General features: G+C 40.3%; 5 protein-coding genes and 2 pseudogenes across 5 annotated transcripts; 1 reads left to right on the forward strand and 6 right to left on the reverse strand.

The window, feature by feature from the left end:
• Positions 1-2558: 2558 nt before the first annotated feature.
• LOC146368830 (uncharacterized) lies at positions 2559-4061 on the reverse strand (annotated as a pseudogene).
• A 1393-nt stretch (positions 4062-5454) lies between these two features.
• Positions 5455-8023, reverse strand: LOC146368831 (uncharacterized). The gene has a single exon (XM_084911336.1). It carries the CDS (start codon positions 7307-7309, stop codon positions 5474-5476), a length of 1836 nt encoding a protein of 611 aa, XP_084767462.1. The 5' UTR covers positions 7310-8023; the 3' UTR covers positions 5455-5473.
• A 14007-nt stretch (positions 8024-22030) lies between these two features.
• Positions 22031-25752, forward strand: LOC146368832 (uncharacterized). Its single transcript, XM_084911399.1, has 5 exons — positions 22031-22162; positions 22391-22557; positions 22662-22860; positions 22960-23050; positions 25247-25752. Exons 1-5 carry the CDS (start codon positions 22031-22033, stop codon positions 25447-25449), a joined length of 792 nt encoding a protein of 263 aa, XP_084767525.1. The 3' UTR covers positions 25450-25752.
• Positions 25753-27231: 1479 nt separating this feature from the next.
• On the reverse strand, positions 27232-30095 carry LOC146368833 (serine/threonine-protein kinase pim-2-like). The gene is made up of 9 exons (XM_084911391.1): positions 29817-30095; positions 29195-29431; positions 28944-29069; positions 28726-28820; positions 28540-28587; positions 28237-28455; positions 27967-28147; positions 27710-27880; positions 27232-27620 (listed from the first exon to the last, which is right to left on the reverse strand). Exons 1-9 carry the CDS (start codon positions 29875-29877, stop codon positions 27529-27531), a joined length of 1230 nt encoding a protein of 409 aa, XP_084767517.1. The 5' UTR covers positions 29878-30095; the 3' UTR covers positions 27232-27528.
• A 4239-nt stretch (positions 30096-34334) lies between these two features.
• Positions 34335-37250, reverse strand: LOC146368834 (tripartite motif-containing protein 16-like). The gene has a single exon (XM_084911338.1). The coding sequence runs from the start codon at positions 37112-37114 to the stop codon at positions 35420-35422; it is 1695 nt and encodes a 564-aa protein (XP_084767464.1). The 5' UTR covers positions 37115-37250; the 3' UTR covers positions 34335-35419.
• A 12796-nt stretch (positions 37251-50046) lies between these two features.
• Positions 50047-52799, reverse strand: LOC146368835 (tripartite motif-containing protein 16-like; annotated as a pseudogene).
• A 9249-nt stretch (positions 52800-62048) lies between these two features.
• LOC146368836 (tripartite motif-containing protein 16-like) lies at positions 62049-64609 on the reverse strand. Its single transcript, XM_084911353.1, has one exon. It carries the CDS (start codon positions 64407-64409, stop codon positions 62748-62750), a length of 1662 nt encoding a protein of 553 aa, XP_084767479.1. The 5' UTR covers positions 64410-64609; the 3' UTR covers positions 62049-62747.
• Between the last annotated feature and the right edge of the window lie 6846 nt (positions 64610-71455).

Raw genomic sequence — 71455 nt, forward strand, 5'->3', positions numbered from 1 at the left:
TACTAAATTTCTGAAATACTCAGACAAGCCTGTCCGACACAAACAACAATGCATGTTCAAAGTCATTTAAATCCCCTTTGACCTTTGACCTTCAGCAGGTCGTCTTATTAACGTATACATGCCTAAATGCACTGAGCTGCTGCCATGTGATAGGCTGATTAGGTATTTGACCTAATGAGCAGCTCAACAGGTGTATCTAACAAAAATGTGGCCAGTGAGTGTACATGGTACTTTTTAAATGGACAAAATGAACTGCACTGGCAGCTGCCCAGTGCCACTATGAATTAGTTAAATAATCACTACCATGGATAGTTTGGCGCATGATGTAATTAAATAAATATTACAAAAAAAGATTCTTATAGCCCTCACTTACCTTGATAATGTTTTCAATCTCTAAGTCCTGTTTGTCTTTCTCTTTTTCTGTCTTCTCCGTCTCATGGATAGTCAAGTCATCAGATTGGCTGCCCCTGCTGCTGCAGCTGCTGCGGGCGCTCCGGCTGCGTTCCCGCTGACTGTTTTCCCGCTGGATCCCTCTCTTCAGTTTGAGTTCATGGTGAAGGGAAGACTTTCCCTCACTCTGAAGACGGAGGGCAGTTTGAATGGCTGAATACCAGATGTAAAATCTTGGGTGTACTTTCCATTTAACTTTCCGAGTCAGACTGAATAGGATGGGTTATCTTAAAAAAATGAGGACTGGTGTAGCTTTACAGAGTAATTGAATGCATGTTTCAGAAAATATGTTAATCCCTTTTGGATAAAGTGGCTGACTGACCTCCACCTGCCGGAGCACCTCTCTGAGGGGTTCAGTAGCCGATGCCATCAGCTCAGTGTGGAACGCACCACTGACTGGGAGAGTTTTGGTCCGCATGAACTTTAGGCGCCGAGAGTTTTCCTGGAGGAAATCCAGAGCCTGAGAAGTCAAAGAAGACAGCAGAAATGACAAGAGCAGCTCTAACAACTTTTTTGATGGTTGAGAGAAGACAGAAAAGAGAACACAATAGATTCACGGTATATTAAAGCAGCAAGAATATATGAATGCATTACCTGCTGGTGCCCTGCAATAACCCTGCCATCTGGAAACAGGTAGTTGGCCACAGAGCACACAGGATTCTCCATCCCCAGACTCTTGCAGTGCTCTTTTGCCTGCAGACAGGCATAATTATACTGAGCCTGAGGTCTACCAATGACTGACAGCATCCCACTGGGAACCAGTTCTGAGGCCTTCTGCATTGTTGTCTGTTGTCGGTATATTTAGACATTTTCCAAATCACATTGTAGTGACGTATACAGAACACAATAAATTATATAATGTAAACAACTACCTGAAAAACAGGTAGAACGATACTTTTGTATCGTTTATTGCATTTATGGAGGGAGTGGTGTATGCTGGGTAATGGCACAGCTAGCTAGTGGGTGACTTTATTCACCCGCTTCGGCTGTTATCAGTCCATACAGTGGGCGTTATTAGCACAAATCAGTCCCATAGATATGGGCCATCTCCTGCTAGATTGTTCAGAATGTTGTTATCATCCATCCAGATGGAGGATCACTAACAGGAGCGTGGAAGACTCCAGAATCCACTCTGGCTGGAATCCGGTGGATATGCAGTGATCTCACTCAAATCTGATGCAGAAAATATGAAACTAATCTGAGAGAATAACTGAAGCAGTTTTCCTCCTGAAGCATCACAAAGTTCAGAGTTCATGTTTAGAGCAGAAGATTCAGCAGTCGCTCTGTGACCTTTCAACTTTCTTCACTAAAACAGCTTCATTACAGAGAAACAAGTCACATTTTCTTGATGTTCTTAAGTCCTTTCAGATGTTTTTAATGGTCCTTGAATGCAGCATCAGTGTCGCAGGTTTAAAAGGTCACTTTCTGTTGTGTTCAAAGATTTCCTTCAGATATGGTCTTTAATCAGTAAAGCCAGTGATACAGCAGTGTCATTAGCTGTGTTATTGGCACCAGGCTGTGTTTATGTATGTGTTTAATTCTGTCTGAGGATGTCTTCAGCATGAAATGATCATTTGCTCAGCTGCTGTGTCTCAAACGACTCCTACAGTCTTTGCTTATGTGACCAACTTTTAAACAACCAAAACAAATTCCCCTTTCCTTGTTAAAATTCAACTTATCTCGATGCATTTTAGCTTTAAACTTCTTACAATTCTCTAGTAAATGATTGCTGTGTGAACAAAACAAAAAATTATGCAGAACAGTGGAATTTGTTCTGCTTCCAGTTGATTGAGTTTCGACTCCTGGAACCGTACTGACATTAGTGGCAAAACTACTTCCTTTTTTTCTTTGCTTGGTGGAACTTGAAACTTTAAAGCTGCTTCCAGATTGTGAGTCTTGGATGTTGCCAAACACTGGATCTTATGCTACTTTCACCTGTTTTATTATGAAGGCAACCAGATCAGTGAACACTGCTCTGTGACCATTTTGTTCCTGCAGTTCATAGGCAACAACTCTCCATTTTTCCCTCAATTTGTATGGAAGTTTCATAACAATCATTCTCATATTTGAGGGCAAATCCAACTCCTTCATATAAACAACTTGCTGTGTTAGATTCGAACATCCTTGAAGAAAAAGAGAGAATGACTGTAGACCTTTCACATCCTCACTTTTAATAGGTGCCCAACTCACAATCCTCTCCATATATGCAGAGGCAATTTTATTTCCGTTCCCAAAATGTTCTTCAAGAAGATATTTGTCTGTGGAATAGCCCTGCTCAGGAGGTAAATGCTGACAACTATGCACCAAGTCTTTAGGCTGCCCCCTAGTGAACTGCTCTAAAAAATGCAAACAGTCGCTCCAGTTATCAGTTTTAGCTTCCACTCCATTTTCAAAGGCATTCATAAATGATCTGTACTGTAAAGGGTCTCCATCAAACATAGGGATGTTTCTAGCTGGAAGGACAGAAGATAAGTTTTGTTTTACAAGCAAAGTAGTGATGTCATTTTGTTTTTGCATAATATTGACAATCTCCTTCGTGCAATTCTCAGTCAAAGTAGGAGACTGAGGCTGTGTTTGCTGCGTCACTTGAGCTGAATCATCAACTTTTACCATCACCTCATCCACCTGATGTTGGTTTTGACTTTGTCTAGGTGTGATTACTTGTGATTCAGATGCAGAATTTGTACCAGAGTAATCTCTTTCTGCCGGAACAAATGTATCAGCACAAGGATTTAAATCAGGCGCTTCTTGTACGTGCCCTCTTTCAAAATAAGAGTTCATTCCATCAGAACGCTCAGAGCTACAAACTGAGTTTATTTTTAAGACACGAAGCTTTGCCTTAGTTGCTGCCAACTCTGTTTCCAAGGATAATTTCTCCTTTTCTTTTCTCAGTTTTTCCTCTTGCGCTTCAATAGAATGTTTTTCTTTAATGCAGCGAGTCGCTCCATGAGCGCTGCCTTGTCAGCCGCAGCTTTAATGCGTGCGGAAGATGTTGATGAAATTCGACTTTGCTGTGACAATGTTTTCGAAGGTGGCTTTACACTTGAGATATTAGAGACACTGTCTTCAGGATTTATTTCATCCAAACTTTCAACAGCTTGATCATTAAGAGCAGTATTGCTTTGTTCAGTATACGGCTCGCCTGCTTGCTGCAACCAAACCTTTACTTTGTCCATAAAAACAGAGAATGCTGTCACCTTAGACTGAAAATGTGCGCTTTGCCTTTTCACTTCATCTTCTGGCAGTGGCAAACTTAAAAAGGATTCTTGCAAAGCGTTTGCATCTTGATAGCATTTAATAAACTTCCCAAATTCAGAAGACACTTCCTTAACCTTCTCATGTGAGGTCATTAAAGCAGAAATTTTCCCCATGTACTTAGATGCTTGCTTACACATTGAACTCCGCTTTTCTTGGCATGTCTTTATATACAAATCCAAACCTTTTGGCGTAAATTTGATGCTTCTTTTCTCTGCTTGCATCTGAGTGTCATCCTCTTGTTTACTCTCTTGTTTACTCTTAATATCCGACATTTTTATTGTCCTCTTGGATTATTTCAAACATTATAAAGATGCACAGCACACTGAGAATCCATAGCATAAAGCGCAAACATGATTGCAGTGAAGAAACATTTCCACAGAGGGCGTTGGCATGTTTCAATTAGTGATCCTATTATGCACAAATTTAGTACATCAAAACTCAGTTCATCAGTCTTTGTAGTGAAATAATGTCTTTAAACTCCAATAGCTTCACCGTTTTCCTTTACGGCTTAAACAATATTATCACTCACCAGCTTTGATGAACGAGTGACATGTTGATCCAGGCTTCAACATCAAATCCGTCTGGAGTACTTACAGACGATCCAGTAACTTTTATTCGAGTTCGACGGTGATCCTTGAAATCCATATATCCAACATATCCATTAATGAAGGATTATTCCTTTGTCCACGGGCAGGTTTTTTACTTTTTGTAGTGGCAATTCCTTTTGTTTGACAAACCAAACATCCCACAGTTAAAGGTCCACAAGCCACTGCTGCACTGAGATAATATTTCGTACGCAGGCAAAAGAAGTCCACTGTCCAAACTTTAAAGTTGCGTTTTTATGGTTTATTTTATCCAGTTTGGCAAGCAATAACAAGATCCATTTTTAGTTACTTCCTGCTGCTTCTCCTGCTCTAGTAAAAAACCATAGGCTCACCCCAGTGCATGCTGGTCCTATACCAGTGTCTTTATTTATAGAAACAAAATGGCCCTACAGCTTTTACTGACTAATTTAACAAGGTAACATCAAACAAACAAAACATTGAAAGAAATATTAACCTACAAATAAACTTGTAAATAAACCCCAAAATATAAGTAAACTAACAACAAACTTTAACTAATTTCAAAATAATAAAAAATAAGAACAAATAGCTCCAACAGAAGTTATTGCTGCAGACTGAAGGTTCTGTAAACTACTCAGTCATAGAATGATTACGATATTGAACTAAAACAAATGCCTGAATCCTAAATTATGGATATCCTATTGTGGTGATCTGAAATGTAACACTAAATGTGATTAAAACACTAAAACTCTGGACTCCGGGGCTGAACCACCGCGGGGATCACCAGCCCGAGGAAAACACAAAATACACATGACTCCGTGAGAAAGACAATTCATTCTTGAATGAAGACGTTGATCAGACACATTTAAAATGTAGCCAATTGTGTTTATTATTAAATTATTAAGGAAATAGAAAAGCGGGGGAATAGAAAAGGGGGGAGGGGTGGGGGGTAAAGAAGAGGGTAAAGGAAAGGGATAGAAAGGAGGAAAGAGATAGAGGAGAGAGAACCCCAACTATGCCCTCTGAGCAAGCACTGGGTGCGACAGTGGATAGGAACAACTCCCTTTAAAGGAAGAAACCTATGACAGAACCAGGCTCTAGAGGGGGCAGTCAACTGTCGGGACTGGTTGGGGGGTGAGGGTGAAAGAGAAAGGGGGGGTGGGGGGGGGAGATGGGACAGGTGTTAGGAGTTAAGGTGAAAATTACGATGCAACGGTGGAGGAGGAAGACGGGGTGACATCAGCAGAAGGAAAAGTAGAAAAAGTAGAAAAAGCAGGAGTGCTCTTTCTCCAGAAGAAGCGGAAGCGTTTTTTCTTCTTTTCCATCATCTTTTCCACGAGCACTTTTTTCTCTAGGATGAGGGTTCGTAACTCATCAATTGTTTGTGTATTTTCCTTCTCGAGTTTCCTGCATGTTGTCTCCACTTCTTCTAATTTGGCTTGTTTTTCTTCGAGCCTTTCTTTCAGTTCTTTACATTTGGCCTCCTGCATAAGCTTTGCCTCGTGCATCTCTGTATAACTGTGTTGTAATTTGTTGTGTGCGTCTTGTAGCTGCTGACTTCTCTTGAGTTCTTGAAGTGTACACTGCAGGTCTTTGCTTGTTTTGTCTAGTTGCTGCTTTAACATCTGCACCTCAGTGTTTTTGCACTTCAAGTTGTTGGAAAGTTTCTCCAGTTCTGTGTTTTTTCTCAGCATGTCACTGAGCTTACTCTGCATCTCTGAGCATTGTTTTTGCACTTTTTTCTTTTCCCCCTCCAGCTCAGTTGTTTTGGAGTTCAGTTTGTTATAACGGTCTTGCAGTTGTTGGTTTTTCCTCTCAAAGTTCTGGAGAATTTGTTTATCTTTTTTCTGCTTTATTTCCCGTTGTTCTTTGTCTTGAAGCAGCTCTTGATATTTGTGCAGCGTTTCATCAAGCTTTACCTGCTGCGCTCCGTATTTTTCCTGCATGCCTCTCTGGTTTATGTCCAGTTTTTCTTTCTCTTCAAGGATTTCTTTATTTTTTTGCAGAGCTTCATCAAGCATTACTTGCAAACCTTGGTTGTGTTTCTTGATGTTCTGAAGCTCACAATCCAGATCTTTCTGTTTCGTGTCATGCTGTTCTTTGTCTTGTAGGAAATCCTTATTTCTTTGCACTGTTTTATCAAGCTTTATTTTCAGCGCGGTGTATTTTTCCTCCACGCCTTCAAGCTTGGAGTCCGTTTCTTTCTGTTTAATTTCTAGTTGCTTTTTTTCTTGAAGCAACTCTTTATTTTTGTTCAGTGTTTTTTCAAGCTTTGCCTGAAGTCCTTTGTGCTTTTCCTCCATGCCTTGCAGTTTGCGCTGCTTTATGTCCATTTGTTCTTTTTCTTGGAGGAGTTCTTGATTTTTTTGCAGAGCTTCATCAAGCTTTATTTGCAAGGCTTCCTTGTGTTTCTCGCTGTCCTGAAGCTTGCAATCCATATCTTCCTTTTTCATGGTCTGTTGCGCTTTCTTTTGAAGAAACTCAACCCTTCCTTTCAGCACTTTTTGATTTATCTCAGTGCCTTGGAGTTTTATGACCAGTTGTTTCTTCTCTTGGAGGAGTTCTTGATTTTTTTGCAGAGCTTCATCCAGCTTTACTTGCAGCTCCTGAATCTTTTTTTCCCTCTCTTTCTCGTTTTTCTTCTGTTGGAGGATTTCTTCTGTTGGTTTTTCTTGTACTTTATTAAGCTTTGCTTGGAGCTCAAAGTTCCTCCCCCGCATATCTAGGAGTTCCATTTCTTTCTCCTTTTGAATATCCTCCTTATCAAGAAGCTGTTTGAACAGTCTATCTACTTCGGCGGTCCTTCTCTCACAGTGCTCTCTCAGTTTGATAATCTCCGCTCGTTGTTTAAAAAAACTTTCCCAGATGTAACTGGTGTACTCTGGCTGGGGCGGGTGTCGCGTATTGTGATTGCTCATGAGATTTTGCTCATGCATTTCTTCCGAGCACATCTTCTGCAGTTGAGTATCGTCTTCTCGATTGCAAAGAGGAGCGCTGGGCTTTACGTTTTCTCTTTTTTTCTGTTTTCTTGGAGACATGTTGGAATCTGTTAACAGTGACTCTGAAAAGGATCCCAAAAAAAGGCTTCTCTGGCGAACGTTTAAATGCTGCACACATAAATGCTGCGAATAACGGACTGAAAGTTCTTGCGTCTCACCCCTATTTAAGGGTTTTAGGATCAAAGGATCAAAGGATCACAGTGGTGGTAAGATTCTAAATGTGTGTGACATCACGATTCTGTAAGCCAATGAGGTGGTCACATGACATTTGTGAGAGGGCATTCTTTACTTGGACAAATTATCAATAAGCTTTCAATACCAGTAACCATGGTGACAGTATAATTGTTTATTGTGTTGAACAATAAACAATTATATTGACAATTATATGTGTCCAGTATGTTGGCTGATTTTCTTTTACTTTTTGCATATGAAAATAAAAGCTGGGCTGATTTTAACACCATTACAAGAAGTGTTGTTAATTATTCTTTTTGAATCATAATCAGGTTACCACAAATTGTTTTTTAATTTAGTAGAACTTGAAATGTTTGTCAGTGGGTAAACAATTCATAATGCAAAGTCAGAAACATCAAGTTATTCTTAGTACTGCATACTTGCAATACATAAGTTGTCCTAACAGTCATGTAGGGCATCCGTAGTTCAGGGGGTCGGGAAGCTCATCTTGTAACTGGATGTAATATTAGCAGACAGAGGGTTTGATGTTGCAGAATCTTTGGAGTTGTACCATGCTGAATTGAAGAGCCCAACGTTCACCAAAGGAAAGAACTAACTGGCCCCTAGATTGCCCAATCAAATCTCTTAATGCCACCAGCCCTCCCCTACCTTCACTGTGTGCTCAGCTTGTAGAAAAGAGTTGAGTGTGGAAGAAATGGCAAAAATGTGGAGCTGAAAAGCTAAGAGAGAAAAAGAAATTATATATAAACCAACGTGTCAAATTAATGGACATGTTAGTTATTGGAGTTCTGGCTGCATTTTATATATCTATATTGTGTCCTTTTTATAATAAATAATAAAAAACATTATTTATCCTCACTGTATGAACATTGTTGGAGTCCTTGAAGTCTCGTCATGTTGAAGTTACTCATGTGATGTGATGTTGTTATAATGATCCAGCTGGTGTGCAGCCATCATATTAGAGTTCTCTTTCTTCTTCTGATTTTATACAATTTTTCTGTGATGGTGTCACATTTACAGTGGTCGCAACAATTGCACCTATAGGACCCTGAAAAACTGGTGCACAGACTTCAGAGTCTAATAAGTGTCACCACTGTAACCACTGCATAATGCAAACCATGACACGAGTTTAGTCTTGGTGTGAAACTCATTTTGGTTCATAGACACCAATCTGACCTTAAGTGGAACAGACCCATAAAACTAATGCGTAATAAATCTGTTAATAAATAAATCCAAATTCTCCCATCATCATTCTTTGGTAGGAAGTCATAAATAGGAGTTAAATTCAGACTCGCACAGGCTCACCTCTGCACGACTGGCTTCTCCTGTAACCCTGCATGTTTCTAAGGTTTGTTTTCTTTCTTTTTTTGTTGTTGTTCTTGTGCTTTTTGTCCTCGGGTGAGGTTTGAAGTGTCTGTGTGGTGCAGCTGGTCTGGTCTGTCCAGGCTGCACCACACAGACACTTCCAATCACCACACATCAAAGTACAAAGCGTATGACGTCATCACATTCTGTGTTAGGAAGTCATATTTAGGAGTTAAATTCATTGTTCATCATACTCAAGAAATCTTTCTGTTATCTTGATTAACTTATCCCAACATTGTCAATCAGACTAAGTGATCACATGACGCTAGTTATCAACTCTATAAGGTAACCCAGGGTTTCCCATTTTAGCTACTAGCCTGTTTACATGAAAGGGGTGGCGTTGGGGGCATCTGACCAATCACATACAGAGCAGCAGAACAGCTGACTTTACAAAGAAAGATAAAACTATAAACATGAAAAGGTTAAACACTTGTATTAATAAAGTTCAAATAGGAACTAAAAGTTCTTTTGCTGAGCTCTGTTGATGTTTACCAGTCTGGGAGAAAATACAAGCATAAATACAAAAATGGCCGTGGATATACTGGGAAAAGCATGTCGAATGATGAGCAGTGATACAGGAGACCAAGAGGAATTGCTCAGATAAGATTAAATGCTTTCATGGACGAAGACATGCTAGGGACAAGCGTTGCAGACAAAAGAAAAAAACGAGATTAATGTTTATAGAGGAATTCAAAATGTTGTGAAATTGTTCTGCAGACAAATGGGAAAAGTCAAAGAATGAAGTTGAATTTAAGAATCTAAACTGATTAGACTACTGATGCTCATCAATGGAAAGATCCTCCCACTATCCATGGCACAGCAGTCCAAAGGGATCTTTCAGGTACTTGTTGTAAAGCAGTTTTCCAGAGAACTGATTGGTAGCTAAGTGGTGATTTCATACTTGTTGATCCGTAATCTCAAACACAACCTGCTCTGAAGCAGGTTTGCTCTACAGTTTAAGTCACTATGGTGATATACTCCAGTAAGAAGTGAGCTACCTTCATAGTACCTCTGTACTCATACCTGTGTGTTTCTTTGGCATTGCTTGTAGATATGTTTTAAAATGCAGCTGCAGTGCATTTTAAAACCTTAAGGAAGCTGTTATTGATATGGTGTAGATTAGCCAACAGATTTCTTTTTTTTTTTACCTGATGGACACAATGCAGTGTAGTAGCCCTGCCCCTCGTTATGGTTTGTTCTTCATCATTCACTCACTGTGCGTCGACATGCTGGATGTCTCCACAAACAGTTCTCTGCATGCAGAGGCAGTTTTTCTTCATTTGGAGCTTTGTGGGAGCTGAGTTCTGTTTACAGAGATGTTAATGGTCCTGTATGTGACCTGTCAGATTTTATTTATTAAACAGACCACCTTGCAGTGTAGCTTCCACGTTAGCTGAGGTTTGTTTTATTATTTGTTTTTGCTTGTTTTTTATTATTCTTGCTGATGATTTGTATTATCTAAATGTAAGGTTCATTCATATCAGTTTGCTTATTTAATTTAAATACAGTTTTGTTTTTTTTGCCTTTATCTTTGTCTCCATAACTGATAGTCTCTTATATCAGATTCTGCTCATAAGGTTACTTTAACATTTGAGGCCACGTTATGATTGGTTTAGGTGGCAGCACAAGCAGCTTCACTTGCATAAAATATACATATTTTTTAAATAACATCTGAAGTAATTTAATGAGGAATGAGTCATCCAGTTCAGCTCTGGTATTATGATAATATAATATGTGCTTCAGTCTTAAACAAGCACAGAATTTAATGAGCTGCTTCTTCCCGACTCCCTGATTTCTGCACAGCTGGATTATTGTACCAAAGAAACTGTTTCTGTAATATTTCTGTGAAATATAGTAATCCACTAAAACCCAGTGAGTGTTGGTTAGCTAAGATTTGTTTTTGTTCTTGATGGAATCGAAACACTCAGAAACGTCATTAATATTCGCTTGTCCTGCTGCAGACTTTTCTATCCAATCTAACAGTGAGAGCGAGCATGTGGTGCCCCACCCACTGGCTACAGGCCACATATTTCTGCAGATAAAGGCACCACCGTATTTGCCTTTATTCCGATGAAATGTCCTCTAAAGGACGCCCACACAATTGATGAGAAGTCAGAGACCAGATGCCGATATTGTAATTCCATTAGAAAAAAGGCTGCACTTAAGTAGGGAAGATATGTGTAGGGTTTTTAAGGCCATTGCAGTCCCAAATGGAGGCAGATGGGGTATGTGAAGTTCAATATCTGTGGGCTGAGCACCCTGATACCACAACTCAAGATTTCTGTTTCTGCGTTATCAAAGGTAGCCGGTCAGAATATTCTGGATAATCCTTCATAATTGATCAGAATTTGCCAAATAGACTTAACCTGGTGTTAAGTCTGTCACATCATTTATGAAAGTCAAAGGTTAAAGTGTGATTTTCATCAAGAAGAACTTGAAAAGAGAAACTACATGACTATGACTTGACATTAGGCACAGACAGGAATGCTCAAGCGGTATTAGCTGTTTGAAGGTACATTAGGAAAATGTTGAACGTAATGCACAACAAGCACCTTATTTCCTCCACAGAAGGTTGATAATTAACCTTTAACCTCCGTCACTGTGATGTGTGAATACTTCTGCTACTTTACGAACTATTGTAATCACAAAACACTTTTAAAATCTGTATACTCCAATGATTTAAAAACAATAATACAGCAAACATTTAAAACAAATCTCATGACCAAGGGCGCTGCTGGCTTCAGGACCATGCAATAATCCATGTGTGGTTTGTATTTGTATTATAATACAGTCTGTGAGAAAGCCTTTTTTTTTATATTATTGAGAATATTGATCAACTAATTGTGATGGTGATGGTGCTCATCCGTCTTTTATCAGTCACTGCATTTTAACACAGTTTGCTCACCGTACATTCCAGTTTCTGGTCGCTGAAACCAGTCAGACCTGAGCTCCTGGGGGCCTCCCTCAGGTGAATGTTGTTTTTTAAACTTCGTACCGCTTACGAAACTTCCCCAGCAGAACAATTGGTTTCAGGTTTATTCTTGTTAAGAGTTTGTACATGATAGATAGTTGTTTTTTTTAAAATATAGAATAGAATAGAATAGAATGCCTTTATTGTCACTATACAGTTGTACAATGACATACAGAGCATCTCCTACTCAGTGTAAACATGCTGGGGGGGGGTACAGTTCTGCAGCGCTATGTACATATGGACAGTATTAACATAGGGAAAAACATATATATATATAAAATGTACAATATACAAGCCGTAAGTAATATGTAATAAATAGTGTTATGTATATACAGTTGAGTTATTGCACATAGAATTGGTATTAGATTAGATTAGATTAGATTAGATTAGATTAGATTAGATTAGATGAAACTTTATTAATCCCTTGGGTGGGTTCCTCCGGGAAATTCAGTTTCCAGTAGCAAAGCACTGAAAGAAGTTGCATGTTACAGATACATTAAGGGGAATGAGAGTAAGGATATAACCATAAATACACCATATATACACATATACACATACAGGGAGTGCAGAATTATTAGGCAAGTTGTATTTTTGAGGAATAATTTTATTATTGAACAACAACCATGTTCTCAATGAACCCAAAAAACTCATTAATATCAAAGCTGAATGTTTTTGGAAGTAGTTTTTAGTTTGTTTTTAGTTTTAGCTATTTTAGGGGGATATCTGTGTGTGCAGGTGACTATTACTGTGCATAATTATTAGGCAACTTAACAAAAAACAAATATATACCCATTTCAATTATTTATTTTCACCAGTGAAACCAATATAACATCTCCACATTCACAAATATACATTTCTGACATTCAAAAACAAAACAAAAACAAATCAGCGACCAATATAGCCACCTTTCTTTGCAAGGACACTCAAAAGCCTGCCATCCATGGATTCTGTCAGTGTTTTGATCTGTTCACCATCAACATTGCGTGCAGCAGCAACCACAGCCTCCCAGACACTGTTCAGAGAGGTGTACTGTTTTCCCTCCTTGTAAATCTCACATTTGATGATGGACCACAGGTTCTCAATGGGGTTCAGATCAGGTGAACAAGGTGGCCATGTCATTAGTTTTTCTTCTTTTATACCCTTTCTTGCCAGCCACGCTGTGGAGTACTTGGACACGTGTGATGGAGCATTGTCCTGCATGAAAATCATGTTTTTCTTGAAGGATGCAGACTTCTTCCTGTACCACTGCTTGAAGAAGGTGTCTTCCAGAAACTGGCAGTAGGACTGGGAGTTGAGCTTGACTCCATCCTCAACCTGAAAAGGCCCCACAAGCTCATCTTTGATGATACCAGCCCAAACCAGTACTCCACCTCCACCTTGCTGGCGTCTGAGTCGGACTGGAGCTCTCTGCCTTTACCAATCCAGCCACGGGCCCATCCATCTGGCCCATCAAGACTCACTCTCATTTCATCAGTCCATAAAACCTTAGAAAAATCAGTCTTGAGATATTTCTTGGCTCAGTCTTGACGTTTCAGCTTGTGTGTCTTGTTCAGTGGTGGTCGTCTTTCAGCCTTTCTTACCTTGGCCATGTCTCTGAGTATTGCACACCTTGTGCTTTTGGGCACTCCAGTGATGTTGCAGCTCTGAAATATGGCCAAACTGGTGGCAAGTGGCATCTTGGCAGCTGCACGCTTGACTTTTCTCAGTTCATGGGCAGTTATTTTGCGCCTTGGTTTTTCCACACGCTTCTTGTGACCCTGTTGACTATTTTGAATGAAACGCTTGATTGTTCAATGATCACGCTTCAGAAGCTTTGCAGTTTTGAGACTGCTGCATCCCTCTGCAAGATATCTCACTATTTTTGACTTTTCTGAGCCTGTCAAGTCCTTCTTTTGACCCATTTTGCCAAAGGAAAGGAAGTTGCCTAATAATTATGCACACCTGATATAGGGTGTTGATGTCATTAGACCACACCCCTTCTCATTACAGAGATGCACATCACCTAATATGCTTAATTGGTAGTAGGCTTTCGAGCCTATACAGCTTGGAGTAAGACAACATGCATGAAGAGGATGATGTGGACAAAATACTCATTTGCCTAATAATTCTGCACTCCCTGTATATAGATACAGAATATACAATATGGATAAATACAATTGCTCATTTGAGTGAGTATATTGCACAGTGATTATTGCACAGTCAAATATAAGAAAAAAGACAAAACAAAAACAAAAAACAAATATTGCAAATATTGCACAGTGTAGAGAAGCACCTACAGCTCAGTTGTTCCCGCCCTCCCTTGTCCCCCTGTTTCTCCTCCCTCTCCCCTCCAGTGAGGAGTTAAACAGTCTGATGGCGTGTGGGACAAAGGAGTTTTTAAGTCTGTTGGTTTTTGACTTTGGGAGAAGCAGCCTGTCGCTGAATAGGCTCCTCTGATTGTTTACGACCGTGTGCAGAGGATGCCCGGCATTGTTCATAATGTCCATCAGTTTCTTTAAGGTCCTCTTCTCTGCCACTGTCACCAGAGTGTCCAGCTTCATGCCGACCACAGAGCCCGCCTTCCTGATTAGTTTCTCCAGCCTGGATGAGTCCTTCTTTGCTGTGCTGCTCCCCCAGCACACCACAGCATAGAAAAGGACTCCTGCGACCACTGACTGGTAAAACATCCTCAGGAGCTTCCTGCAGATGTTGAAAGACCTCAGCCTCCTGAGGAAGTACAGTCGGCTTTGGCCTTTTTTATACAGGTGCTGCGTGTTGCATGACCAGTCCAGTTTGTTGTCCACCCACAGCCCGAGGTACTTGTATGTGTTGACCACCTCCACCTCCTCTCCCTCTATCTGAACAGGCAGTGGACCTGGTCTGGACCTCCCGAAATCCACAACCAGTTCCTTGGTCTTTGAAGTGTTGAGTTGCAGGTGGTTTGTGTGACTCCATGTGACAAAGTTCCTCACCAGGCTCCTGTACTCCTCTTCCTGGTCATCCCAGATACACCCCATGATGTCTGTGTCGTCTGCAAACTTCTGAATATGGCATAATTCAGAGTTATAGCAGAAGTCAGAGGTGTACAGGGTGAAGAGAAGAGGAGACAGCACAGTTCCCTGTGATGCTCCTGTGCTGCTGACCACAGTGTCCGATGTGATGTCCTTCAGCCTGACGCACTGTGGTCTGTCAGTGAGGTAGTCGGAGATCCAAGCGACCAGGCAGGGGTCCACCTGCATCCTGTTTAGTTTATCCTGAAGCATACAGGGCCAGATTGTATTAAAGGCACTGGAAAAGTCAAGAAACAGGATCCTGACCGTGCCTTTTCCCTTGTCCAGGTGTGAGTGGGCTCTGTGTAGGAGGTACAGGATGGCATCCTCCACACCGACATCTGCCTTGTAGGCGAACTGTAGTGGGTCCTGGGCATGTTGTACCTGTGGTCAGAGGAGGTTAAGGAAGAGCCGCTCTAAAGACTTCATAAGATGTGACGTCAGTGCCACTGGTCGGAAGTCATTCAGCTCATTGGGCCGGTTCTTTTTGGGGACCGGGACGATGCAGGATGTCTTCCATAGGGCGGGCACTCTCCCCAGTCGCAGGCTGAGGTTGAAGACTCGTTGTAGCGGCTCCCCAAGTTCAGCAGCACACGCCTTTAGCATCCTAGGACACACCTTGTCTGGGCCTGCTGCCTTTCTGGGGAGAAGCTTCCTCAGTTGTCTCCTGACCTGATCCACTGTGACACTGGGAGATGATTGGAAGGGGGGGAGAGAGGCTGTCGTGCTGTTTAGAGAGGGGTTGGAGAAGGAGGAGGGGGAGGATGTCATAGTGTCAGGGAGGGGGGGAAGCGAGGGAGGTAGGAGAGTAGGGAGAGGGCTCTGTAGTAAAGGTGAGGGTGAGGGTGGGGGGGTTGTGGGCTGGTCAAACCTGTTGAAGAAGTTGTTGAGTTCGTTTGCCTTCTCCACAGTCCCCCCCACTGTGCTGTTCTTGGTGTTTTGGCCTGTGATGGTTTTCACACCATTCCAGACCTCCCTCATATTGTTCCTCTCCAACTTCTGCTCCACCTTCCTCCTGTAGGTGTCCTTTGCTTCCTTCAAGCAGCGTTTCACCTCCCGCTGTGCTGCTTTCATCTCCTCCTTCACTTTGCTCCTGGTATTGCACAGTGGTGGTCCATAGAGGAAGTGGGAAGTGGGGGGCTGTGTTATCTGTGCATGTGTGAGTTCAGGGTGGTTATCGCTTTGGGGAAGAAACTGTTTTTGAGTCTGTGGGTTTTTGTGTTGATGCACCTGTAGCGCTTCCCTGAGGGAAGCAGGCTGAACATGTTGAAGCCAGGGTGGGAGCTGTCCTTGATAATGTTTGCTGCTCTGCTGAGGCAGCGGGAGGAATAAATGTCCATCAGGGAGGGGAGAGGGCAGCCGATGATCTTTTGTGCTGTCTTGACCACACTCTGAAGCCTCACTCTATCTGCTTTGGTGCAGCTGCTGTACCATACCGTGATGCAGTAGGTTAGCAGGCTCTCAATGGACGAGCGGTAGAAGGTAAGCAGCAGGTTGGAGTTCAGCTTGTACTTCCTGAGGACTCTCAGGAAGTGCAGCCGCTGTTGGGCCTTCTTGATGACCGCTGAGATGTGGACCCTCTCCACACACTCCCCGTTGATGTAGAGGGGGGCCAAGTTGGTGCTGTGTCTCCTGAAGTCAACAATGAGCTCTTTGGTTTTCTTAGTGTTCACTGCCAGGTTGTTTTCTGAACACCATGCTGCCAGCTTCAGGACTTCCTCTCTGTACTCTGCCTCGTCTCCCTTCGAGATGAGTCCGACTACCGTGGTGTCATCAGCAAACTTGATGATGAGAGTGTTGTTGTGGGTCGAACTGCAGTCGTGGGTGTAGAGAGAATACAGGAGGGGGCTCAGCACACAGCCCTGTGGGGAGCCGGTGCTCAGTGTGCGAGTGGAGGAGAGATGAGGGCCGAGTCTTACAGTCTGGGGCCGGTTTGTGAGGAAATCCTTTATCCAGGCACATGTGAGAGGAGGGAGGCCAAGAGTGACCAGTTTGGTGATGAGGATGTCCGGGATGATTGTATTAAAGGCTGAGCTGTAGTCCACAAAGAGCATTCGGACGTAGCTTTGCCGCTGCTCTAGGTGACTCAGCACAGCGTGGAGGGCTGTGGCGATGGCGTCTTCTGTGGATCTGTTTGCACGGTATGCAAACTGGTGGGTGTCGAATTCTGGGGGGAGGTAATCCTTGATGTGCTGAAGGACTAGTCTCTCAAAGCATTTCATGATTACCGGTGTGAGGGCCACAGGGCGGTAATCATTCAGGCTGGAGATGGGAGACTTCTTCGGCACTGGGATGATTGTGGCTGATTTTAGACAGGATGGGATGGCTGCCTGATCCAGTGAGAGGTTGAAGAGTCTGGTGAAGATGAGGGTGAGCTGGTGTGCGCATGCTCTTAGTACCTTGCCAGGTACTCCATCTGGACCGGCCGCCTTCCTGGGGTTCACTGCTAGGAGCACACGTCTGACATCGTGCTCTGTTACAGTGAGTGGAGCGGTGCAGGAACCAGGTGAGGATGAGGATGGGAGCAGGGCTGAAGCAGATGAGTGTTGCTGTTGTGGTGTTTCAAAGCGGGCGAAGAAGCTGTTTATTTCCTCTGCCAGCTGCCCACTCGGGTTTTCTGTTTTCGCAGTGCTGCCTCTGTGGTTGATGATGTCTTGCATATCGGACACATAATCGGGAAAACACAAAAGGGAAACATTTGTCTTCTTTCTTTTTCATTTTCCCACCACTAGTTTATTACATCACAGCTTAAAACACTGATTCCAGTATTCAACGAGTTATACATCATTTCCATCCCTTCTTCTTACTGTGTTGAGCCATCAGAGATGCTTCATATTTCCATGTTTTACAGGATTGTCTGCCTGGAGTCTGTCGTCATTGTGCTTAAATAGTAGTTTTGACTTTTCATGTAAATGTCAGGATAGGCAGCATCTTCTTTAACTAGTTCAAGCTGCCAAAATTAATCCAGAAATAAATTTTAATCCTTATAAAAGGCTGAAAATAATTGTTCTGAATCCAAAACAGTTAGATGTAGTTTGTTAATTTCCCTCGTTTTGTTATTACCCTAGAGTAGCTTTGGTGTATCTTTTCTCTCTCAGTTAATATTTATTATAAACATCCATCATAACAGCATATATGCAATTACTGGCCACTTTGTTAGGTACACCTTGTTTATAGCAGGTATGACCCCTGTTGCTGACAGAACTGCGTCATGAAGTCATGTTCATTAATTGTTGACTTGAATCTGCCGTTCCACCTCATCCCAAAGATGCTCTATTGGAGTACAGTGAACTCATCTTCATGTTCAAGAAACCAGTTTGAGATGATTTGAGCTGGAAGCAGCCATCAAAAAATGGGTACAGTGTGGTTATAAAGTGATAGACATGGTCAGCATTAGCTGGGCTGTGGTGGTTAAACAATGCTAAGCTGGTACTAATTGGCTCAAAGTATGCCTAGAAAATATTCTCCACACTCTCACACCGCTATCAGCAACTTGAAATGTTAATACAAGGCAAGATGTTCATTCTTTTATGTCGTTTACACCAAATTCTAACCCTACCATTTGAATGTCACAGCAGTCATCAGACCAGCAACATCTTTTCAGTCTTCCGCTGTGTCCAGCTTTGGCAAGCCTGTTCAAACTGCTGCCTCAGTATTTGTTGCTCTAACTGCGGGAATTGGCACCAGCCTTGGTGTCTTTCAGAGGAACTGCTCCTGTTAGTTGTTTGCACTTCCATTCTGGATTAATTTTTCAGACCTGGAGGTTACTACTTGTAAATACGTTGGAGTCTCATACACATATTTAAATGAAAACTTGTTAGTTAACAGATTTGAAGCAGTGGAAATTGTAACCACTCAAAGACATTTAGAACAGCGACAGGTCCCCAGCTCTAATCTGTTTCTTTGTTTTGTAAGCTGGTGCAGACCCAGGACGTGCTGGAGACATTACATCTCACGGCGGGGCTGAGCACCCTGATACCACACCTTCACTTTGGAAGAGGTGGAGTAGGTGGCTGGGGAGAGGGTGGTGCTGGGATCCCATATGTTTAAATAAAATGTCATTTAAAATTGCTTTGACTGCTGGCCCTTGCAACTCAGACGCTAATATATATGTGGATTTATCTTTTTTTGTTGTTGTTGTTGTTGTTCCTGAGTAATTAAGCTCCGGTCTGACGCATTAGACTTCCAAGGGAAGCTGCGGCCGTCAGGGAGTGCCATTGCCATATGGGAGGTGTAATTTGGCTGTAATAATGTTTAAGTAGGGCAGTCTGTGTGAAAACAACATCCACATAAAAACCAGGATCCATTGCAGCGTGGCAAATGTAATTGGTTTTAATGTTGGTGCTAGCTGATTTATGTGGAAAATACTGGGTAAAGTTCAGGTTTGAATGACAGTCAATGTCCCGTATACTTTCTGGGTTTTTTTTTTTTTTGACTGGCATTTTGTAAAGTTGAACAAGTAAATGAAAAGTATGTTAAGGATTAATAAAACAGTTGGAATAACTGCAAATGCTGAAATAATGTAATGATGCAACTGCTAGGAAGTTGAGGGTTAAATCGTTTTAGACACCATCTGCGGTGTAACTGTAATAGCTCTCTGGCATGTGAGAAGGAAGCGCCAAATGGTGAACGATATTAGTTTCAGGTGCACAGTACATACGATTGTGCTGAAGATACGTCCCATTACAAAGTGACTGAATGGTTCTTTAACAGATTTATTTTTCAGGTAATTAACAGTCATTTAAACCTGACTAAAGCCCTAAAATAGATGCATTTTGTGAACCAAAAAGACTAATTCATGTAAAACATGAAAGTCACAAGACTGTGAAACCACATCACCAGAGAAAACCTGCTGGGACCAGACTGTACAAATCACGTTTCCATCCTGCCTTTTTTTTCTGTGTATCAGAGCAGCTGACAGTTAAAGCAAAAGCACAACTGGTTTCAGTTCCTTAAAACAAAGACAGTGTAAACATGTTTAATGGTATGAGGTCCAAAAGTCATTGAAGCTAGATGATAACGGAAATCTTTTTCTGGGTCATGTGACAGTGATTTTTACAGGGTTTTTTTAGTAGAAAAGTCCAATTTAAGCTCAGTTATAAGTGAAAGAGCAATTTGAAGCTGCTCACTTCAGTACTGTAAAATAATGAGTTGCAGCTGTTGTAATCTCTTCATGCAGGAAATGGTAAGAAATGCAAACATTGATTAATTAACTCAAGAGTAAGTGAAAAGACTGATGGATTTGAGAGAAGTTTCGTTCGTTTACATGAAGAAAAAGATGTAATACAACGTTTTTTTCAGACATTGTGTTTCTGTTGGCTTCATCCGAACAATCACCATGTAGTAGAGAGTTTACTGCTGGATGTGAACAGGCTGGGATGACATCCGACACCTCAGGTGTTGGACTAGACTGTGGTGGTGACGGGAGAACTGAGCCAGAAGGTGAACGTTTTGATTTACTAGTCGATCTGCATTCCAGATCTCAGAAACGTTGAGTAGTGAAGAAATCACAGACGCAAGCAGCAGAAATGAGTTTCTCCTGAAGGGTTCAGTCTTTGAGATACGGTGAAGAGTTTGAGTGGCAACCATACAGAGAGCATCAACAACTTTGCATATATATGGTTGGTTTTGTGCATGACTAGTGGTTTGAATTTGATTTTGGGGGGGGGTTGTGTTGTGCTTGTTTTTTTGTTTGTTTTGTGTTTTGTTTTGTTTTGTTTTTAGCTCTGCTCTCAGAAACCAGAAACATAAACACTCTTAGCACTGCAAAGCCCAAAGATCTCTAAAAGCTTTGTATTATGAACAAATCGTTATAAAATCTAACTCAACAATGTAAATCCACAGCCTGATGGAGCTTATTCTTTACTATGTTGTTCAAAAAAAGAAGCAGACGATTGTCAGAATTTTTATTATGTCTACAAAGACTTAGATGCTTTAGAAAATCGCTGAGGTTTACTCCCTGAGAGGAGATTGCCATTTCTTTACCTTCTTCATCTTCTTTTCTACAGATGCAGTGATGCTTTTAACCTCCACACAGTGACTCCACATCACCAACACCAGCCTCGCTTCCAGCTCCAATGATCTTCCACCTCTGACTCTTTCCTAAAATTGACCAGTAGGTGGGGCCAGCCCTGCCCAGGTGGGGTGGCCAGCGATGGAAGGCCGACGTGGTGGAGGCAGCAGCAGCGGTAGCTACTCACAGATCCCTGTCAGAACAGGCATGGGGTCTGTCAACTCCCCGGCCGTTTCTGTGAGATTGGAGGCGTACGACATCGGAGAGAAGAAATGCATCTCGGATGTGAGGAGGACTTTCTGCCTCTTTGTCACCTTTGACCTCTTGTTCATCACCATGCTCTGGATCATAGAACTCAATGTAAGTCTGTGTTTGTAGTGGCTGTGACAGCAGTTTTGTTTTTTTATTAGATATCTGTAGTAATAAAGCTTTTACAGCAATGTAAAACCACACGAGATTAAGATATATCACCAGACAGTGAGCCTTTTTGACTGAGTCAGCCTACTCGGGAGAAATTTATTGGATGCATCTGCTGTCTTCTATGTATTTTGCTCAAGAAAAAACTAAAACTGAAGATGATTTTATTATTTCCCAGAGATTAAAGGGTTATTTAAAAGTAAAGTTAAACAAAGTCAGGAAAGATAAAACGCTAGTATTGAAGTTTTTAAAAAACTCCAAAGTAGGTGAAGCCGTTAAAAGGCCAGGCTCAGAGCCTTTGGTTTTGCTTTTTTGTGGAAAAACATTTATTGTTCTTTTAGAGCAGGGGTGTCAAACTCAAATACACAGTGGGCCAAAATTCAAAACTGGAACAAAGTCGCGGGCTAACGTTAATATTTATTGAAATATATTTATTCCTCCAGATATAAGAATGAATCTTTTCTTATGGACTCAAACACGTTTTGCTGAAAAACTGAATATGGAACAAGCAAAGCTTAATACTAAACAATATATATATTAGCTGTATAATACCAGTAGGCCAGCTCTGATAGTAATTTGGTATGTATTCGCGGGCCAAATGTAAGTAGGCTGCGGGCCAAATTTGGCCCACGGGCCAGAGTTTGACACCTATGTTCTACAGCGTCTCTGAAACCATGACTCTCCTCCACAGAGTCCAGACCACATTCACTCAGCCGCTCTATGCTGGACTGTTGGTGTACCTGCTGGATAGAGGTGAAAACACAAACCAAACAATGGCTCTTTCATCTGTTTCACAGCATGCACGGGAACTGGAAACTCGCCGAAGGGAGGCAGAGGAGAGAGAGCGGAGGAAGCAGAGGGAGGTGCAGATGGAACTGGAAAGACAGCTGAAAGAGGCTGAGATGGTAAAAAAAAAGTTTTCCACTTGACACCAATTATGTACAGAGTCTTTTCTCCTTGACTTTGATCTTTGAGAACTGCAGCAAAATGTTGACTGTCATTATAAAATTCACACCTAGTCTTTAATGATTTGGAAAAATGGTTATGACAGACCAGGAAAAGGTGATTCAGGAATAGGTCAGTTTATACCGCTCTGTTGGTGCATCTGTTTATGTAGCTGTGTGTGTGCATAGATAAAAGACAGCATGCAGGCTGAGATGCAGGTGAAGGAAAAGGAGGCTGAACAACAGAAGAAGAGGATCAGGGAGCTGGAGCTGACACAGCAGCAGCTGGAAGTTGCCCTTAATATGGAGATCCAGGCTCAGCTGGAGGAGGAGAGGGCCAGACTGGAGCTTGAGCGGTAACAATGGATTTCTAACTTATTTTATTTGTGATGGAGATCTGATATATCCATGAGAAGTATTAACATTTTCAGTTGCTTCTTCCCTTTTTCCCCTCCTTCAGGTTGCTGCAGGCTGAAGATGAAAAGAGGAAACATTTCCAGCTCCTCCAGGAGCAGCAACGTACAATGCAAAACCTCAGCCCCATACAGGAGCTGTCAGATGGCAGTCCCGATGAGGACACCCCCTCAGCCCTCAACTCTGCCTCTCAGGAGCTCCAGGATCTGCAGGCATCTCGCCAAAGAAGCCACCAGCGTCTGGAGGTGAACAAGTTTGTTTTGACTGGCTTTGTGAGCAGCATCTTATTTAGTGCTCTTCTAAAACAACACTGATGAGGATGCCTGCATGATTTTTGTTTCCAGGAGGTTCAGGAGAGGCTGAGGAATGCCAGTCAACATGTACGGCACTGGAACATCCAGCTGAACCGACTGATGACCCCCATTACTCCTGCAGGTGCCGTATTCACTTTGCCTCTTTGCAGCACAGACTTCTGGAACAGAGTGTTAGTATAGTTAATAACAGTGTAGACCATATAATCTGTCAGATAATTGCATTAAAATGCTACAAAAGGCACCTACCCCCAAACATGTCAAGAGATTCATTCAGTGACTTGAATGAAAGAATCTGACTCACCTCAAGTTAATTAAAATGAAAACTAAATCTTATTATGATTTAAACACGGAAATCTTAAAACGAAAAATAACCGCATGCACAGTTGTTACAGGCTGCAAACATGTTTTATACTGCTTTGAAGTCTGGGACAGCATCATAAGAGGCATAACTGATCTCACCGTAGTCCCATGAAGACTCAAGATGAGTGTTTTCACGACTGCCATCTTGGTGTTTTGAAATCAGTCATGATGAATGAAGGGAAGAACTGTCTGTTAAGGTTCTCAGTCGTTCAGGTCATCGTAGTCTAAGGAGCTTGGAAAGAAAAGCATCTGGACTTCTTTAAGTTTCTTGAAGAGCGTTTCACCTCTCATTCAAGAAGCTTCTTCAGTTCTCTGAAGAAATTCTGAACTGAAGAAGCTTCTCAGATGAGAGGTGAAACATCTTCAAGAAACTTAAAGAAGTCCAGATGCTTTTCTTTCCAAGCTCCTTAGACTGTAGTTAAACTTCACACACTGGACTTGTCAGTCACACGTCCTTCGCCAGTAGGCATTCCCAGAATGATCTTTCCCCTTCTGACGCTTAGAATGACCAAATATGTGCAAAATGGACAATTCAACATGCCACCATGTCAGTCTTTTATTAAATATGACATGAAACAAATGACTGAGCCATTAAATTTGTCACAAAGGTGTTCACCAAATTCCAGGCAAATGGAATAGACTTCTATGGGACCATAAGTCTTTTTGCACTTTGACATTTGTTTTACTTTTCAGATCTGTAACCTATAACTTTTATACTGTATGTGTTTTGATCATAGGAGTCTACGGGGACTTACTTACTTTTAGCACGTTTAGCAGTTGATGTTGGCTTCTTTTTCAGTACTGGAGCTTCCTGCTCATTGAAGACTTTTCTAAAAGGAAATGCTTAATCCAAAATGGCGTTTTAAGGGCTTGGATTAATGTCAATACAGCAAATATTCTTTCTTATGTTAAAAGAACATGGATCTCTGTCAGTGATAACTTCTGACTTTATAACTCAAATTTTAAGAGAGAGCTTCACTGCTAAGCTCTCATCTGTGTGGGTGTCACGGTTCGCTTGAGGACTCACACGCAGGACTCAGAGGCACAGTCAGTATTTATTACAGTTCCACCAGGTGTATATACAAACAGTGCAGGGGATAGTGCTATATACAAAGCGGTGACAGGGAAAAGGCTCCGGGGAAATCCAGGTAGGGAAAAGACACTTGCTCCTCTTCTGACTCTCTCTCCAAACACTCACACAAAAAGGGAATCCGCTCGGGGAATGCAGAGTCGGGTCCAGGGGATCTATGTACAGAAGGAAACACACGTTAGAGGTTTTGCACAGGGAAGCAAAAGAGAACTTGCTCAGAGCCGGGCTGCACTGACGCGAGTCACACACAACGATCCAGCGATGAGTAGAAGCCACTCCCTGGCTTAAATGCTGGCTGCACTGATGAGGCCCAGGTGTTTCCTCTTCAGAGGGGCGTGGGCCGAGGGCGTGAACCCACCATGAGTTCCGCCCTGGCGAGAGAGCGAGAGAGAGAGCAAGAGAGAGAGAGAGAGCAAGAGAGAGAACACTACTAGTCAGCGGCCTGCTGATCCCCTGGCCGTGACAGTGGGGTTCAAATCCCTTATTCAGATTAAGATTTTATGTGACATTACATTGGCAAAAATTAAATTTACTTGAATAATGTGAGTATTGGAGTAAGTACTTGAGTAATTTTTGAATAACTTTAATTTTGTAATGTGCATATTTTATGAATAATGATGTTTCAATACTTTAATCTACTGAATAAGTAAGAATTAGACTTAATAATCTTTTTACTTTAAAAAGGGAAATTGTGTACAATCTTTTATTCTCCAAAATGCACATAATAAAAATGTTTTGGGGAATGTATATGCTTTTTAAAAACCAATTGCTTCTTACCTGATGCATGCTATAACTTTCAGCAAAACTGAACTAAAATTTGTTAACAAGCTTACCAAATAAGAAATGTGTTGTGAATTTTCTTTGCAGAGCGACTGGAAAGCCGGCTGTTATCAAAGCCCACATGCCCTAAAAAGGAGGGCGCGCTGGCCAGTAATGAGTTCATCACTAAGTTTAAGATAAGAGTTGATCAGAATAGAGGCGATGATGAAAGTCTGGAGCATCAGTTGGAGGCTGCCAACCTGTCTGATGAATCGTTCGAGGCCCAGACAGAAGTCAACGGACAAATATGATCACAGACATTTTAAAAACGCGAGTTGAGAGTTAAGGGGGAAAAATATTGTAATAAGTATATATTTGAATTGCACACTAAGATATAAAGTGATGGCAGCGAGCACAGTGTTGCAGGATTTAATTAAAAACACATCTGACTAAGACCAACTGAAATTTAGAGTTGTGTATAATAAAGTTTATTCATGATTAATAAAACAAATCTGTAATATTTTTCTTTCTCTTTTGTCCATTTGAATCTCGCTACAGCTTAAATAAAAGAAAAGAATGTGTTTTGAATAAATCAAACTCTATTCTCTCTTTTTCTTTCTTTCTTTTTTTCTTGGTGGGTTTTCTTTTGCAATCAAACGCAACATTATACAATTATATAGTATAGTAAGAAATATCCTTTAACTTAATTTAGTATTTGTTTTTTAATTTTTGTTTTTATTGTTTCCCCTTCAGTTTTGTGCTTATAACATGTTCTAATCTGACATATTATGCAGTAAATTATTTTTGCAATAACTTAACAGGCCATTGTGGGAGCCACCATTCACTTATCAAAGACATATTTGTATATTCTGTGGGCTGCTTTATGGTTGTGTCATTTAGAAACATAAGCCACAACAGACTTCCACCGGAGAGTACTTAAAAATGTATTTTTATGTAAAGATATTTTAATTAACTACTATATTAAGAGAGAACCTATTGTTACATGGATTAATTGTACAAACTGTAGAGAAATAAGTTTAAGCGTGCAACTTTTTATTCATTTTTAACTGTATTAATGTTTTTATGTTGATACAGCCGCCTCATATCTGTTTCCTCAGTGTTTTTTAAACCATGTACTCCATCTATGAGTAAGAACATGAATAAATTCCTTTCCAAATTTGTAGTTCTTTTTTCCAACTGTTTTTAGTATATATGTAACATTTCTTTACACACAAATGCAGGTATTCTTTTGCACCAAGACGTTAAAGAAATGCTAAGAAAAAATGAAAATACTACGTTGCAACCTGTGTGTGTGTGTGTGTATATATATCTGTATCTATATAGATATAGATATATATGTGTATTCGTACCCTTTTTTCATCATCTAGTTTCCTGTGCCAGATCTTCTACTGATCCACTGAGGCAGACATGTAAAAAAACATGAACTAAAGCATATTTCTGTATATAAACAGGACTTTAAATCTTTATCAACAGCTACTTTAGAGGAAATTCTTCAATAAACTGCAACCAAAGGCTCAACTCAGAGGACAAAATCCAACCTGTTATAAATAGTGTGACAGCAAACTTTCTCTTGTGTAAAGTTACAAATAGGAGTAATTATCCACAGGAGCTTTTATACATAATGAAGTTATAATTCGTCCTGTAGAAATTGTACATTTAAGCTATATAGTTCCCGCTGTGATAACTCTGCTACGAATGCCTCTTATTAACTTTTATGCTTTTACAACCCACTATGAGCAAACACTCAGCAACAGTGGGAAGGAAAAACTCCCTTCTTGAAGGAAAAAACCTCTGGTAGAACCAGGAAATCTGTCTAAACTAGTTGGGGGTTAGAGCAACAGATGCAAGTCTTCAGATCATTTGCAGTGTGACTGTCTTTGTGCACACTTTAACCTGATTCAGTTTTCTTATTTGTCAAAATGCACCATGGGTAAAAAAAAACAAAACAAAAAAACAAAACAAAATAGTAATGAAGGAGAATCCTCAGCAAAGATGAATTAAACAAGTTTTATTTTGATCAAATTTTACTTTAAGTCAAACACATCTTTATTTGATGACATTAAAGTCATCAAATAAAGACAGTTTTGATGGAGCTCCTGACCCAGCCCAAGCTCTCTATGAAGACGAGGAAAAACTCCCCAGGGGGCCAGATCGATGGGAAGAAACCTCGGGAAAGCCCATTCAAAGAGAGATCCCCTTTCCTGGGATGGCTGGGGGGGTTACAGGAACTCCAAAAAAGCTAAATTTTTATTTATTTATTTTTTAAGATTGACCCATTCTATCTATTCCTGTCCAACAGAAAAAAGAAAGGAAGTTACTACAATGTATCATACTTATATGATAAGGTGTGAATTGTGTGTTTGTGTGTGTTATCTTAGCCAGGGGTGAAGCTGGAGCTCCTCCAGTGTTGGGCGCTTCTCCGGGACTGTAGTTAAACATGCGTCCAAGAAATTCCGGCATTCTTGAAAGAAAGAAAAGATCAAAAAGATGAAGATGATAGTTCTAGTGATCCAAGGCATCAGTGAATCTGGAAGTGTGAAGTTTTCTTACCTGTGGACAGACGCTTTTTGATGCTCAGTTTCTTTGTGAGGAACCTCTCGGTACTAAAGTCCCGTGCATGAAGCGCTTCATACAACACCACTCCCATTTGCCACACCGTGGTGGGTCCACACCTGTAGCAGCTCCTCCTGTACCACTCGGGAGGGGTGTGAAGAGGCGTGCCTAACAAACAGACACAATTGCAATTTCTTCTAAAACAAAAGACACAAATTGTTACATCTGTGAAAAGCAGGAGCAGAATATGTTACCATAGAAGATGCGATACAGAGATCGCTGCTTAACAAAGCAGCTCAGTCCAAAGTCAATGATGCGAACTCGAGGCACATCTGAGCCGGTCTCAATCAGAATGTTTTCTCCCTTGATGTCCCGATGAAAGATGTGTTTATCCTCAAGTTCCTTTACAGCATCAACTAGTTGCTTCAGAATGACCTGGAAAAGATGAAAAACACAATAATGAGTTAATGCTTTTCTGCCTTGATTGAATGCTGTACAGTCTAAGGTTCTCCCAGTCAACCTACCTTGGCCTTGTCCTCTGGTAAAGTTCTTCCATTTTCTGCTTTGTATTTTTGCAGGTCCACAGCGGGGACAGGTCTCTCCAGCACCAGGATCAGCTCTTTGCCAAGGTCGAACCACTCCAGCAAGGACACAGGTGCAGATATTCCCACTGACCCTTCTGCTTCACCTGCAAGTTTAACCATAATGGCCACTTCCACTGAGAGCTTCTTCCCGCTTTCATCCTGAAATATTACAACAAAGTGGATGATGAGGAACGCCGCATTCAATCCAGTAATGTAAAACTAATTCAAGTGTTGGACGCTTACCGCCACTTTGCAGTAGACTTTATTTTTGGGAATGTGTTTGATGGCAACCTAGAAGACACAGAGCATTGGTGAGCATTTCCTCAGTATGACATAATGAAAGGTGGAAACACAGCAGACGTCTCAGTTTACGATATTATCCATTATCTGCGTTACTGCCTGTCTTACTACCATCATCTGAACACTTACTGGAAAACGATCTTCTATCCGGTAGCCAGCAAACACTGCTCCGCAGCCTCCTTCTCCGAGCTGGTGCTCCTCCACATATCTGGCTTGGAATTCACCTGAACAGACAAAACAACAAATCTTGTTTTATTACAGCTGTGACACAAATTACTCTCCTCTGTAGCCTAAATGTTCCTTTTGCCCTTCCCCTGAATATAAAACCCAAGCTGCTTGCTACTTACGTTTTTGGTCTGCCACTGATTTTTTGTCCTGGTCCACATTCCTTTTTTTTTTCTTGGGTGACTCTCTGTTGTCTCCCGCGGCCTTTCTTTTGCCATTTTTTGCGCACACCTGTTTGTTGTTCAAGTCTGGAGATGTGGAAAACACCAAAAGCACATCAGCTCACTGGATGATAGACACAAACACTAAACACTAATATCTTAAACCTAGCAACCACACTTAATCTACCCCCTTATTCAACTAATTAGCCTACCTTTACCAGAGTCCAACGAGGAGGATGCTTGCTCCTTGTCACCGCTCATATGGTCGAGAAGTTTAGCCTTCTTTGCTTTCTTTGTTGTGCCCTCTTCATCTTGCACAACCTTGCGCTTCACTCCTCTGACCACATCTGAGCTGGTGGAAGGACCAGCCTGCTCAGCGACCCTCCTCCTTTTTATTGGGGTCTTCTTTTCAGGACTGGCCTTTCTTTTAGCAGTCCTGCTCTTACAATCTATAAACGACAACAACACAGTGGTGAAAAAGAGTCCCCGACATCAGGACTGGAAGCAGTTTGGCAAAGAATTTGAAATTGCTTTTGCTTAAATTATCACAAGTTTATTCTTGGGATAAAAAAACTGACCAGTGCGAATTGATACTAGGTTTACTAAGTCTTAGATCTTGATGACACTTGTTGGTCTGTTTTTACTGTTGAGTCCAAGAATAAACTTATTACATTATTTTACCAAAAGACCGGTAACCTTTCTTTGATTAGACATCTTGTATTAAAGCTATTTTCAATCAAACATATGATTCAATTGCTCCAAAAATGATTCACACAGTGTCAACATTTCTAGGATTTGGATTTTACCAGGATTTGATTTTATTATTTTACTTACCTTGATCTCCTGAATCTTTCTTATCGGCTGGAGTGGTAATTTTTCTTGTTTCCTTTTTCATTGTAATTTCGGAGAACTTTTAAACTCGAAAATGTAAACCGTAATGAGTTAATATTGAGTTAATATTCCTTCAAATGTGCGCCCTTCAAATGCTTGACTTTTCTAACTGAATTCTGTTAGTGAGCTTTATAAGTAAACTCTGGAAACTACGGCAACACAACATAGAATCTTGCCTTTCAGTGACTTCACTGACTGCCAGTAGTTCAAAGTAGTTTACAGAAAAACACTGGCAGACAAAGCCATGATATTTCATATAATTCAATCATTTCACATCAATTAAACAGTTTCTTTCATTATCTTTCATCATTTGTATAAAGACCTCATGTATGGATGACAGTATGAAGATTTGTGGTTGACCACACACTAATAAACACAGTGTCAGCTACATTGTCATCTGATTTAAAGTATTTATTATGTACATTTAACTGTCATGGTACTGAGTCTGTGACCCAGTGTTTTGTGTTTGTTCATTTATATTCATTGATTATTCTTATGTATGTTTTTGGTTCTCTTTATTGTTTTCTTCTTGTGTTATATTCTTAGGCTTTAGGTTTCTGTTACTTTGCCTTGCCCCTGTGTCCCACGTGTCATGTCTAGTCACTCTTGTTTCCATGTTCCCCAATTTCTCCCCAGTCAGTCATGTCTCTGTGTCAACTCTGTGTCTTTGTAAAAGTCTCTTGTTTGCTGTTTTACTTTGATAGTCTTGTGTGCTATGTTAGTGTTTTCATGTCTGTGAAGGTTCTCAGTCATCTAGGTCATCGTAGTCTAAGGAGTTTGGAAAGAAAGCGTCTGGACTTGAAGTTGCTTGAAGATGTTTCACCTTCTCGGATGAAAAGAACTTAAACTTTGCTTGAACGTCTTCAAGCAACTTAAAGAAGTCCAGACGTTTTCTTTCTAAGCTCCTTAGACTATGTTAGTGTTTTCAGTTTTCCTTCCCCATGGTCTTGTTGTTTGTGATTTCTCGCAGCTGTGCTCTCATCCTGTGTCTTATTCCCTCATTTATCCCTCTGTGTATTTAAGCCCATTGTTTTCCTCTGTTTGCTGTTGGGTTGTCTGTGTATCATCCATGACAATTAAATTAAATAGCAAATGCAACTACAATTTCAATGAGATTCATTCCTGGCATTCTACTGCGGTGGCTGAAAGTAGACACCAAGCATTATCACTGTAACTGATGTAAATATTGGACTTGGAGGGGATTCATCTGATAGACTGATGCAAACATTACTGTGAGGAAAATTTTGAATCTCCCAATTTTCTTTTTTTCTGAAAGAAAGAAAGTTGGTTACTGTATCACATTTGTATGGCAAGATGTGAATTCAGTATGCGTGTGTGTTTGTGTCAGAGAGGAGTTTATCTGAGCCAGGGGTAAAGCAGGAGGTCCTCCAGCATTGGGCACTTCTCCAGGACTTTGTTAAAACTTGTTTTCAAGACGTCTGAAATGAAAGAAGGACAAGAGATATCAAGATGATAATTCCAGTGATCCAAGCGATCACATTGATTTTCTGCAAAGTTTTCTTTTTGAGAGTCATTCGGCTGGGCAGGGGGTATAACACATCTGCAATGCAGCAACATCTGCTCTCTGGGCCTGTGTGAGAGTGTTATCTCAATGGCGGGAATGAGGATGTTGGAATTTGGCATCTCAGGCACCAACTCATCTCTTTCCTTAACTGGGCTCACCAGAGATTGGTTTCAGCCTCTCTCCATGCTTTAAGGAGGTTGAGTTGATAAATCTGACTGGCCCCTCCCCTGTCTGACCATATCTCTTCATAGTCAACACCAATGTTCTCACCGTGTGACCATGAACGGTCCTTACCACTTGGCAAGTAATTTCGAGCTAGAAGAAGGGAGTAAGACAAGCACTTTATGTCCCTGTTAAAATACAATTACATTTTATCAAATATCACTAAGCAGTCCTTACCTTTAAATACAGCCTGGTTTCTTTCTCTTTCTTTCTATATCTCTGAGTGAAGTTAGCTCTCACTCTTTCTCTTCCTGTGAAATACAGCAAGTGGAGCTTTAGCTAGCAACACACTGTGACACAGTTAGTGTTTGTTGAGGTGATAGAAATGCTGCATTTGAAATTACCTGACACAACATTTTACTCCCTTTTATGTTCACTCCTTTTTTTCTGAAGTACTGCAAATTATGGGCACGTGGGGTTGTTCTGGTGTTGTGCTAAAAATAAATAAATCAAAACTACGGTACATGGTTTGCTCTTTCATCTCTACTGATTAAAACGCGACTGCCTTTCATGTGTCACTGTCACTTTTTTTCTTTAGGTCACGAGCAGTTGTCTAAGCATTTCACTGCATATCGTACTGTGTGTGACTGTGTACGTGACAAATAAAATTTGAATTTGAATTTGACCTGCAGAAAACGGTTCACTGTCAGCCGGCGGTGTTTGTCACCTCCCTGGCTGCTGTGGAGAGACTCAACCAAGAAAACCCCAAAGTAAGTGCCAGATAAATGTCTGGAAAAAGGACAATAACTGCAGGTCCTGCCTTCTTAAATGTGGCCATTTTATCTTTTTAATAAAAATAAAAAAATACTGCTACAGTAATATTAATTTATATTTAAAATGTGCGCACATTATGTATGAAGGTGTGGATGAATGATGCTTGTTGTAAGAAAGCATTTTGAGTGCCCAGTAGAAGAGCATCTTTCAAATGCAAAGTTTCTCATTTCAGCTTTAATTACTGCACCTGATTAAGGCGATAGAGTAAATAAGGCTTCCAACAGTGGTTATTTCTTATTATCACATCTTGTTTTTATTGTTTTTATCAGTAGATTGTTGTTTCACTCCCACCAAAAACACCACGTAAATAATCTTCTGATTCTGAATGACCATTTAAAAAAATAAACAAATTGTTCTGAGTTAATTTCAGTTACGGATGTATCAGTGACATAAATGATATATCGGTCATAATCGGGAGGCTGTTACATTTTTATTTTTATTTTTTTTGACTTGTTTCCTGCTGTACACAGGCCATTGAGATGTGTGTCGCTGCTGCAGGTTTCAGTGTCGGAGAATTTGCTGCTCTTGTCTTTTCTTTGCAGAAGGTAGAAAGACTTCTTTTTTGGGTTTTTTTGTGCATTTGTAAAAGGTGTTTTAATCACAACTTTGGTTAATATTCTGTATTTACTCCTTATGCTGCATAAGGAATAAATGCAGCTCAACTCCCAGTCCTACTGGGACTGGACTCAACTCCCAGTCCTACTGCCAGTTTCTGGAAGACACCTTCTTCAAGCAGTGGTACAGGAAGAAGTCTGCATCCTTCAAGAAAAACATGATTTTCATGCAGGACAATGCTCCATCACACGCGTCCAAGTACTCCACAGCGTGGCTGGCAAGAAAGGGTATAAAAGAAGAAAAACTAATGACATGGCCTCCTTGTTCACCTGATCTGAACCCCATTGAGAACCTGTGGTCCATCATCAAATGTGAGATTTACAAGGAGGGAAAACAGTACACCTCTCTGAACAGTGTCTGGGAGGCTGTGGTTGCTGCTGCACGCAATGTTGATGGTGAACAGATCAAAACACTGACAGAATCCATGGATGGCAGGCTTTTGAGTGTCCTTGCAAAGAAAGGTGGCTATATTGGTCGCTGATTTGTTTTTGTTTTTGAATGTCAGAAATGTATATTTGTGAATGTGGAGATGTTATATTGGTTTCACTGGTAAAAATAAATAATTGAAATGGGTATATATTTGTTTTTTGTTAAGTTGCCTAATAATTATGCACAGTAATAGTCACCTGCACACACAGATATCCCCCTAAAATAGCTAAAACTAAAAACAAACTAAAAACTACTTCCAAAAACATTCAGCTTTGATATTAATGAGTTTTTTGGGTTCATTGAGAACATGGTTGTTGTTCAATAATAAAATTATTCCTCAAAAATACAACTTTCCTAATAATTCTGCACTCCCTATATGCAGGAACAGTTGTCATAACTGTTACAACCACCAGATGGCGAAAGAGTCCCACTGCAACTTTAAGCCATGAAGGATGTGTCTTGATGTTTGCTTGTGATAAATCTGCTTTATGTGAGTCTTTTTCAGAAAGTAACAGTAATATGTCTGATTATATGTCTTTAATCAGTAAAGTCTCGCTTTGCTAGAAATCAATAAATAAATAATAAAATTGTAAACATGCAGCTGTATGTTAGAAGTCAAAGGGTCCTTAAGTCTTCTGTAAATTGACGGGGATCAAATGAAGGACACGAGTATCTGTTCTTACTCTAATAAATGCTGCTTTAATATCCAACAGACTATTTTCCTTCCTCATCAGCAGTAAACAGCTCGACTGCGTCTGTGCATTTGTGTCCTCCATACTTGTTACACAGACATCTCAGGCTTGATGCCACGATGCAGTGTAGAAACCTGACAACCCTATGACTCATGTTCAAATGTTCAAGGACATTTCTCAGGTTCATGTATGACCCCTTTTTGACATTTGGACTTTCATTAATAATATTTGTGTTTCTGAGTCATTTTTGTGGAGACTTCTGTCCAACGTAGTGTCCAAATGAAGCCTGAAGCTTTTCTTCACCCTCTTGTCAGATGGTCAGCAACAAAACTCTGTTCCAACCAATGTCTGATAAGAGATGAGACACAGCAGCTGAGCAAATGATCATTTCATGCTGAAGACATCCTCAGACAGAATTAAACACATACATAAACACAGCCTGGTGCCAATAACACAGCTAATGACACTGCTGTATCACTGGCTTTACTGATTAAAGACCATATCTGAAGGAAATCTTTGAACACAACAGAAAGTGACCTTTTAAACCTGCGACACTGATGCTGCATTCAAGGACCATTACAAACATTTTAAAGGACTTAAGAACATCAAGAAAATGTGACTTGTTTCTCTGTAATGAAGCTGTTTTAGTGAAGAAAGTTGAAAGGTCACAGAGCGACTGCTGAATCTTCTGCTCTAAACATGAACTCTGAACTTTGTGATGCTTCAGGAGGAAAACTGCTTCAGTTATTCTCTCAGATTAGTTTCATATTTTCTGCATCAGATTTGAGTGAGATCCTGGAATGAAGACAGAAGAAAAGACTTTGTTCAAAGTTTGATTTATAGTCAAACCTTCCAGTTTATTCACACAATAAAACATCAACACAATATATGAATTCATTCATTCAAATCACAGTTTTTCCTCATTTGTTTGATGATTTTGACAAAAACAAACACAAACACACACACATGGTCTGCCATACTCATAAAGAGAAATGTCGACATTTTTCAATACAAATATTCCAGAAACATTTAGAGGATAGAGAAGTTTACATTTTCATGTGGAGAAATATTTTAGTAAATCAAAATGATGATGAGCAGTGATAGCCTCCATAAACAGTCACAGGAAAGATCTCCTTTAAAAACTCAGAAACATCAAGAGAACAACTAGAAGATGTGGAGGTACCACCCATAATGTTTGACTGACAGCTGATCTCTGTGCAGAAATGATGGAGAGAAAATAAAATGAAACTAAAATACAGATTTAAACCCACAATATGAAAGACTTCAGTCTATTTCACTTTAATCAACTCAGCAGAGTTTTCAACCCACATCCCAGAAGAGATTATAAATACATTATTGTAAAGCCTCAGTCCAGCATAGAGCGGCTGAGTTAATGTGGTCTGGACTCTGTGGAGGAGAGTCATGGTTTCAGAGACGCTGTAGAAGGACAAAATACCTGCTCTGTGATCCAGGTACACTCCTACTCTGGAGGAACGAGGACCTGAGACAGGAGTTTGGATGTTGTTGTACCAAAATGTATAACTGTTGTTGTGATAATCTAATGCCCAAGATTTTTCATTACGTCCAAATCCACATTCATTACCCCGTCCTCCTCTGCTGATATTCTTGTATGAGACTGCTACATAAACTCCTCCCCCTCTCCACTCCACCTCCCAGTAACAACGTCCAGTCAGACTCTCTCTACTCAGGACCTGAGACCTTTCAGTGAATCTGTCTGGATGATCAGAATAAGACTGTTGTTGATTCATTACTGTTACTTTTCTGTTCCCCTCTGATAATAACAGATATGTGTTTGCTGTGTTTGGATCCAGTGTGATTTCACATGAATATTTTAAGAATCCAGCTCTGGTCTTTGGCTCTGGTGGATCTGACAGTAAAACATCCACTTCAGTGACTGTCAGTGAGATGTTTGTCCATTCCTCTCTCAGAATGTCCTGTAGTTTATCTCTGACCTCTGACACAGCTGCTGTCACATCCTCAAAGTAGCTCAGAGGACGGATATTGATGCTGGATGAGTCTGTAGACTCACTGAGTGCTGACAGTGAGGGGTAGTTGTGTAGAAACTGGATGTGATCCTCTGTGTGTGAGAGCTGCTTCAGCTCAGCATCTTTCCTCTTCAGCTCAGTGATCTCCTGCTCCAGCTTCTCCTGAAGCTCTTTGACTCGACTCACTTCAGTTTCCTGCTGGGATCTGATCTGCTGCTTCACATCAGAGCTTCTTTTCTGGATGAGATGGATCAGCTCAGTGAAGATCTTCTCACTGTGCTCCACTGTTTGATCAGCAGACTGATTGATGGCCTCCACCTCCTGTTGAAGCAGCTTCACATCTTTCTCTCTGTCCTGGATTCGCTGCTGGATGTTTTGTCGACTCACCTCCAGCTCTCTCTGCCTCTCAGTCCTTTCTGCTGCAGCTGAGACTGTGTCGTGGCCTTTATGTTCATCCACAGGGCAGAGATAACAGATACTCTGCTGATCAGTACGGCAGAACATCTTCATCACCTCATCATGACGAGAGCAGATGTTCTCCTGGAGCTTCTTGGAGGGCTCCACCAGCTTGTGTTTCTTTAATGGAGCCACATCATAATGACGCTGAAGGTGTTTCTCACAGTAAGATGCCAGACAGACTAAACAGGACTTGAAGGCTTTCATTTTTCTCCCAGTGCAGACATCACAGGCCACATCTTCAGGTCCAGCATAGCAGTGATCAGCAGGAGCAGCTTGGAGTCCAGTCTTCTTCAGCTCCTCCACTAAATCTGCTAACATGGTGCTTTTCAACAGGACAGGCCTCGCTGTGAAAGTCTGTCTGCACTGAGGGCAGCTGTAGATTTTCTTCTCTTCCTCTTCATCCCAGAAGCTTTTAATACAGTTCATGCAGTAGCTGTGTCCACAGGGAATAGTCACCGGATCCTTCAGTAGATCCAAACAGACTGAACAGCAGAATTTTGTTTGATCCATTTGATTCATGTGCTGTGCCGTTTCACCGTCTCTCAGTGACTGTCAGACAGTTTCACTTCCTCTGAACAGAAACAACCTCTGTGCTCTGAAGGGAAACAGATCTCTGCTCTTGTTCACCTCCTACAGGAAATGAGGCTCACCAGCAACTGCATTTACACCATGTTGTTTAGACCCATCCTGATAAAGACACATCTGTGAAGGGAGGCACTAAAGAAATATCCTGGCAGTGACAAAAGCCAGGGTGTGGTCTGTTTATTAAAAAGTATTAGAGCCTCCTTAAGATAAAACTACTTATTTTGAGGTTAAAGTTCACTTTTTTTTCCAGGAAATAGTTGAAATATATGGAGATTACAGTTGTTGTTTCAAGATAAACTACCACGGCTGCTGTACCCTCAACAAAATGCTTTGTATAGATGAGTTGATGAAAGCGTACTTCTCGATCTATTTTAGTTTTAAGAAAATCATTTTTCTTTTGCCAGATGAACATGTAAAGAGTTTAAAATAGCTTCTTTCAAAATACAATATTGAAAATAATCAGAGAAAAACAGTCACCTTCAAGAAATTTTTCATTATGTTTGTATTTGTTAACCTGTCATTTAAACATTCTTGTTGAATTATGGCAGTTTGAGGTAATGTTATTACACATGCGAACACTAGAGGGCGTACAGGGCACTGGTGGTATCGAGCAGTGTTTTGGGGCACAGAGGAAGAACAAACCTTCCTGTTGTGAAGCTAACTCTAGTTTAACATTCATGTCTTTTCTGTTCTTTACCACAGGTTAGTAAATATGCATTAAAATAAATGTTTACTGCACCCCTTACAAATAGAAAAATGTTGTTTATTTGGAAAATTGTGAGTTAAAGCTGCAGGTGATGCTAATGCTAGCTTAGTGGCTAATGTGGAATAGGGTTTGTGTGCGTGTGTTTGTGTGTGTGTGTGTCAGTTAACCTAAACTACACGAGAGACTGTGTTTGTTTTATACCAAAACCATTGAAACCATTAAAAAAGAAGTTACATTGTCAGTACATTAGAAACACGTCACATAAATAATTTAGTGCTGTAACAAGTATTAAAATGATTAAAACAGATTCATTTAATATGCTTTATAAATGTATTTAAAAAGGAAGTACAGGGAGCACAAGTGTGTTTTGTGTCTGTCTTTATAAAGAATGCTATATTTTTATATATGATAAAGTTTAATGTTCGATATTGTAGTTGTAATATTTTGAATGGACTCGAGCAGCATGTTTTGTCAGAGTTGTGCTGAGAGATTTATATAGACTCTAGCAAAGGAAACTGTGGCCATGTATTGTAAATGGGACTGAAGCAGAAGGTCTTTCCTTTGCATTGAATGTAATGATTCCTGAAGCTGTTCAAAGACACTATTGTGAAGAACAAACCTTCCTGTGAAGATAACAGCAGCTCAATCTGTGTGCCTTCTCTATTCTTTACCACAGCACCACACGTTGTTGGCACAGGAAACCAGTTGCATCTGGTCAAAAGGAAAAATAAAAACAAACAATCTTGGCTGACAATGCACAGATTCAAGGATAACAATGGTTACACGCTTGTAGATTACAGAGGATGTATTTTGTATCACAAGACAGGATAAGACGGCTGATCAGTTTGTTTCACTAACTTTTCTAAACATGGCATTTTGTAGAGGGTCACAGTGTCACAGTGCCTTCGCCCTGCAACTCCCTCGTTCCCCAAGTCTGTGTCATTGTTGATTACCTGTTTGCCACAGACCAAGTATTTCCTGTTTGCAAATAAAGTTTGTGAAATTCAAGAGAGTGCTTCACATTGTGTCTGCATCTGGGTTCACGTTATCACAAAATGATCAATACTTTTTTTTTTTGTCCTGTCTGGCACTGTAGCAATCAAAATTATTGTCTGAAGGCCAAGAAAAATGCCCAACAGATTTACTTTCCCAAGTGGGCCTTTTGCTATACTGGTCCACTTGATTGTCATAGTTTATTTGATCTTTATTAGTTATTTTTATTCTAAATTATTGTAATCAGGCCAGACTGGACTCGGGGACGGGAAAGAAAACAAGAAGAAAAGTTAGGAAGAAAGTTAACAGAAGGAGAGGGAAAGAAAAAGGAGAAAAGAGATATGAGTAGTTTTGTCACGTTTACTGTATAAGGACAGCGCAGCGAGCACGCTCTGCTTATGAGCAAACAAAAAACAGCCTGGTCGTGTTGGTGTAAAAATGCACCATGTCGACCAATCAAAAATGATATGGCAACATGACATTTGGTTGTTTAGGAAGAGGGGGAAGATTTAAGAGTGACGGCGAGAGAGAGAGAGAGAGAGAGAGAGCAGAAAAAGCGATAGAGCGAGTTTTGAGATGTGAGAGATTTGTGAGGTTTAGTGTGTTTGGAGTGTGTAGTTAATGTGTTGTCTTGTGTAGTTAGTGTGTAGTGTTGTGGATAGTTTTGTGTTGTGTGTCAGAACAATGAGGCGACTACTGTCTCCAGGTAGAAACAGGAGTGATACCCCTGCTGCTGTCAGACCTGCAGCTATCAGGCTGTGATGTTCTCCTTTATAGTGGACAGAAATGATTTTTTTGGAGTGGCACAAATAATTTGTGTGGCATCTTACTGAATGCAGAACAGCTGATTGTTCTGTAAATAGTCTGAAATGGTTATTTTAAAAAAAGGTAAATGGCTGCAAATAACTTTGTTGTTTGCAAAACTTGTGCATAGGATTTTAAAATTGACAACTTTTAATGTCATGAAAGTTATGAAATATGATTCAATAAACATGTTTGTGGTTGTTACAGTAAAAAATATAACCTTTTCTACTCAGATTTTATGTTTTCTGTCTGATTTTAGGTCAATTGTGCTAATACCGTTTGTCAAAATGAAAACATAACTGTAAATTCAGACATGTGAGGTTGTGCTGAAAAGAATGAAACCAAACAAGGCAAAGCAAATAGTTTTTAAAGGTAAAATGTGGAGGGAAAAACAAAAGTAGTAAAAAATGGCCAATTATACCCTGGACCCCAGAGGGTTAAATGTTTTTTTTTAAGTAACACAATTGTTACTTTTCAAGCAATTAATTATTTTTAGAATATTGTAACTCAGTTACTAACTCAGTTACTTTTTTGAAGAAGTAACTAGTAACTATAATTAATTACTTTTTCAAACTTGCCCAACACTGGGTAACAGTAAATAATAAATGCTGAATCTTTTTAAGCAGTACACAAAATCGATAATGCTTGATATGTTGAGGCAGCAGCCACCCAAGATAGTGTGAGTCTGTAAGTACCTGCGTGCACACGTGAGTGTGTGAGTGCTGGTATTCATAAGGTTTCTCCATGCAAGTGTCTGATAGTACGTATTCTGTCTCACGGGTATTTCTGAGGCATGTTTTTTATAAGTTTGTTATATGACAGGTCAGAGTCATTTGTTCTGTAAGTAATGGGATCAACGTTTCAATGAATGGGTCTATTCCTGATCTTCTAATGGCAAACCTGCCATCTAGTGGGTTAACGGGGAAGCGCCAAGTGAGGGGATGAGCAGGAGTTTTTCTCCCAGCGCTCGACAGGGAAGGTCCATTTCTCTGTGTCTCTGAGAGTTCCTGCATCTGTTGCTCTTGAAAAGGCATCTGTAAGTGTCATCATCTGTAAGTGTCATCATCTGTAAGCGCCATGGGCCTGGCTCTGCCAACCAGGGATCATGTGTTGTTTTTGGGTTTGATGAATATTTATTAGTTTCATTTGTCTTCTGGAATGCTTTTGGTTGTTGGTTGGTGTGATCTTCTCCTGGTCCCTCGTTTCCCTGTGTACGAGTTGGAGTGAGTGTGTGTTTGTGCTTGTGCTGTGATATGTTGGTTTTTCTGCCACACCAGGCCTGGAGAGTCTCCCGTCTTTGAGCCAGCCACACCTGGGATTAATCACTCACATGTTGCCGATGTGCCTAATCAAGGAGCCCTACTTAACAGAGCAGTGGAGCAGCAGTCGGCGTGGGATTGTTATGCTAGGATCATATTTAGTTCTTCTGCTCTATGGTCGTGGTTTCTGTTATCTCCTGTGGAAGTTTTTTGTTGGACGGTGGATAGGACTGTATTAAATGTGGCGTCTCTCGTTCCTAGGTCAAATGCAGAAACGTGTGGAGGGAGCAGCACACTGTGTACATAGGCACCAAGGAGGACAAAACTTCACCACATATCAAGGAGAGGAATCACGGCCTGGGAATTGGGAACACTGTGGATTGTTGGCACTGTTTCATAGCTTCTTGTAAATAAACACACTTTTTCCATTCAGAACGTTTCGCATTTGGGTCCTCCTTCAACCAACCCTGACACTGTGGCGAAATGATTGATCTGACGTGGTTTGACGTGGGGTCACCCAGCAGCCATGGTGCAGAAGCCTGAAAGCCAATGATGGCGCATAGAAGCAGAACTGAGTCGTACATGTAGACAGACAGCGAGGTGGAATTATTCCTCAATATCACACTGGAACATAAAACAGCAAAAACACAAGAAAACGTGGACTGGGAGACTTGTCAGGGGAAATACGCCGACATTCACCATCTTTTTTTAGAGCCATACCCGTTTGAAATGTCACAAGAATTTTCTCATCGCAAGGAGGACATAACCAGGGCCATCATCACCACCAAGCTGAAGGCTAAAAATGGGGAAATATAGGCAAGCGTAGACTCCGGTCGAAAACGCTAGTTGGCAGAGTGGTCCTACTGTACTTCCAGCTGTGTGAACAGATATGGGGTGGCTCGCCACCGATGACTGCCATTCAGTCAGCTATAGAAACAGCAGATGTTGACACAGCTTCTCATCATTTGGATTCTGCATCCACTTCATCTGCACCTGACATCTCGACTGTGGAAGTGTCAGATGTGTCTGATCAACCACAGTCTGAGGACAGCGATTTGTCCACTTCTGTGGTGAAGGAGCGAAGACATCATGTAAGTATGGCGTAAATATCGCTTTTTAAAAGTGATTATGATAATAAGGTTAGCCCACCATACATGTATAAATGAATGTCCTACTTTATTTCAGTAGCTCAATTATAGATGCCTTTATCACCTTTAAGTTTGACCTGGTAAAGACGCAGCTCAGCTTCATTTCTTTAACTACTGTGTAGCTTAACCTATGCAAAGTCATCATAATGACAGATTAATATTCATCTGAATCTGCAGTATAACTGTGTTGGTGTTGAGTCCCTCCCTCAAAAATGTTGTAGAGTTGAACGTATAGGGAAAGAGAACACTTAAAATATTTAAGTACAACACTTCAGTAAATAATAATCTTGGTATTCCACCACTGATCTATTTTAACATTTATTGTGGTTAATTTGTTTTTCATTATTTTATTCTACCACAGACAGGACAGCCTTAAAAGAAGACTTTCAACTGAGACACAGCTGCTGAATGTTGCAGAGGTGGACACACAGATGAAGAAAAGAATTCAGGATATAATGGAGACATCTGAGAGGCGAGTTTCTGAACATTGCAGTAAATTATCAGTCAGTCTTGATCGACTTACAAGTTCAATTGCAGATGGATTTTTAATGCTAAGACGAGTCATCCACCACCACAGCCTTTCAACCTGCCACCATACCATGGTGGGCACATGTGGTGTACACACTGTACCTGGCACATTTCCACCCAACATATTATAATAACTGAGCGGCCAAGCAGCACACCTAGCCCAACCTTACCTCTGCAGGGAACAGGGCAGTTTTCCTTCACATGAGCACGAGCAGGATGATATTTGAAATAATCTGCATCATTACTTATGCTGGGAAATAAATAACTTATGTTGGAGGCTGTTTGGGCCGCATCTGTACGTTTTATTTATCATTTGAATTTATTTTCATTATGCTCCATGTTAAAACAGTGAAAATGTTGGTTTTTTGTTTCTTTTTTTGCATTTTAAGATTTCCTACTTCTGAGAAGTTTGTTTCTTTTTTTGAAAGGCAGCTACTTTTGTGTAAGTTTTCAAGTGGCTTCTTCTTTAAAAATGTTAACTAAAGACAGTATTTTGGATTTTGTCTCACTGGCTCTCTCCAGAGTTTATTCAGTAAAGAAATGAACTGAATTTTTTTTACATGGGTGACAAAATGCATACAACATGTTAATAAAAGGTCTTATTCTCTGTAAACAACATTTAACTTAAGGTAAGGAGCCACTTGCTTTTTGAACATGTTCAGGATCACAGTGCACAGATTGTGAAGTGTCACACTCCCTGACTTCTAGTTTCTGTAGATATGACGGTGTCCTACAATAGAAGAGAAATCCTTTTTATGGATCGAGGAATTCAGTAAGGACTCTCCTGACCCTCTTCCCTTCTGATGTCATGCAGTCAGCTCTGTGGTAAGTCTGTGTGGCTGCTTGTCCTTGTCCTGCTGAATTACTTCAGTGACTATATTCTCATCCATCATGTCCTTGTTGGCCTCACAGTAGTTATGGAGCACAAAACAGGCATATACGGAGTATATGGGGACAAGGAGAAGTTCATTTAGATTAATGTCCATCGACCTTTGCAATGCTCCAAGCCGTGCTTTCAGTCTGCCAAAAGCACATTCAATGACCATTCGAGCTCGACATAAGCATAGTCCAACATACTGTTCCTGAGCAGTGCTTCCCCCGTTTGCGTGCTCTTTCAGTAGGTAAGGAAGAAATGGGTATGCTGGATCCCCAATAAGAAAAACTGGAATCACCTCATATTCCATAATTTTTTTATTTATTTATTTATTTTTTTTTATTTTTTTTGGAAGAAGGAATCATGCCACTTTTCAAATGTGTGTTCAGCATGGAATTTGCAAAAATAGGTGCGTCGTGTACACTGCCTGGTTATTTCACCACAACATTAATAAATTAACTACCTGTAGTCACTGTTGGCTTGCATGTTAATAGAAAACCTCCCCTTCCTGTTAATATAGTCCATAGAATTTGTGGATGGTTGCTTTTTTCCACATGGGTCCCATCCACAGCACCAATACACTGAAGAATTCCATAGGCTCGGTAAAACCCGCTACAAGTTCCTCGACTTTGGACTCTGTGAGTGGTAACTGTATAAACACAGGGCCCAAGTGAACAGTAACTGCCGTACATACTTGTCTTACTATTTTTGACACCACTTGCCTTGATAGACCGAAAGCGTTTGCAGTCTTTCGTAACCTCCCCTCATCAGCTAAATAATAAAGTGTGCATTCACCTTTTTTTACAACACTAACGGGCAAACTCATTTTGTTTGTTTGGCCTTCGATGTGTGGATGAAGTGGCTGACAGAGAGCCAAAAGTGAAGTGCTCGACATGCAAAAATGTTCTCTCGCCATTCTTCTGGAAGAACCGTCTCGCTTTCAAAGTTGTCCCACCAAGCGGTGGTCCGACCCGGTCTAGTCCAAAACCGACGACGTGGTTGGCGTCGGGATTTAGGTTGTGAGAGCGTCTGTGTAGAATTTAGAAGCCACGTCCAGAGTTCACTGTGACAACTGTCTTTTGAAATGGAGGGACAGTAACTGTGTGTATATGTAAGCCTGTTAAAACTTCAGAGAGTAAAATTATCAGTAACTTTTGTCTAAGTCCGCCATTGTACAAATTCATCTTCCCGAAACAATAACGTGGCGCACAGCGTGATGTCAAAAAAAGGCGCACACATTTAACGTTGCGTTTCCTCAGTTTTTCTCGTCCACACCTAAACGCTAAAACGGAGTTTTTGAAAATCTCCACTCTGGCAGGACTTTTTAAAAATCTCCTTTTTCAGTGACCCAAAACGCAGTTTAGTGTGGACGAAAGGCCCAAACGCACAGAAAAATCGGTGTTTTCAAAAATACCCATGTACGTGTGGACGTAGCCTGTGATATTTGGCAGGCAACACCCAGGAATTTCAAACACTTCAGTAAAATATATGGAGTTATAATGAAGAAACTTTGTACTTAATATCACAATATTTTGTAATCTTACTTCCTTCTGACACTTTTGGAATAAGACATGGGAACAACTGTCTCCAATAAATCAGACTAATTACCAAGTAACTTATTCATAATGGAAACTGCAATTTAAGAATTTAAAAGATGACATCATCAAAACCAAACAAACAGTCCATTTAAATTACTAACGTTTTTGTAAGTGTGTAAGAAATCTTCTAAAAAACCCTTTTTGACATATAAATGGAAATATAAGTGCAGACATTTTCTTTGCAAAATGATAAATAAAGTCTGTGTGATAAAGGAAGGTCTGTGAAGTGTAAGAGAAACAACACACAAATACATCAAAACAAATCTTTAACAAACATTTCGAGCTTACAGAAGTTTACAGTTTCATGTAAACTTCAGTCGTGGCCTTTATGTTCATCCACAGAGCAGAGATAACTGATACTCTGCTGATCAGTACAGCAGAACATCTTCATCACCTCATCATAACAGGACTTGAAAGCTTCAGTTTTTGTTAAGTGAAATTATTATACGTGTTGAAGCCCTTACTCTTCATGTCACAGGGGGAACTTTGGTTGAGACTTTACAGTACAACTTGTTGTGACATCATTACTATGTTTGTTATGGGCTCTCACCATGATGGTGGGGCGCTGTATGTAGATGAAGATGGACTCTGCTCTTTATGTTAAATAAATATGCCCAAAGGCTAAAGAGTAGTGATGGGCAAAGCCAGGCTTCAAAACAATCTGACACCATCTCCACAGCGACACCTGCTGGACAATTTGGTTATCGCCACATCTTGATGATGCTGTTCTGTGAAACAGTGACACAGACGAGCCGTGCACAATTAAAACAAAGCTACTTATTATATCAGACAGTCAATAACTGCGATCAACACGTTATTCTGGAGAAATTCTCACAGAACGAAGGAAAGAAAAATGATGAGACTGTTAAAGACAGCAATCTGTGAATGTAGTGATCAGTGTGCTTCAGCAAAGATCTCCATCTGTTAACATTCGTGTTGCTCACATTAAATCTATTTATAAAGTAACACATACAGAGAAAAGACTGCAGTGTTTACTATAATAACCACACAGGTTTACGGCTGTTTTTGGGCTCAAAGTTTGGATGTGTTTGGTTGACTTTTAAGTTTTCTGGGAGTTCGTGTCAATCATCAGGTTTTTTCTACACCTGTCAAGCAAAGCTAGAAGCTGGCATAGTGTTAGCTTTGATTTTTAATCAACTTAATATTTATATATTTTAATGAAAAGACTAAATGTGTTGTCTTTCTTTATAAAAAGTTAACATTCATCACATTTTCTGACCAATCGTAACACTCCATTTCACACACATCTTTAAATCATCCTCTGCTGAGCAGCCTGTGAAGCATGAAGAAACCTTCCTGAACTTTCCCTGCTGTGGATTTTCCATTTTCTAACATCATGTTTTGCTGTCAGTCTGGAGTTTTGGTTATAATGAACCTGCATTACTTCAGTTGTTTTTGAGTTATTCACAAAGAAGCATCAGTGAGAATAAAAAAAGGAAAAAACTCTGTCGTGAAAAGAAGAAACAGATCACGTGTAATTAATGAAAGTGTTTTTCTAGCTTTTCTTTTTTACAGTATAAATATATTCTTCACGGTGACACAGTGAGTAACAGATTATAGTGAGGATGACGTCACTTAATACTGAAAATAACATTTTCTGTTGAAAGTAGAAAAAAGATCGAGTCAGAGCTGAAATTCCCGCCTGTTTTATTTTCTCACTGTATTACCCTTCAAGGACCTGCAGCTCAGTAAAGCGTCTGACAGCCAAACCCATCTGTTCTCTGATTGGATAGTTAAATTTGTGATTGACATGACATTGACCAATCAGCTGAAAGGAAGAAAAATCGGGTCAAAATTCGTACTTGTAAGTTGAAACTTGAGTGCAGAGTTTCACACGTGTTTTTTTGCTTTGTATCTGTAACCAGATCTTAACAAATAGAAATTCTAACGTGTAAATATTTTTACACACACATATTTTTTACGCACACACAAATTCTTATCTACAGATACACAAATATATGCATTCTGATTTACAAGTACAAAATATTTAAGACCACAATTTGAGCCCATACAGGAGGAGGCTCCACCTCTACACACACACACACACAGAGGAAAGAAATAAAGAGCAAAAGGTGGAGAAACAGATAAAATGGTAGCTTGGTACATGAGGACAAGAAGACCACAACAGCTTCTGTTCCACTGCTATACATATACTGTACTTATTGATGAAAACTTCCCACAGGACCTTCAGTCATTTCTGACAGGAAGTTTATATCCATCCTTTAATACTTATGGATGAGGTAACATCCAGGCAGCAGTCACATGCAGGTTTGTGCTCCACTTGCATAAGGTGATCTCTGCACATCCAGAATATGCTCACCTCATGGACCTGAAACTTTCCTGTCCATAATGCTCTCCAAGGCATATGATCTCACATGTGAGGTAAACCTAAGCAGCTCCTTAGACTACCATGAGCTGGATGACTAAGAACCTGCACAGACATCTGTGAGGTAAACATATTTTTCTGTGAGCATCATTAAGTCAATTCTAGGTTTCATGTGCTGATTCGGATGCTTTACATTTATTCTGTTTTAGAGCAGGTGGAGAGGGGGAACCAGATGGGAGCAGGTTCCACTTTGGGTGATGAAGTGGAATAAGTGATCACCTTTTTGTCTCAGCTTGTCATCACAACTAAATTCATGTTCAAATGAAGCTTTTTACTGTGACACTGATATCTGTATTTGTAATTGTACCTGCCTTGCTTTGTCACTCCAGATTTCAGCACAGTTCTCTGTACTTGTTTATATGACAAAGTTTGACAGCAGCAGGGCTTTATGTTTGTGGGTTGTTTAATAATGTGAGGCCTTCCTCAAACCGCTGCCTCAGTTCATGCTGAAGCCATCTGCCATTATCTACTAGAAATGCTGTCAAACCTAAAGTGAGGATGTGGTCCCAGCTCGCATAATTAGAGAGACTAAACCAAAGTGGTCTTCTCTGCTGAATATGGTGCCATGGTAGAAGCAGCAGACAGATGGATGTCTTCACTGACAGTCATGTTTTCCTGTGGCAGTTACTCTTTGATGATATGCTTTACATTACCTTTGTTTTAGGTAAGTGTGTTATCATTAAGAATCATTAAAGATAATTTAAGGTATGGTTGGCATCGTCTCCAAAAATAAGTCTTTTGATGTGATGGCTGTATGAAGCCATAATCTTTATTAATCTTAATCTTATTGATATATAAACCCTCTAGTTTCAGCAGCATTCTTCAGGTTTTTAAAAGCTTCTCTGTGGCAGTGCTGCCATTTAAAAAGTAATTAGTAAGATTCCTGACTGACCTGCTCTGTTGTGTGTAACCTAAAGGGTCTGATTCAGGTCTGTGGTGTATATTGAGTCAGAAGCTAAACACACTGCTGAAACACCTGAGGGTGGTCTATGAGGAATACATCCCAGGAATCATGGAGATCATGCTGACAGAGCTTGATAATTGAAGATGATGCAGGACGAGCGGTTCAGGAATCAGTTCTCATGATGACGATGTGCAACTGCATCTCACCATTATCCTCTACAGAGTTGGTAACATTTCCCATATTTAACAGAATAGTAATTTTGATTTGCATTTTCTGTTAACAACAGTAGAGGCAACAGAAGATTCACACTGATGGATGAAGCCCATCAGTGTGAATCTTCTCTTCTGCTACAACGTCACCTGCTGTCTTCAATCCTCCATACCCGACAGTAACAGCTGACTGTTGTGTTGAGCTTCTTTGTGAGATCTGTTAAATGTAAAGTTCATAAATCCACTACACTTTTTGTCAATGTTTGTTTTTCTGTTCTCATTCCTGGAGCTACCAAAAAGCAGAGGTGGCAAAAGTTCAGACATTCTGTATTTAAGTAGAAGTCAATTCTAAACACAGATACTCGTGTTACTCAACTAAGAGTAAAAAAGTTCAGGCTCTGAAATAAAGCTTCTGTGTAAGTTCAATAACAAAGATCTATGGTCTCACATCTGTCCAGGTGCTGCCGGCTGAATCTAAGCTTTATCACTTCCACTGTCAAGCTGTTTGTGTCATCACTGGTCTGGTCCAATCACATTCTCCCGGCCTTCTCCAGGCCAATCACCATTCATGCTGCGTACTTTAAATCTCACTGTGCATCTGTCATTCTCCTTCATAGACGCCTTTGTGCAAAGCACCTCCTCCCCAGTTCCACCTCTCATCACTCAAGCTTCATTCAAGTCACCTTCATCTCCATCACCAGCATCTAGGCTCTGGGGGGTCCTGCTCTAATCTGTTTCACAGCTGGAGCTCCGTTCTGCAGAGAGACAGACCACCAAACACCTTTGTACATTCTGTTCATCAATAAATCATCTTCATTCTTTCTGACGATCTCTCCTTATTGAAATGTACTTAAAGTAAAAAAGTAAAAAGTTGCTCCTTGAAGGAAAATTCTACCATCAAATTTTAAGTAAAGGTAACTGAACCTGGTGCTATATTAATATTATAATAACAAATATTAGTACATAAAAATTCAAATGTTCAAATCTAAATTCCAATTCTAATGACTGTTAAATATCTCATCTGTAAAAAGCCTGTATTGAAAACAGTACAGCACTTAGGGTCCAGCATAGCAGTGATATCAGTTTTACAGCAGGAGCAGTTTGGAGTCCAGTCTTCTTCAGCTGACTGAAGAAATCTGCAAACATCATGTTTGTCATATTTGTACACAAAACTGAGGTTGTCGTGTAAATTATCAGCTAAACTAAATGTGAATGTTTTATGTGTTTCTAATGAATGAATGGCCTGTAACTAAACAGAGAAACAGTTTAATACAGAAAAAGTCATTTTAATACAATATTATGCAAAGTGTTTCTAAAATTATAAAACTCAATGAAGGACACAGTTCTATGTAAAAATGATCTATGACACAGTGCACTTTATGATAAAGGCTTTATTCAGCCTAAAAACATGGCAGAATGTAAAACATGTGGACAAACTGAGCTGAGGTGCTTTAACCTCCTCTACATCCCTGTTAGCAGGATGAAGGCGCCCTCTTGTGTTGTGCATCACTTTCAGATTTCACTTGTTAACCTGCAGGAAGACAAAACTTCACTGAGCCTTCAGCAGCTTCAACATCATCAGTAAAGACAGATTTAAATATGTGTAATATCACACTGTGTCAGTTTGTTCACAGGAGTCACAACCTGTAACACTGATGCTGCATTCAAGGACCATTACAAACATCTGAAAGGACTTATAACATCAAGAAAATGTGACTTGTTTCTCTGTAATGAAGCTGTTTTAGTGAAGAAAGTTGAAAGGTCACAGAGCGACTGCTGAATCTTCTGCTCTAAACATGAACTCTGAACTTTGTGATGCTTCAGGAGGAAAACTGCTTCAGTTATTCTCTCAGATTAGTTTCATATTTTCTGCATCAGATTTGAGTGAGATCCTGGAATGAAGACAGAAGAAAAGACTTTGTTCAAAGTTTGATTTATAGTCAAACCTTCCAGTTTATTCACACAATAAAACATCAACACAATATATGAATTCATTCATTAAAATCACAGTTTTTCCTCATTTGTTTGATGATTTTGACCAAAACAAACACAAACACACACACATGGTCTGCCATACTCATAAAGAGAAATGTCGACATTGTTCAATACAAATATTCCAGAAACATTTAGAGGATAGAGAAGTTTACATTTTCATGTGGAGAAATATTTTAGTAAATCAAAATGATGATGAGCAGTGATAGCCTCCATAAACAGTCACAGGAAAGATCTCCTTTAAAAACTCAGAAACATCAAGAGAACAACTAGAAGATGTGGAGGTACCACCCATAATGTTTGACTGACAGCTGATCTCTGTGCAGAAATGATGGAGAGAAAATAAAATGAAACTAAAATACAGATTTAAACCCACAATATGAAAGACTTCAGTCTAATTCACTTTAGTCAACTCAGCAGTGTCTCCATAATAATAAGGCAAAAGTCCAGCATAGAGCGGCTGAGTGAATGTGGTCTGGACTCTGTGGAGGAGAGTCATGGTTTCAGAGACGCTGTAGAAGGACAAAATACCTGCTCTGTGATCCAGGTACACTCCTACTCTGGAGGAACGAGGACCTGAGACACGAGTTTTAATGTTGTTGTACCAAAATGAATAAAAGTTGTGAAAATAGAAAGCAAAAGATTTGTCATTACGTCCAAATCCACACAGTCATTTCCTTTCCCTGCTCTGCTGATACTCTTGTATGAGACTGCTACTTCAACTCCTGTTCCTCTCCCCTCCACCTCCCAGTAACAATGTCCAGTCAGACTCTCTCTACTCAGGACCTGAAACCACCAAGTGAATCTGTCTGGATGATCAGAATAAGACTGTTGGTCTTCCATTGACTGACAAAATGTTACTTTTCTGTTCCCCTCTGATAATAACAGCTCTTTGTGTGCTGTGTTTTGATCCAGTGTGATTTCACATGAATATTTTAAGAATCCAGCTCTGGTCTTTGGCTCTGGTGGATCTGACAGTGAAACATCCACTTCAGTGACTGTCAGTGAGATGTTTGTCCATTCCTCTCTCAGAATGTCCTGTAGTTTATCTCTGACCTCTGACACAGCTGCTGTCACATCCTCAAAGTAGCTCAGAGGACGGATATTGATGCTGGATGAGTCTGTAGACTCACTGAGTGCTGACAGTGAGGGGTAGTTGTGTAGAAACTGGATGTGATCCTCTGTGTGTGAGAGCTGCTTCAGCTCAGCATCTTTCCTCTTCAGCTCAGTGATCTCCTGCTCCAGCTTCTCCTGAAGCTCTTTGACTCGACTCACTTCAGTTTCCTGCTGGGATCTGATCTGCTGCTTCACATCAGAGCTTCTTTTCTGGATGAGATGGATCAGCTCAGTGAAGATCTTCTCACTGTGCTCCACTGTTTGATCAGCAGACTGATTGATGGCCTCCACCTCCTGTTGAAGCAGCTTCACATCTTTCTCTCTGTCCTGGATTCTCTGCTGGATGTTTTGTCGACTCACCTCCAGCTCTCTCTGCCTCTCAGTCCTTTCTGCTGCAGCTGAGACTGTGTCGTGGCCTTTATGTTCATCCACAGAGCAGAGATAACAGATACTCTGCTGATCAGTACGGCAGAACATCTTCATCACCTCATCATGACGAGAGCAGATGTTCTCCTGGAGCTTCTTGGAGGGCTCCACCAGCTTGTGTTTCTTTAATTGAACCACATCATAATGAGGCTGAAGGTGTTTCTCACAGTAAGAGACCAAACACACCAGACAGGATTTCACAGCTTTTAGCTTCATGCCAGAGCACAGATCACAGGCCACATCTTCAGGTCCAGCATAGCAGTGATCAGCAGGAGCAGCTTGGAGTCCAGTCTTCTTCAGCTCCTCCACTAAATCTGCTAACATGGTGTTTTTCACCAGGACAGGCCTCGGTGTGAAAGTCTGTCTGCATTGAGGGCAGCTGTAGATTTTCTTCTCTTCCTCTTCATCCCAGAAGCTTTTAATACAGTTCATGCAGTAGCTGTGTCCACAGGGAATAGTCACCGGATCCTTCAGTAGATCCAAACAGACTGAACAGCAGAATTTTGTTTGATCCATTTGATTCATGTGCTGTGCCGTTTCACCGTCTCTCAGTGACTGTCAGACAGTTTCACTTTCTCTGAACAGAAACAACCTCTGTGCTCTGAAGGGAAACAGATCTCTGCTCTTGTTCACCTCCTACAGGAAATGAGGCTCACCAGCAACTGCATTTACACCATGTTGTTTAGACCCATCCTGATACAGACACATCTGTGAAGGGAGGCGCTAAAGAAATATTCTTACAGAGCGACCAAGAGCCAATCACATGATGCAGGGTGTGGTATGTTTGGTTACAGCATGCAGTAACAAGTCTGACCCAGTTAAAGTTTAATAGTTTATCTTTACGTGGATGTTTGAAATGTGACAGTCAACACTCAGCGAGTTTATTCTATATTTCAAAAAGTTCAGCAAAGTTTAGGATGCTGTGATGAATAAAAATAAATCACAGTTTATGTTTTGACATTTTCTAATCTTAGTTCATTCTCACACTTACAGAATGATGCATGGGAACAACTGACTCCACTAAATCAAACCTATGTTCAAATGAGATTATGATCATTAAATAGTAACAAATATTTAAATTTAGCAATAACAAATGCAGATCGGTCCACAGTGTTTACAAAAACAAACAAACAAACATTATTTTGTAGTTTTTCCTGTGTACACAGTCACAGTGGAGTTTAAATGAAAACATCAAGATGTGCTTGAAATGAAAACTTTCAAGTTTAATTCAAGGTTTTAGTAAAATTTTGCCTGAACTGTTTAGTAATTTTTCACAAAGTGTCCATGTCAGTAATTCATTCAAATGTATTTTGGTCTTAAACTGATTCAGTAAATGTAACTTTTTCTCACCTACTTAATCGAGTATTTTAGTTGTTTAACTGTCATTATAACTAAACTGAACATCCAAAGCTTTTCTCACTGCAGTTTTGTTGTGCAGTTATAGCAGCACTTTGAATCATCCACAGTTTTATAGAACTGTCTGTTGAATTGTTGTTTTGTTTGTTGCGATGGTTCATTTATTTAAATAATTGATGATAATTTGATATAATTGATTATTTATTACTGGTGCAAACAATTCATTTCTTCATGGTGCAAATATATAGTAGACTCTGGAGTTTAACTCAGTTTTCTTGGCCTTTGTTTATCGTTTCATTTAAAATCTTAATGGGTAAAGCTCATCATAATTACATATGAAATTATATGTACAAATTATATGTTCCATTACACTATTAACAGCACAGATTATACAGCAAACATCAGATTCATGGATGGAGCCAGAGGCTGAATGACTGTTCAGTCCTCTTTAGGAAACGATCTTCATATGACGACAAACACGACAACAATCAGCTGTCAAACTGTACAAGAAGTTCACAGTAATGTAAAAGAAGTTATATCACTTTATTTTTAAATGTACGCACTCAGGGTCAGGACTGAAGACACTGATCGAGAAAATACTCTAAATATAAATATTCACCTAAACATTCAAAATTATTCAATTGCATGAAAAGAAATATGAACTGGCTTCTGATTGGTTGAAAAAGCAGGTGCTGAACTTCAGAAGAGCTAAACCTGCAAAACTGTGTAAAACCAGAGTGGATGCTGCCCTCTGACCTTTCAGAAGTACGATCTTTTTATGAAGACACAGAGGCAGAGTTATTATTCATCACTTTAAAGATGATATTCGTTACATGTTCTTCACTCGTTGTCTAGTAAAGTCCAGAGAATGAGACACATGATTTCAAAACATACAGCTGCATGTTAGAGATCACAGAGTTCTTCAGTCTTATGAGAACTCATGGAGACTAAATGTCAGACACATCAACAGTAAATGTCGTTCCTCCCCCCGTGAGTTTGTGTCCTCCACACTTGTTTACACAAACATCTGAGGTTTGAACAGTGTGCAAAACCACATGTTACAAAGCTGCTGAGCTACTGAATACTGGAATATTTCATTCAATATCACCATCTGACCAAAGGACAAACACAGAGAGGATTAGAGCGCCAAACTTTGTTTCAAACTGTTTCAGATTTTAGAGGCAAAAAGCAGAATTTCTACCTGGACGAAGAAATCAAAGCAGGAGAAAAACAAGCTTTTTACATTTATTCAAAGGCATTATGTGAATGTACTCTGAGCCACAGCCTCCTAAAGTAAAGACATTTTATCATCTAAACCAGACAGAGTCATGTTTTCAGCAGTGTCTGTATCCTCCATATAGACCATGCCATGGTCCACCTAGGGTGAGCAGGTGTCTGACTTTATGTGGGACTACACAGCGCTCAGTCCTTGTTTCCCTGTGCCACACACACATTGAGCCAATGTCCAGTTTTTTTATTGACTCTAGTTTCTGTCGATCGGTAGGCCCACAAAAAAACCCTGTACAGGAAGTAGATTTCATCTCTCTGATAAAAGGAGTTCTAATCCCTGATCCTATGAGTCTGACCCAGTAGATAATATTTATATGATCATATTTATGCCTTTGTTGTTTCACAAAGGGTTAAAAACATTCACAGGTTGGACTGTGGTTCTCCTTTTAGCGTCTCTGCTGGAATTTTAACCGTGAACCTCTTAGATCTAAACTTCTGAACTGCTCATCTCACAGAGGACAAAAGGGAAGAACCCCGAATCTCTTCTTCACCTCACTTTTATACCTGCTCACCCTTTCTCCCCCCTTCCCTCAGTGGACGTCACATCTTCACACTTGGGCCAATCAAGTTGTTGACATTTAATCATCCGATGTCCACCCACACCTCATCTCTCTCTCTCTCTGATTTACAAGATTTAACACAAAGTTTAAACTTTTAAATCACTTCATTACATTTTCTTTGTCACTCTGATGGTGACGGCCCGTTTGAAGCTGAAGCTCCGGCACATGAGTCAAAAAATCAACACACTGCTTCAGAAACGCTGTGCTGAGGCTTGGTTTGTCTGAACAGAGTCACGTGATCAATGACGCCTGAAGCTTCATTCAGCACGTCACTGCTTCAGTACCTGATTCAATGGTTTATAAGGAATTGAATCATTGGTGGGATTTGTGCTGTGTTTTGGTGATTTTGTGAGAGCGAATCAGTGTGTGACATAATTATAGACATGGAGCCAGGAAGAGAGGACGCTCTGCCTGTTCCTGAATAAAAACCAGTTCATCAGCAATTCTGCTCCCAGGTCTAAAATATGATGCACATACTTACAAATATAGAAGTTATAGTTAGGGATGGGTATCGTTTAGGTTTTATCCGATACTGGTGCCAAACCGGTACTTTTGAAACGGTGCCGGTGCTTAAACGGTGCTCAAACCGGTGCTTAAAGAATGGAGAACACAAAATTGGTTCAAAAATCTCTCATGTTCAGCTGTTTATTTGTAAAAAGACAACAATGTTAGCCTTTTCTGCAGCTATGGGGCATATATGGTAACATTCTTGGCTGGAAGCAGTGCTTAAACAATGGAAAAAACACAAACTTTGTCCAAAAACCTCTCATGTTTAACTGTTTTCCACTTTTTCTTTGGTCATTTTAGCCTTTTTGGCCAGGGTGAAGGGAGCATCTGCCATCAAACAAGAAGACAGCCGCATGTAGCTATGATGATGTTTGCTAGTTCACCTACATGCATTAATGTAATAACGTGGTTAGCCTACTCAACGTAAATTACACACGGACAACATTAAGCTACTCACGCAGAGACGAACGGCTGCTGCTGCATCATCATCCGTCATCATTTCTGCTACACTGGCAGGGCTAGGGGCCAGGACTCTCCTCTTCGGGTTTTTGGGGGATGTTGCTAACTCCAGGTCCGATAACAGGCAACCCAGCCTCAGTAGATGTGCTCGGTGAGGTCTCGTAGCAAGCTATCAAATACGGCGCATTTCTCGGCTTTTAAAAAAAAGCCAGGTGTTTCATTGGATTTGAGGTGTTACCTCCTTTGACAGTATCACAGTATCAGCTTAAAGCACTTGTTGCAGGCTGCTGAGTTTGCATATTTTGCTGTGAAGTACAGCCAGACTTTTGACCGCTTCGCCTTAGGCATTTTTAATCTGTAGCTCTGCTCTAAAAGAACGTACGTACCTGGACCCGCCTACTATCCTCGGAAATGTAAAATGATTGGCTAGAATCTAAAGTGTATCACACCCCAGGAAAAAAAAGCACCGAAATAAAGCACCGAAATGTGCGCTGCTTTTCGGCCTGGTTACTACCGTTTATGTCAGAACCGGTGCCATCATGGCACCGGATACCAGTACCCATCCCTACAGCTAGGTCAAGGCATATGTGAGCAACGTAGTGACAAGCAAACCTATCAAGTCACATAAGTTGGAGGAAATTCGTAGAGCTACACAGAGGGACTCAGAGCTTCAAAAAGCAATCATCTTCATCAGACAAGGGTGGCCTCGGAGAATGGCAAAGAGCTCACCACTGCAAGGCTTTTATGCAGCCAGAAGCCACCTTTCAGAATCAGATGGTCTAGTGCTCTACCACGATCGCATCGTAATTCCCACAGCACTCAGACCCAGTGTCCTTGACCAATTACATGAAGACCACCAAGGACTAACTAAATGTGGAGAGCGTGCAAGATCAACAGTGTGGTGGCCCAACATTGGACTTCAAATAACACATAAGGTGAGGTCATGCAACTTTTGCAGAGAGCACAAGCCTACACAGCGACGGGAACGTCTCGTGACTACTCCTCTGCCCAATGGCCCCTGGCAAAAGATTGCAGCTGATCTTTGCGAGCTTGAGGGTAAGAACTTTCTTGTCGTTGTTGACTATTTTTCAAGAGACGTTGAGATTGCTTCCCTCACTACAACAACCAGCAGACAGGTCATTAACAAGCTTAAACACATGTTCGTTAGATGGGGCATCCCGTTAGAACTGGTCAGTGATAATGGGACGCAGTTCACATCATCAGAGTTCCAAGACTTCAAACTGAGTTATGGCTTCACCCACACTACGTCGAGCCCTCATTATCCCCAGTCAAAGGAGCGGCTGAAAGAGCTGTCCAAACGGCCAAGTACATTCTCAAACAGCCTGACCCCTGCTTAGCCTTAATGAGTTACCGCTCTACACCAATTGCAGCAACCGGTGCAAGCCCAGCTCAACTTATGACAGGACGTCAAATCCTCACCACCGTCCCAGTACTCGAAAAGACATTGCTGCCCAGTCCAGTCAATAGGGACACGGTGTGCCAAAGAGATGCTGCAGCTAAGGACTCTTACAGATTCTTCTACAACCGCAGACATTCAGCTTCTCCCAGGCCAGGATGTTGTAGTGAAGCTTGACAGGGAAAAGGGGTGGACGACTCCAGCCAAGGTCATCAGTAAGTCTAAGGAGCCGAGATCCTACTTGGTGGAGATGGCGAATGGGAACGTGACTCGCCGCAACAGACGACACCTTCAGCCTGTCCCAGGCACCGCTGATCCTGAGGAGCAGCAGCAGAGCACTGTTCCAGCTACACCGACTACTTCAACTAAAGGGGCGGCTGCTTCCCAGGAACCACCAGTAAGGCAGGCATTGCCAATCCCTGTCCCGGGGTCTCCTCTCCGCCCTACCACACCTGTGAGAGTGACTTCCAGTTCCATTAAAGTACCTCTCAGATTCAGAGACTGAGGACTATCTCCTTTCTATGTTCTAAGGGCAGAATAATCCCTTATCAGGACTGAGGGTAGTCAACCCCTGTGATGTCCTGCGTTCTGACAACACTGTTTTATGTTTAAAGTACTTTTGTTAAAGGGGGAGATGTTGTGAAATCTGTTTATGTTGTCCTAGTAAGGCTACCATGGGAGCAGCCACTAGAGGTCGCTAGAATACTGGTGTGTATATGTTTTTTCCAGAAATTGGTGTAGCCACGTACACTGCTGCTACAATTCAATAAAAAGTGGTTCGTGCTTGAGAACCCTGCGTCTTATTGCCTCCGATCATGACAATAACTATCAAAAACGTGAAATGATTTGCAAAGCGTGAAAGTGTTACGGCTGAAGAGAGCTATGGCGGTATCTTTGGAAGCTGTTTACATAGCTAATAATATACCATGTAACCATGGAGACAGAGTCAGTCACGTGAGGTAGCGGTGCATGTTTACTACAGTGAATAAGGTGATTGTGTGCACAGCATCCACACGCTGCACAGGGTAAAGACATTACTTCAATATGTTTTCATATTTATATATATTTACTTCTGTTGTCTATCACCTCAGGTTCCTCATTACAGTTTCAGCCTACAAATGTGCTCAAACATTCATGTCTCAGGACAAGAAGACCACAACAGCTTCTGTTCCACTGCTATACATATACTGTACTTATTGATGAAAACTTCCCACAGGACCTTCAGTCATTTCTGGCAGGAAGTTTATGCCCATCCTTTAATACTTATGGATGAGGTAACATCAGGCAGCAAGTTTGTGCTCTACTTGCATAAGGTGATCTCTGCACATCCAGAATATGCTCACCTCATGGACCTGAAACTTTCCTGTCCATAATGCTCTCCAAGGCACATGATCTCACATGTGAGGTAAACCTAAGCAGCTTCTTAGACTACCATGAGCTGGATGACTGAGAACCTGCACAGACATCTGTGAGGTAAACATATTTTTCTGTGAGCATCATTAAGTCAACTCTAGGTTTCATGTGCTGATTCGGATGCTTTACATTTATTCTGTTTTAGAGCAGGTGGAGAGGGGGAACCAGATGGGAGCAGGTTCCACTTTGGGTGATGAAGTGGAATAAGTGATCACCTTTTTGTCTCAGCTTGTCATCACAACTAAATTCATGTTCAAATGAAGCTTTTTACTGTGACACTGATATCTGTATTTGTAATTGTACCTGCCTTGCTTTGTCACTCCAGATTTCAGCACAGTTCTCTGCACTTGTTTATATGACAAAGTTTGACAGCAGCAGGGCTTTATGTTTGTGGGTTGTTTAATAATGTGAGGCCTTCCTCAAACCGCTGCCTCAGTTCATGCTGAAGCCATCTGCCATTATCTACTAGAAATGCTGTCAAACCTAAAGTGAGGATGTGGTCCCAGCTCGCATAATTAGAGAGACTAAACCAAAGTGGTCTTCTCTGCTGAATATGGTGCCATGGTAGAAGCAGCAGACAGATGGATGTCTTCACTGACAGTCATGTTTTCCTGTGGCAGTTACTCTTTGATGATATGCTTTACATTACCTTTGTTTTAGGTAAGTGTGTTATCATTAAGAATCATTAAAGATAATTTAAGGTATGGTTGACATTGTCTCCAAAAATAAGTCTTTTGATGTGATGGCTGTATGAAGCCATAACTTTATTAATCTTAATCTTATTGATATATAAACCCTCTAGTTTCAGCAGCATTCTTCAGGTTTTTAAAAGCTTCTCTGTGGCAGTGCTGCCATTTAAAAAGTAATTAGAAAGATTCCTGACTGACCTGCTCTGTTGTGTGTAACCTAAAGGGTCTGATTCAGGTCTGTGGTGTATATTGAGTCAGAAGCTAAACATGCTGCTGAAACACCTGAGGGTGGTCTATGAGGAATACATCCCAGGAATCATGGAGATCATGCTGACAGAGCTTGATAATTGAAGATGATGCAGGACGAGCGGTTCAGGAATCAGTTCTCATGATGACGATGTGCAACTGCATCTCACCATTATCCTCTACAGAGTTGGTAACATTTCCCATATTTAACAGAATAGTAATTTTGATTTGCATTTTCTGTTAACAACAGTAGAGGCAACAGAAGATTCACACTGATGGATGAAGCCCATCAGTGTGAATCTTCTCTTCTGCTACAACATCACCTGCCGTATTCAATCCTCCATACCCGACAGTAACAGCTGACTGTTGTGTTGAGCTTCTTTGTGAGATCTGTTAAATGTAAAGTTCATAAATCCACTACACTTTTTGTCAATGTTTGTTTTTCTGTTCTCATTCCTGGAGCTACCAAAAAGCAGAGGTGGCAAAAGTGCAGACGTTCTGTATTTAAGTAGAAGTACAGATACTCGTGTTACTCAACTAAGAGTAAAAAAGTTCAGGCTCTGAAATAAAGCTTCTGTGTGAGTTCAATAACAAAGATCTATGGTCTCACATCTGTCCAGGTGCTGCCGGCTGAATCTAAGCTTTATCACTTCCACTGTCAAGATGTTTGTGTCATCACTGGTCTGGTCCAATCACATTCTCCCGGCCTTCTCCAGGCCAATCACCATTCATGCTGTGTACTTTAAATCTCACTGTGCATCTGTCATTCTCCTTCATAGACGCCTTTGTGCAAAGCACCTCCTCCCCAGTTCCACCTCTCATCACTCAAGCTTCATTCAAGTCACCTTCATCTCCATCACCAGCATCTAGGCTCTGGGGGGGTCCTGCTCTAATCTGTTTCACAGCTGGAGCTCCGTTCTGCAGAGAGACAGACCACCAAACACCTTTGTACATTCTGTTTATCAATAAATCATCTTCATTCTTTCTGACGATCTCTCCTTATTGAAATGTACTTAAAGTAAAAAAGTAAAAAGTTGCTCCTTAAAGGAAAATTCTACCATCAAATTTTAAGTAAAGGTAACTGAACCTGGTGCTATATTAATATTATAATAACAAATATTAGTACATAAAAATTCAAATGTTCAAATCTAAATTCCAATTCTGATGACAGTTAAATATCTCATCTGTAAAAAGCCTGTATTGAAAACAGTACAGCACTTAGGGTCCAGCATAGCAGTGATATCAGTTTTACAGCAGGAGCAGTTTGGAGTCCAGTCTTCTTCAGCTGACTGAAGAAATCTGCAAACGTCATGTTTGTCATATTTGTACACAAAACTGAGGTTGTCGTGTAAATTATCAGCTAAACTAAATGTGAATGTTTTATGTGTTTCTAATGAATGAATGGCCTTTAACTAAACAGAGAAACAGTTTAATACAGAAAAAGTGATTTTAATACAATATTATGCAAAGTGTTTCTAAAATTATTTTATTATTAATCCTTTATTTATCCAGGTAAAAAATCTCATTGAGATTAAAAATCTCATTTCCAAGAGAGACCTGGCATCATGGCAACAAAAGATAAATTGAGTTATAAAACTCAATGAAGGACACAGTTCTATGTAAAAATTATCTATGACACAGTGCACTTTATGATAAAGGCTTTATTCAGCCTAAAAACATGGCAGAATGTAAAACATGTGGACAAACTGAGCTGAGGTGCTTTAACCTCCTCTACATCCCTGTTAGCAGGATGAAGGCGCCCTCTTGTGTTGTGCATCACTTTCAGATTTCACTTGTTAACCTGCAGGAAGACAAAACTTCACTGAGCCTTCAGCAGCTTCAACATCATCAGTAAAGACAGATTTAAATATGTGTAATATCACACTGAGTCAGTTTGTTCACAGGAGTCACAACCTGTAACACTGATGCTGCATTCAAGGACCATTAAAAAACATCTGAAAGGACTTAAGAACATCAAGAAAATGTGACTTGTTTCTCTGTAATGAAGCTGTTTTAGTGAAGAAAGTTGAAAGGTCACAGAGCGACTGCTGAATCTTCTGCTCTAAACATGAACTCTGAACTTTGTGATGCTTCAGGAGGAAAACTGCTTCAGTTATTCTCTCAGATTAGTTTCATATTTTCTGCATCAGATTTGAGTGAGATCCTGGAATGAAGACAGAAGAAAAGACTGTGTTCAAAGTTTGATTTATAGTCAAACCTTCCAGTTTATTCACACAATAAAACATCAACACAATATATGAATTCATTCATTAAAATCACAGTTTTTCCTCATTTGTTTGATGATTTTGACAAAAACAAACACAAACACACACACATGGTCTGCCATACTCATAAAGAGAAATGTCGACATTTTTCAATACAAATATTCCAGAAACATTTAGAGGATAGAGAAGTTTACATTTTCATGTGGAGAAATATTTTAGTAAATCAAAATGATGATGAGCAGTGATAGCCTCCATAAACAGTCACAGGAAAGATCTCCTTTAAAAACTCAGAAACATCAAGAGAACAACTAGAAGATGTGGAGGTACCACCCATAATGTTTGACTGACAGCTGATCTCTGTGCAGAAATGATGGAGAGAAAATAAAATGAAACTAAAATACAGATTTAAACCCACAATATGAACTTCAATAAGACTTCAGTCTATTTGAGCTTAATCAACTCAGCTGTGGCTCCATAATAAAGCCAAAGTCCAGCATAGAGCGGCTGAGTGAATGTGGTCTGGACTCTGTGGAGGAGAGTCATGGTTTCAGAGATGCTGTAAAAGGACAAAATACCTGCTCTGTGATCCAGGTACACTCCTACTCTGGAGGAACGAGGACCTGAGACACGAGTTTGGATGTTGTTGTACCGAAATGAATAACTGTTGTTGTAACACTCTAATGACCAAGATTTGTCATTACGTCCAAATTCACATTCACTCCCTCCTGTTCTGCTGATATTCTTGTATGCGACTGCTACATAAACTCCTCCCCCTCTCCACTCCACCTCCCAGTAACAACGTCCAGTCAGACTCTCTCTACTCAGGACCTGACGCCAGTCAGTGAATCTGTCTGGATGATCAGAATAAGACTGTTGTTGTTTCATTCCAGTTGCTTTTCTGTTCCCCTCTGATAATAACAGCTGTGTGTTTGCTGTGTTTGGATCCAGTGTGATTTCACATGAATATTTTAAGAATCCATCTCTGGTCTTTGGCTCTGCTTTTGGATCTGACAGTAAAACATCCACTTCAGTGACTGTCAGTGAGATGTTTGTCCATTCCTCTCTCACAATGTCCTGTAGTTTATCTCTGACCTCTGACACAGCTGCTGTCACATCCTCAAAGTAGCTCAGAGGACGGATATTGATGCTGGATGAGTCTGTAGACTCACTGAGTGCTGACAGTGAGGGGTAGTTGTGTAGAAACTGGTTGTGATCCTCTGTGTGTGAGAGCTGCTTCAGCTCAGCATCTTTCCTCTTCAGCTCAGTGATCTCCTGCTCCAGCTTCTCCTGAAGCTCTTTGACTCGACTCACTTCAGTTTCCTGCTGGGATCTGATCTGCTGCTTCACATCAGAGCTTCTTTTCTGGATGAGATGGATCAGCTCAGTGAAGATCTTCTCACTGTGCTCCACTGTTTGATCAGCAGACTGATTGATGGCCTCCACCTCCTGTTGAAGCAGCTTCACATCTTTCTCTCTGTCCTGGATTCTCTGCTGGATGTTTTGTCGACTCACCTCCAGCTCTCTCTGCCTCTCAGTCCTTTCTGCTGCAGCTGAGACTGTGTCGTGGCCTTTATGTTCATCCACAGGGCAGAGATAACAGATACTCTGCTGATCAGTACGGCAGAACATCTTCATCACCTCATCATGACGAGAGCAGATGTTCTCCTGAAGCTTCTTGGAGGGCTCCACCAGCTTGTGTTTCTTTAATGGAGCCGCATCATAATGAGGCTGAAGGTGTTTCTCACAGTAAGATGCCAGACAGACTAAACAGGATTTGAATGCTTTCATTTTTCTTCCAGTGCAGAAATCACAGGCCACATCTTCAGGTCCAGCATAGCAGTGATCAGCAGGAGCAGCTTGGAGTCCAGTCTTCTTCAGCTCCTCCACTAAATCTGCTAACATGGTGTTTTTCACCAGGACAGGCCTCGCTGTGAAAGTCTGTCTGCACTGAGGGCAGCTGTAGATTTTCTTCTTTTCCTCTTCATCCCAGAAGCTTTTAATACAGTTCATGCAGTAGCTGTGTCCACAGGGAATAGTCACCGGATCCTTCAGTAGATCCAAACAGACTGAACAGCAGAATTTTGTTTGATCCATTTGATTCATGTGCTGTGCCGTTTCACCGTCTCTCAGTGACTGTCAGACAGTTTCACTTCCTCTGAACAGAAACAACCTCTGTGCTCTGAAGGGAAACAGATCTCTGCTCTTGTTCACCTCCTACAGGAAATGAGGCTCACCAGCAACTGCATTTACACCATGTTGTTTAGACCCATCCTGATACAGACACATCTGTGAAGGGAGGCACTAAAGAAATATTCACATGATGCAGGGTGTGGTATGTTTGGTTACAACATGCAGTAACAAGTCTGACCCAGTTAAACTTTAATAGTTTATCTTTACTTGGATGTTTGAAATGTGACAGTCAACACTCAGCGAGTTCATTTTATATTTCAAAAAGTTCAGCAAAGTTTAGGATGCTGTGAGGAATAAAAATAAATGACACTTTATATTTTGACATTTTCTAATCTTAGTTCATTCTTGAGGCGACTTTTGTTGTGATTTGGCGCTATATAAATAAAATTGAATTGAATTGAATTGAATTCTCACACTTACAGAATGATGCATGGGAACAACTGACTCCACTAAATCAAACCTATGTTTAAATGAGATTATGATCATTAAATAGTAACAAATTTTTAAATTTAGCAATAACAAATGCAGATCGGTCCACAGTGTTTACAAAAACAAACAAACAAACAAACAAACATTATTTTGTAGTTTTTCCTGTGTACACAGTCACAGTGGAGTTTCAATGAAAACATCAAGATGTTCTTGAAATGTAAACTTTAAAGTTTAATTCAAGGTTTTAGTAAAATTTTGCCTGAACTGTTTAGTAATTTTTCACAAAGTGTCCATGTCAGTAATCCATTCAAATGTATTTTGGTCTTAAACTGATCCAGTAAATGTAACTTTTTCTCACCTACTTAATCGAGTATTTTAGTTGTTTAACTGTCATTATAACTAAACTGAACATCCAAAGCTTTTCTCACTGCAGTTTTGTTGTGCAGTTATAGCAGCACTTTGAATCAGCCACAGTTTTATAGAACTGTCTGTTGAATTGCTGTTTTGTTTGGTGCGATGGTTCATTTATTTAAATAATTGATGATAATTTGATATATTTGATTATTTATTACTGGTGCAAACAATTCATTTCTTCATGGTGCAAATATATAGTAGACTCAGGAGTTAAACCCAGTTTTCTTGGCCTTTGTTTATCGTTTCATTTAAAATCTTAATGGGTAAAGATCATCATAATTACATATGAAATTATATGTACAAATTATATGTTCCATTACACTATTAACAGCACAGATTATACAGCAAACATCAGATTCATGGATGGAGCCAGAGGCTAAATGACTGTTCAGTCCTCTTTAGGAAACGATCTTCATATGACGACAAACACGACAACAATCAGCTGTCAAACTGTACAAGAAGTTCACAGTAATGTAAAAGAAGTTATATCACTTTATTTTTTAATGTACGCACTCAGGGTCAGGACTGAAGACACTGATCGAGGAAATACTCTAAATATAAATATTCACCTAAACATTCAAAATTATTCAACTGCATGAAAAGAAATATGAACTCTCTACAATACTGGCTTCTGATTGGCTGAAAAAGCAGGTGCTGAACTTAGTAAAGACATTTTATCATCTAAACCAGACAGAGTCATGTTTTCAGCAGTGTCTGTATCCTCCATATAGACCATGCCATGGTCCACCTAGGGTGAGCAGGTGTCTGACTTTATGTGGGACTACACAGCGCTCAGTCCTTGTTTCCCTGTGCCACACACACATTGAGCCAATGTCCAGTTTTTTTATTGACTCTAGTTTCTGTCGATCGGTAGGCCCACAAAAAAACCCTGTACAGGAAGTAGATTTCATCTCTCTGATAAAAGGAGTTCTAATCCCTGATCCTATGAGTCTGACCCAGTAGATAATATTTATATGATCATATTTATGCCTTTGTTGTTTCACAAAGGGTTAAAAACATTCACAGGTTGGACTGTGGTTCTCCTTTTAGTGTCTCTGCTGGAATTTTAACCGTGAACCTCTTAGATCCAAACTTCTGAACTGCTCATCTCACAGAAGACAAAAGGGAAGAACCCCGAATCCCTTCTTCACCTCACTTTTATACCTGCTCACCCTTTCTCCCCCCTTCCCTCAGTGGACGTCACATCCAGGGGCGGATCTAGAGAAATTTTCTTAGGGTGGCAAAGAAATCAAATGGGGTGGCAAAATTAAAGCATTTTTTTTCCAAACACATATGCAGGTGGTTACATGTGGTTAAAATGATTCAAATGCAGTAAGTATACACGTTTTTCATATAAATATATAACTTAATTATTGTCTGTATCCCACATAATTACACACTTTAGTTACATAAAACATGTGAGTTTTGATCTATGTACTGCATAGCCTGTATAATAAATAAATATGTAGCCCAATAAGTGTAAAATCCAGAAAGCTACACAACATGGGGCGCTTCATTTACAAACACAAGTCTAACTTAAGTTTCACCCTTTTTTTTGTTAGAAAACAATCACATTGTTACAGCTTAAATTGCACAAAATGTCAGGAGCCTGCACTGTCATGAACAAAAATTTAAACCTAATTTTTCATCATTTGTTGGATTAACCCTCTGAGGTCTGAAATACGACCGGCCATTTTTGGCTCCTTTTGAGTTTACGTTTGTATTTCACCCTCAAATTGTTTCATTTTATTTTTTCCCCCTTGCCTTGTTTGGTATCATTCTTTTTTAGCTCAACTGAATTTAGTTGTTTTTTTCACTGACATACTGCATTAGTGTTACTGATCTGAAATCACACAAAGAACTTAAAATCCTAGTAGTATTTTTTTACTGTAAAAAAAAAACATAGACATGTTGATTAAATTTTTATAACTTGAAATGCAAATATAAAATATATCTGTACATTTTGTAAACATATACAACTATTTATCTAAAAATGCAGCCAATACACCTGCCGAGTTTTTAAATTTTGCACAACCATTTAAAAATATTACTAAAACTAAAATGAGAGAACAATCAGGTTTCGTAATAAAATGCCCCACAAATGATGTGTGCCAGTAAAAAAAAAAGTTTGTCCACCAAAAGACAGAGGAGAAGAGCACAGGGATAAACCTGCAGGCCTGACAACAGGTGGTGTATCACTCCGCTGGTTTTCTACTTAGTGACAGTTTTTACATTGCAAATGTGCCTTTGTGTTCATTAGTGCCCTCACTGACACACAAAGCAAAATGACTACACAACAGAACAACTACACAAGACAACACAACACACTAAGAATACACTCCACACTAAACATCACAAATCTCCCACATCTAAAAACTCTCTCTCTCTCTCACTCGCTCGTTCTGTCTTGCTGCCGTTACCGTAACTCCCAAAACTTTTCCCTCTTCCTAAACAACCAAATCTCAGTGTTGACTTTTTTTAATTGGTCGACATGGTACATTTTTCCACCGATAGGAAAGAGGTGGCTTTTTTCCTTTCTTTACTGTTTTCGTGCTGTCCTTAAAACGCTTAAAACACACACACACACACACACACAAAAACGTGACGACAGTATTTAGAAAAAAGCGTGGCTTATATATATTATCATAACTCTGGATTTACTGGCCTGTAATTAAAATTTATAAACTTTGAAGTCCGAACTTTCAATGTGGGCTGAAATAGAGACTCCGCGTGGCTGCAGCTTTTTGCTAACTAAAATCAGTCATGTGATTTGGAGGTGCAGCGTGTCCGTGGACCACGGAGGGTTAATAACACTCATCTTCCTTCCATTTACAGAGTGTAACATCCAACCACCTGTGTAAAATCCGAAATTCCCATGGTGTTGATCAAAATGTGCTCTGGCACAATCATAAGCATGCTTGCTACTGAAAATAAGAAAAAAGCCCTCCTGCTATGGGCTGAACCATTTGTTAATGGTGGAGGGGGGGAACACTATCCAATATATTCAGTTTTAGCATTTATATTCACTGTTGACTGTAACTATGCTCAAACTGCTAATGCTATCTTATTTTGATAAACAACACTGTCATATGCAAAACTGGGGTGGCACTTGGGGTGGCAAGGGATCATTTTAGGGTAGCAGTTGCCACCCCATGCCACCCTTCTAGATCCGCCCCTGGTCACATCTTCACACTTGGGCCAATCAGGTTGTTGACATTTAATCATCTGATGTCCACCCACAACTCATCTCTCTCTCTCTCTCTCTCTCTCTCTCTGATTTACAAGATTTAACACAAAGTTTAAACTTTAAAATCACTTCATTACATTTTCTTTGTTATTCTTAACACAGAAAATTCACATTCAAAAACTTAACACAGAATAAAACAGAGTAGCCAGTAGTGGGACATGGTTCCAGCAACTCTGATGGTGACGGCCCGTTTGAAGCTGAAGCTCCGGCACGTGTGTCAAAAAATCAACACACTGCTTCAGAAACGCTGTGCTGAGGCTTGGTTTGACTGAACAGAGTCACGTGATCAATGACGTCTGAAGCTTCATTCAGCACGTCACTGCTTCAGTACCTGATTCAATGATTTATAAGGAATTGAATCATTGGTGGGATTTGTGCTGTGTTTTGGTGATTTTGTGAGAGCGAATCAGTGTGTGACATAATTATAGACATGGAGCCAGGAAGAGAGGACGCTCTGCCTGTTCCTGAATAAAAACCAGTTCATCAGCAATTCTGCTCCCAGGTCTAAAATGTACATAAGAAATATGATATACACATAATTATAATGATATAACTTATAGTATATTATATATAAATGTACCAGTCTGCTGGTTAATTACATAATCAGGTGGAGGCAGTGACCTCACAACCTCCTATAAGCTTTAAGTTAAGGTTACTTTATTTATACCCACAGGTACCCACTGTGCTTTACAGAACAATGATAGCATTTGGCCTCCCTTCACAAACACACACACCTAATGAAACCTGACAAAACACATATTTGGTAATTAAACAAAATGAATCAAATCAAAAACAATTCTTATTGAGTTCAGTGACAGCAGCAGGGACAAAGCTGTTTTTATAATGCTTTGTCCTGCATCTTGGAACTAGAAACCTCCGTCCTGAAGAAAGAAGCTAAATCCACCCCGTAGAGGATGGGAACCATTTTTAAGGATTGATTAAGCCATCTGTGGTACCTGTTTAGAGTACAGGGAGTCTAAACAGGCCTGTGACTCATCTATCAGACGACTGGACCATCTCACTAACTAATTCAGTCAATTTTTCTCTGTGACAGAGGTCTGACTGAACCATGCCACCAAACAAAAAGATAAAACAGACTCAATAAAAGAACAAGAAAACAAAGTTAAAATCTTTCGCTCAATGTGGAAATGAGCAAGTTTCCTGAGGCAGTAAAGGCACTGGTGACCCTTTTTACAGACCGATTTGCAATAAAAGTTCAGTTTTTCATTGATTATGGTCCCAAGATATTTATATGATTGCACTTGCTCTATTTTCTGACCTTTAATTAAAGTGACTCTGTGCCCATTTTGTTGTTTCCTAAAATCAATAACCATATCTTTTGTTTTAGATATGTTCAATTGGAGATAAGACTCCTCCCACCACTGAACAAAGTCATCAATGATTGGACCGTGGTGAGTTTCACCCTCTTTCAGTAAGCTGACAATAACAAAGTCATCTGTAAATTTAATGATGGCCCTGTTTTCATATCTGCTCTGACACATGTTTGTAAAGAGAATGAATAATAAGGGCGATAAGAGACACCCTGGAGGAGAAGCTGTGGAGGAGAACACTGGGTCAGACAGAACCCCATTTATTCTCACTCTTTGTGACCTGTCAGTTAAAAGATCTAAAATCCAGCAAACCAGGTTTTTCCTGATTTCAAACTCTTCTAAAAGTCTTTTCATTAAAATATGGGGCTGTGTTGTATTAAAAGCAGAAGAAAAATCAATGAAAAGAAGTCTTGCAAAAGTCCCTTTACTCTCTACATGTTTAAGAATCAGATTTAGTCGAGTCCAAAGCGCGTCCTGCACTCCTCTGTTGGGCCTGTACGCAAATTGCATTGGATCCAGCTGATATTTAATCTCTTCCATAATCACATTTCTGATGATGTTTTCAAAGACTTTCATGACAACTCAGGTGAGGCAACAGGCCTGAAGTCATTCAGGACGTTTGGACGACTAGATTTAGGGACATGAACGACGACAGCTTCCTTCCAAAGCGAGGGCACATTTTGTATTTGAAAGGATTTATTAAAAATAACCTGAAATTTAGGACTGAGTTCTTTATCGCAAGATTTAATTAGGCGGCACTAATGTTATCAGGGCCCTGGCTCTTGTTCACATTAACTGTATGAAAGGCCTTTTGGACATCGCTGAGTTCAGTGATGAAGTGTTGAGTATCTTTCAGTTTCTGTTTCAGTTCAGAAGAACTAAAACGAGCATAAAGCATATTCACATCTCTGTCTGACTTAAAACCGTCTACAATGATCTGACTGCAAATTTGCTTTCAAGAAGGTTTTTGTAGATCTGTTTTGCTTTCAAGAGCTCGATTTTCAAGTCTTTGGTGACTGCCTGAAAGTCAGTAACAGCCCCCTCTTTAAAAGCCTGTCTCTTTTTCCTTAAACAGGATTTGATGCATTTGGTGACCCATGGCTTATTGTTAGGGTACTAACAATAGGGTACTTTAGCACGCTTAAGGGGTATAATCATGTATTTACAAAAAACTGCATATGAGCTAACATACACCAAAGCATCAATACTGAAAACTTCCCAATCTGTAAATTTAAAACATTCCTGCAAGGTAAGCACAGATTCTTCTGACCACATGATTGATTGATGATAACATAATTTTTTCACCCCCCAAAAATTCACGTTCAAAGCAACATATCAGCCCGATATCACACAGAACTGTCACATGACATCAAACACAAGCTGTCAGCTCTGCAGAGTGGGCAATCATAATGAAGCAGTTCATTATAAGCTGCAGACTCAAGCTGCTCTTCATATATTTGTCCACCAGATGTCACCAAAGAGGACTGTGATGAAAGCTTCGAGTAATGAAGCGTTTTTCATTACAAGCTTGGCCAACT

This window comes from Perissodus microlepis, chromosome 18, assembly GCF_051167445.1.
Source record: "Perissodus microlepis isolate ML-2025 ecotype Zambia chromosome 18, ASM5116744v1, whole genome shotgun sequence".
NCBI classification, from domain to species: domain Eukaryota; kingdom Metazoa; phylum Chordata; class Actinopteri; order Cichliformes; family Cichlidae; genus Perissodus; species Perissodus microlepis.

Coding starts and splice junctions, on each gene's coding strand:
- LOC146368832 (XM_084911399.1), top strand. CDS start 22,031: ATGGCTCTTTCATCTGTTTCACAGCATGCACGGGAACTGGAAACTCGC. Junction 22,558..22,661: donor GCCAGACTGGAGCTTGAGCG/GTAACAATGGAT, acceptor CCCCTCCTTCAG/GTTGCTGCAGGCTGAAGATG. Junction 22,861..22,959: donor GAAGCCACCAGCGTCTGGAG/GTGAACAAGTTT, acceptor TTTTGTTTCCAG/GAGGTTCAGGAGAGGCTGAG.
- LOC146368834 (XM_084911338.1), bottom strand. CDS start 37,114: ATGAATCAAATGGATCAAACAAAATTCTGCTGTTCAGTCTGTTTGGAT.
- LOC146368836 (XM_084911353.1), bottom strand. CDS start 64,409: ATGAATCAAATGGATCAAACAAAATTCTGCTGTTCAGTCTGTTTGGAT.
- LOC146368831 (XM_084911336.1), bottom strand. CDS start 7,309: ATGTCTCCAAGAAAACAGAAAAAAAGAGAAAACGTAAAGCCCAGCGCT.
- LOC146368833 (XM_084911391.1), bottom strand. CDS start 29,877: ATGAAAAAGGAAACAAGAAAAATTACCACTCCAGCCGATAAGAAAGAT. Junction 29,070..29,194: donor CTCGTTGGACTCTGGTAAAG/GTAGGCTAATTA, acceptor CCACATCTCCAG/ACTTGAACAACAAACAGGTG. Junction 28,148..28,236: donor TACCAGAGGACAAGGCCAAG/GTAGGTTGACTG, acceptor CATCTTTTCCAG/GTCATTCTGAAGCAACTAGT.